Here is a 72,089-nt window from a genome sequence, read left to right on the forward strand (position 1 = left end):
GCAACTTTGGAGTATTGTCGTTACAACTCTAGAACCTTGTTGCTACAACTTGGGGAAATTGTTATAACTCTATCAAACTATTGTTACAACTTTGGAACCATGTTGATGTAAATCTAGGACATTGATGCAACTCATGAATTACGCTACAACTCATTGCTGCAACTCTAGTGCAAATACAACCACAACCTTGGCGTTGTAACTCACTACTACAACTCATTGATACAACTCTACAACTCATTACTACAACTATGGTGTTGCAACTCTTGTGTTGTAAGTCTTGGAATCACAAGCCGACACTGAAACCATTAGCCAATGGAACCTTAAGCTGGTTGGAAACTTGTGTTGATATTGTTACACAATTTTTATTCCATTATTTCAATTTGGATCATAAACGACATGATTAATTGAGTTGTTAATAATTATTATGGAATTGTGTGTGAGTAATTTATTGTTTGCTAGTTATTAGTAAACGACATGAGAAGCTTGTGAAGACGAAATTATTGTTTGCTATTTGTTAACAAACCATATGAGAAATTTTTGCATCTCATTTATTGGTTGTTACTTTATTTTCAAACCAATTTTATGTATAAAAACAATTCCTTTTTCATTCCATGAATACGAATATTAGAGTAATGTTTGAATCATATTGGAACAATTTAATTATTAATATTTTACTTTAATTATAGCTTATGATTTCCATAGTTTATGATTTGATTAATTCATCTAATTTATTTCTCTTTTGCATATTTATTTCTTTTAATTATATTGGTTAATGAAATTAATTTATGTTATCAAAGTAACACTATTCTATGGAGGCATCACCCACTCTAATAAAATAGAGTGTTGAATAATATAGGTAGTTCTCTTTTATTTGTAATTTAACTCAGTTATTTATTCAAATTGAATTTATTTAATTTAATTTTGTAGTTAATTTTTGGTTATGCAATTTAATTTATTTATGCAATTAATTATTTGTGCATTGTTCTATTTATTTATTTATCAATTTATTCATGCAATTTATTATTCATGTTTATTCATGTATATTTCATATTATTTTGCATTCATTTATGTTGTTGAATACACGTGTTCAATGCAATGATTACATTTTTTTGTTATTAGAAAAAACATGAATAATCCTGACAAGGATTAGTCTTTCCATTTATTTTTTGGGTGTGATTTATTTCCTTCCTATGTGGTTTTCTCTACATGTGTTTGGGGTTACAATGATAAGCTTCCTAAGCCCATTGGTTGGAAGTGTGATTTTTCAATTGTAAAAGTGTGTTTTATTTATTTCCAACATGTGTGTTTCCATTTTCGCAAATGGTTTAATGTTGTACAAGTAGTCTATACCTTTTTTACAAGTTTGTTTACTTTCTTGCAAACATGTTTACTTCCCTTTAGTGTGTTTAATTTTTAATTTTTTGCAAGTGCATTTAATTTCCTGCAAGTGTGTTTACTTTTTTGCAAGTAGCTTTACTCACTTTACAATTGAATTTGTAGAACCTTTCCAAGCTTGTGAACTACTTATAATCCATCTACAAAAGTAATCATTCATATTTCAAATACAAAAAAAACCAATGAAAGTAGAAATTTTGTGTTGCATATATAGTGCATAGTAACTCACAATTCACATATGAGTCTCGAGTTGACAATTAAATGTGAAGTCTTTTGGTTGTCTTTCTAAGGAAATTAGAAAGGTAATTAAAAGTCCCCTAAGTTGTACATTAGTTAAGGAGAGATGCACATAGAAAATCCAAGATGCAATGAAGACAATCAAGTTGTAGTAAGGAGAGATTCAATATCCTAGAAGGGGCATGGTGGGAACCCTAGTGGACGCATAGAAATTTGGGTTGTGGAAGAAATTTAGTTCTTTCAAAGGTTGATTATAAAAGATTGATAATGAAATGATGGAGGAAGTATACATTGATAACTTGGTTGCATGGTATGTTGTAGTGTAAGATTTGATTTTGTAGGTTGATTAGTGTGTGATGATGCAAACATGACCAAAATGTAGTTGAAGTGAAATAATTTTGCAATGTTAGCTACGAGAATGTTTAATCCCTAGCAAGAAGTGCCGTACATTAGATAGAGTTGGGGAGTTGCAATAATTATAAACCAATGGTGTCGACAAAGTTGTTTGAGTGCCTCCTTAACATGGTGGTTCTATGCATTTTGGGGATATGCATTTAGTCTCTGCACAAACTGAGACTAAGGGGCATATATGCATTAAGAATGCAATGCGTAGACTCATAGAGACTACAATTATTAACTACGAAAGATAACTAGCCCACCAGGAAGAAGGGAACCTCATGTTGAAGGAACCACTATGAGAGTGACTAGATTATGAGGGCCACTGTAAAAATTCATTGTTGTGTGGAAGAGATTAACCACAAACTTCTTGTGGATAATTGTGAACCATAAATGTAGACAAGAAATAGATACCTTCATGGAGTAGATGAGAAGAAACAAATGGTAAAACCTATTAGCATATTAAGGAGGATACATAGTTGCGTGGATGTGAGAATGTGGATGAGTTATAAGGAGGTAGCTCAGTCTTTCAAGGATTCACAAGTGAAAGATGCAACATGAGGTTTGCAACACATGGTGGAAGACGGGCATTGAAAGGCGATAAAATGATAGCATTTGTAAGTGTGAGTCAAAGAAATAATGGTCATTCCCAGAGTTCTGGAGGTAATAACAACAATAACTTCAAAAAAAAGAAAAGTAGAGATGAAATTTTTAAACTACAAGTGAATGGGCATATGAATATAGGACTTGGTTAACATGCATACCTCTAGTAAAGTATAGAGTGATAGGGGCCATGTAGAATTCTCGGATACCCTACCTATATGAATTGGAGAGGATGTTGGGTCTAAAGAATTTCTCAAATGCAAGTTTAAAAAGGGGAATGTTAGACTAACCTTGTTAGGATATTTAGACACTTAAGAGTTAGTTAAGTTAAGCTTGATCTAATGTGACTATTAAGTAAAAATGTGTTTCTTACTATGTTTGTTTAGTATGTATTAGTTGCATTGTAATATGACCATCACAATATGTTATAGACATAGAGTGATTTGACGACTCATATTCTCCTCAAGACTAATGACTATTGATCCATGGCTAAACACTTGATTGGTCCACAATCTCTATTTAATGCACATGGAGGGTCATGACTAATGATCGATTGTGAGAACTATTTTATGTAAAATATTTGATTTTTGCATTAATAAAATTGTCTCAAGTGGCTATGTTGGCTGGGGCCATGGACCATTTCCTTCTCGTAGGGTTTTAACCACGTAAAAACACTAGTGTTGCCATCTTTGATTTGGTTGTGTGAGTAGTTTTTGAAGCTGTTCATCCTATATGAGATGTTTACGCAAAAAAATCTCAACTCAAATGAGTCAAAAAGTTTTGAGTTTTGACCGCATGGTTTTTGTGGCCCATGATATGTTTCACATAGTATTGCACGTACTGAAGCCTAAAAATAGGCTTGCAATTATCCATTGTAAGGGGCATAAATGAGTGTCTTTTTGGCTCAATTTGCAATTAGCTTAGCTAGAATTTTTTGGACAAAGGGTAGTCAAAAGATCTTTATGGTTTGTTTTTCTCACAAAGGTTGCATAAAATCTTTTGGACAAAGGGTAATCAAAAGATCTTTATGGTTTGTTTTTCTCGTAAAGGTTGTCTTATCTTGCGTATATTCCTAACATTATACACACTTAGTAAACAAGGATTGATTGATCACTTCTATCTGCCTCCTAAAAATAGGGACGTGGTTGAGTGGCATGGCAAGTTGAAAATTACTAATTAAAATTTGAAACTTGAAAAATAAATGATAAAGCAAAATAAATCAATAATAAAAATCAATTCCATGTAAAAATTCAATAATAAAAATCACCTATAAAAATAAAAACTATTCTTATAACTCAAAGCATCACACGATCATGGCCAAACTGATTGATATATATCAACTGGATTCAGACCATTTTATTTCACATGGCTCTGTAGAATCCCAGTGGATTCATACATTTTTATTTCACATGGCTCCGTAGAATCCATGAAACGCGGAGTAATATGGAAAATTAAAAGACATGATGAAAGGTAAATCGCGAAATTAGTGCCGCATAGAGACACAGAAAGCGAGGTCAAAGTTACACTGTTACATCTCTGTTCCATAGACACGAAGAAAGCTTACCTCAGTTTTACCAGAGAGTCGTGGGCAGAATTTATGAAATGCCCACTGATCTGGAAAATTGGAAGAGAATAAAGCAACGGCATAGAGATGGAAAATGCTGAGGAAAACTCTTCAATAAAGACAAACTCTTACGGTGTTATCTGCAGAATTCATGGGATGCCCAGTGATCTGAAAAAGTGAAAGACAATAAAGAAACGTCATAGAGATGGAGAAAGCTGAGAGAAATTTATCTACAAATTCTTACAGCAGTGATCATATGGAGCCTTGAGAAGAATTCATAAGATGCCAAATAACTAACAGAATTGAAAGACAATAAGGAAAGGGATGTCGCCGTGTTGAGATCTTCACAAGATGCCAAAAAACTAACAGAATTGAAAGACGATATGAAAGGGAAGTCGCCGTGTTGAGATGTTCACAAGATGCCGAAAAATTAACAGAATTGAAAGACAAAATGGAAAGGGAAGTGGCTGTGTTAAGTGCTATGTGGCGAGGAAGAAAGAGAAGTGGATTTCTTGGAATGCTAAGTCAGTTCTGTAATATCCAGAAAATACATGAAAATACATTCGAATGTGATTTAAGTTGAAAATTTTTCTTAAAAATTTGATATAAATCACAAAAGTTTAAATTCAACAAAAAAAAAATACTAATTTACTAAAAAAATTAGTATTTTAATTCGGAAAAAAATAAAAACATGTGATTATTAGACTGCTCCAATTCTTCAATAAAACAAATTCTCACAGTAGCTATCTTGCATAGTCCTGTTTATAATTTATGAAAAGCAGGCTGATCTCGAAAATGGGAAAGAGAAATGGCCATATTGACCGCTGCGTAGAGATGAAGAATACTGAGCAAATTCTTCCATTGAGACAAATTCTCATAAATTGCTGTGTTAAAGACGCGACGTGCATGACAAGACGATAATTTATGAAAAGCAGGCTGATCTCGAAAATGGGAAAGAGAAATGGCCATATTGACCGCTGCGTAGAGATGAAGAATACTGAGCAAATTCTTCCATTGAGACAAATTCTCATAAATTGCTGTGTTAAAGACGCGACGTGCATGACAAGACGGCTGGGGCGGATGGCTTTCGCTCTCCCGGCCGCGATTGATTTCTGCAGCGGTGGATGTGGACCCTGATCTTTGGTTATCTGCTGGCTTTGGTCTTTGAACGAAGCTATGCCGTAAAAATTCTGAAATCTTGCTGGCTTCGGCCATATGTTGTAAAAAATCCGCTGGCTTCCGCCATATGTTGTAAATATCTGCTGGCCTCGGCCATATGTTGATTTTCCCTCTGAAAAAAAAAAACTAGCATAGAAACTGCAAATAAAAGCTGAGCAAATTCTTCTCTAAATACAAACTGTCGTAGAATTTATGAAATGCCGGATTAAAGACGGTGGGCAAACTGAAATTGAAAGCTGAGCAAAATTCTTCACTAAATGCAAATTCCAGTAGAATTTATGAAATGTCTTGTGAAAAAGGGTGGGAAAAGTGAAATTGATATATTGAGTGGGACATAGAACACTGGTGGGATTACTTGTCAATCCATTCCAAACACTAAATTTTTCTGTTTCAAAATTGTTTTTCCAAAAATTATTTTTAATTATATTGAACTTAGGATTAGTCTTTTCCTTCTGGTTTAGTATTCCTTATTAAAATGCTATTACTAAGATTTGCAAATTTATCTTTGGATAGTTAATTCCTTAAATTAACCACCTTCCATCTTCAATTTATATAAAAGAAACATGCTAATAACAAAATTTGTAATAAATCTAAAATAAGATTTGAAAAAATGGCATGGAGTTAAATATTTATGTTAAAATTGACTCAGTGAGAACTTAGAGTCACATAGAAAGATAACAGTATATTAACTCACCCCACCAATATGGAATGATCGAGATAGCCTCTGAAGAAAAGGTGAAATAGAAAGTGTGAAAGGTTGGAATGCTACTCAATATTTATGTAACACTAGCTTTAAATATTAAAGGTTGCAATGTGATAAATGTTATAATGAAACAATTCGTTGAGGTGAGGCGAGGAAGTAAAATAATTTTGTTGAAGTTGATATATTTATTGAGAGCGATGTTTTAATTTCCAGTAAAATATTAGTGGACTTTCGCAGATTAATTTCAAATATCAAAATTTTAGAGGTGGAAGTTGGTGCTGTTTTTATATTGTTTGTATTTTCTTACCCTAAGAGTGTACCGATAACCTCCAGTAAAATACTTTATTGAAGTCAAATACCTTTATTGAAATTGATATATTTAGTATATTTATTAAAAAAATAATTTTATACATTTATTAAATAATAGAAGAAAAATAATTTTACTTAAAATCTAATGGGGGATCATTAACTTAATAGGAAGAGGTGAATTCATGAAACTTGATTGTATATTTTGCCAAGAGAATATGCCAAAACAATGAAATTTAAATTTAATCAAAACATTTTCAATAGGTTAATTAATGGGAACATTGTTTATAATTTGTGTGTCGATATTTATTATAAATTTTTAAATATTAATATTTAGGAATTATTTAATTTATATGAATATATTAATTTTTAAAATTGTTTTATATTCAAGTCCACCCATCTAAATGGATCAAAATTTATTTTGCAACTCAATAACATAATGATATCTTAACAAAAGAAAAAAAGAAAAAAAAAAAAAAAATGTGATAATTTTATTAGACAAATGTATATTAAATTTTTAATAAAAAATAAAAATTACTATATACTTTTAATCAATTTAATGATTAAAAACGTGTTTCTCTTTCTAAAAAATTATATGTTAGAATCTGAAACAAGTAAAACAACTAGTATCTTGGGTGATTTGATTCCTCTAAAACCCCTGAGCTTAAGTTGATTGCAGATTCTCTGAATATTGGGAATCAGACAGATTTTTTATGGCACCCATGTTCGTCCAATTCCCGGGAAATCTGCAATCGACTTAAATATGCCCCTCTAAAACTGGGTAGATCACATATTTAATTTTTACAAATAATAGAAAATAAAAACATACTTAAATTTTAAAGTAATATAAAAATAAATAAAATATGTGGCTGGCTTTTGAACGCTTGAGCGTTAGAATATAGGGTCTTTGCTGCCTTTTGAATTTCTAGCATCGCTAGAGTACAAGGTTTTGCCATGTTTTGAATGCTCCAGCACTGAGTATAGGGTCTATAAATAAAGGGCAATCGAGAGACCCATAAGGATCGAAGTGCTTCACACAGAATCCACTTTCATATATAAGTGGCATCTCTGCGTCAAATGTATTGTGTTTTGTTAGGACACACATAAGAAAGTTTCAGGCAGCCATGGACAAAATTGGCTCTAGTAAAAGAACCATTTGGATGGTCACCCTATCGTTCAGGACGACTTTATTGGGTGACGTTACTACTCAACCAGGTACAGCTAATTTGTTTTTAGTTTATAACATGTTTTATTAATGAAGTAATTAGATGTTTTTGTATTTTCTGTAACGAATACAATATATATAAATAATGTAAAATAATGTAAACAGTGATAATCATAAATAATGATTAGTTAAATTAGTAAGTAGGTTGAAGAGGCATGTCTAAATAAGACATGATTCTCCCTGAAGAGACACTTGCTTGATATAAAAGAAAGCCTCTTGTTCTCATTGTAAAACATTCTCGTTCTTATTCTTATTCATATATTTAATATAATATTTTTATCCTCATGGATATCTTGATATTCCAAGTCTTTTGGAGTAATTAATCTGTAGGAGGAACTTTGTTCACTTTATTTGGTATCAGAGTAGTGCGGTCCTCTAGGTTACTTAACCAGTGCACAGAGGTCCTCTAGGTTACTTCACCGGTGCACAAAGCTCGTTCTCCGATCCAAGTCCTTAGCTATCGAAATTCGTCAACTGTGTTGCCGTACAATTGAAGCATTTTGCTCAGAATTTGGGAGTTTCTCCTTTTTTCCGTTTTGCTAGGCCTTTGGCCATTAAAATTAAAATTAAAATTAAAAGGAAATTCACTAGTTGACCTTTGGACATAAAAAAATTAACCCAAAAAAAAAAAGTAAATAAATTAAAAAAAGAAGAAGAAGCAAAAGTAAAAAATAAAAAATAAAAGAACATAAAAAAAATCAAATTATAACAAAAAAAAAAAATTAAAATCACCTGGTAGAAGCCCTTGGTTTTAGAAACAACCCATGGTAATTGCCCATGGTATTTTAAAAGTAAAAGAAAAAACAAAAGGAATACAAAATCTCATACTAAGTGATATTTAAAACATTTTACGTGGAGAAGCCTGTGGTTTTAGAAAAAACCCATGGCCCATGGTATTTTAAAAGTAAAAGAAAAAGCAAAAGGGATAGAAAATCTCTTTACGTGAAAGGTAAGTTTTACTTTTTACTTAAAAAGTTTCGTGAATATCATGACCATGTCATATGAAAAGACGTGACTTTTATATTTATTAAGTGTGTTGACATCATAAAAATTTATAATATTAATATATATATATATATATATATATATATATATATATATATATAAGAAGTAAAATGGAGACTAGTAATGAAAGGTTTCCTAAAACTTTTAGTAAATGTGTTGACACACTATTTAAAATCAAAGGATCACTCGCAGGAAGAGATATCATAATTTCTATATCATAATCTCTATCAGTCCTGCTGAAAAAAGCAATTATGTTAGTCCTAAATGTGCTAACCAATTGGTGATTCTTGAATCAAATATAGTTGAAACGAAATTTTTTGGCACATATGACAAACAATACGACATAAGCAATCTACACCTAAGTATTGGATATTACACTTTTACTTTGCAATTCACCGTGAAAACCTTATTTCTTGACAATAGTGACAATTGTTTTGGGATCACCCTGGATGAAAACTCTAGGATCTTTCATCTTAAATGCGAAGAATTTTTTTTAACATTTTCTTACAAGAAGAAGAAAATAACACTCCAAGATGTTACACTGAAACCAAATTCAGTAACACCAGAAGATATATCAGATATTTCAAAAGTAATGTCTCAAGAAGGAAAAAAAAATATTACAAAATATGCAAAATGAAATTGACAAAATCACTTTTGACAAAAATGAAGAAGCTTCTCGACTTAAAAACCATAGTGAAAAATTACTGACGCAAATTAAGAAACTTAAGAAGGATAAGAAGTCATTAAAAAACAAGATACAACAACTTATCGAGAAAGAAACATCAAATGTAGGAATTCAAGTTGATGACAAAACAACAAATACCGATTCAATGAATGTCACAACTCAAGAAAAAGACAAGCAAGTTAAAGAAAAGCCGCGCTTGGATTTTGCAGTTCAAACAATGAACTTTACAAAAGAATGTTCCATAACCAACTCAACAACATCTTCACCAGAAGAAAATATAAAAATTGCTACATGCCCAATAAGGGAAAATCAAACCAAAAAGGTTCCCTATCGGCATTCGAATCATGAGAATAGACAAATCAACCACACTACGTATCGGGACCATTCAGAACCGAAATGACAAATTGATGTTCCAAAGAATAATGACGTAAAATCAATCCAGTTTTATGCTAACAAGTCGTTACAAAATTCCAGTGATCAGAATACTACACAGAAAATTAATCTGGGATGGTCTAATCCCTTCTCAATGAGACAATTTTGTTTGTCACTAAGAAGATCATATCAACTTGTATCGACAAGGATGACTATTCCGAGATAGAAATACTTTCGAAGCCGACAAAGAAATCAAACCTTTTTCATCGACAAGCTTTGAGGACAAAGCTTTTTGAGGAAGGAAGCAATGTAACGAATAAAATATATATAAATAATATAAAATAATGTAAACAATAATAATTATAAATAATGATTAGTTAAATTAGTAATTAGGCTGAAGAGGCATGTCTAAATGAGACATGACTCTTCGTGAAGAGACACTTGCCTGATATAAAAGCAAGCCTCTAGTTCTCATTGTAAAACATTCTCATTCTTATTCTTATTCATATATTTAATATAATATTTGTATCTTCATGGATATCTTAATATTCCAAGCTTTTTGGAGTAATTAATCTGTGAAAGGAACTTTGTTCACTTCATTTTCCCTCTAAATCCAACCTCTGAATCTAAACCAAAAAATCAAGTGATTTAAAATGTATTTTCGTACATAATTAACTCACTCATTCGACAGTGTAACTAGATTTTTGTACATCAATTGTGGAGAGAAAGCAAATCAGAGAGACGAAAACAATATAACATGGGTCAATGATGCCTCTCCACAAGTCTTGCTATCAGGTCCCTATCGCGCTATCAGGTCCCTATCGCCCGGTTTTTACCCGGAAATTACAATGGATTCCAAAAATTGCCAAGCTTTTCTTACTCTATTGAGACACTGGGTATGTTGCATACACAAGACTTAACAACCACAAATCGATATTCTCCAGATAATTTTGAAGAAATCTTGGTTAGTTCTGGGGCAATGCTGTGTATTTGCTTGATCAGAACCTCGTAGACTGATGATCCCTTTATCAATGTGATCGAGTTGAGGACCCTCGGAGATGGCATGTATGCAGAGGCTAAGCCAGGAACAATGTTGATATTAGGACAGAGACTTGATTTTGGTGGAAATTCTAAGTTTAGGTGAGCATTCCGAACTTTATATGTTTCATCTTCTAGATATTTAACTATCAGTTTTTAATTTCTTGCTTTCAAGATTAGTCAGGAAACATACCTGGTTGAGTTTATTCAATGGCGAGACACTTTCTGCAACTTCAATATATAGAAGAGAGGGTAATTTTTCTTCCATTAATCGATAGGGAGAAAATTGTAACCTGTTATTTATTTACGCGTAGTGTATCTTTTATGTTTTGTATTTTAATCTATTTGGTACAAAATTTGATCGGAAATCCTGGAATTCATATGTCTGAAATATATAATTTGTATGATTAAGTTTTCCAAAAGTTATTGGAAACACTCTTTTTTAGACATCACCATTTTTCCCTCAATGTCACAATTCTAGCAAAATTATTCTGCACTTTAAGGATCTCATAATCCTCAACAAAATTATTTTGCACTGTAACTAGCATTAGCTAACATTCCTATCGAATTAGAGCTAGCATTCCTATCAAATAAAGCGTGTTACACCTTTGAACTCAATGCCTATGAGTATTATCGTTTAGTTAATACTCATGCGGCAACATTGTCAAAAGATAGGAAGTACCCTTGCCCAAATCTTATACCAATATTATAATTCATGTGTAACCAAGTAATTCGTAAATCGCAGTCGAAGCTCTCGATGTTATCAAAACGTGGTTTAACATGAAAAATTGGATTTCAGATCCTTGCTATTTAATTCAATCGGAGTGAATTGGCTGTGATGACAAATCTTCAGAAGTGAGAACTTCAGAAATGTAAGTTTCTTTCTTTGATTTGCTGAAAGTTTAAAATTATACCAGAAATTGCAGAAGTGACAAGACCTGAAAGTAAAAGTAAGAGGTTATGATATTCTCGTGTTGCCAGCAATTTGTCGGGGAGAAATATTACAATCTCTATATCGGAAGAATTGGAAGAATTGGACTTTTGACTGTATTTTTTTTCAATACAAATAAACAACATATTTATGGTTCTGGATATTTATATTGTTCAGATTGTCTAGAAAAATCACATTGAAAAATCTAAATCTAATTTATCATCAGGACCAGGATAAAAAGAAAGACTAATTGATAAAAATTCCCCATGATTAAATTACATTTTTCAAAATTCATCAGCGCCCAAATTTACTACCTGATGTGATCACTGCCAGACTTTCATTTTCAGAAAACAAATGTTGTTACATCTTTCAAATTGCATCAGCCTCCAAATCACTATCTAATGTGATCACTGCCAGGAAGCCTAGGCCAAAAATGAGTACAGAAATACCTCCCAACGGAGACAACAAAAGACGGGAAACCCTGGAAGTCAAAACATCCTGATTCAAGACAACATGGACAACATGCACGAGTTAACCCTGGGCTCTTGACTGCATTAGTTAATATGTAATCAGAATTCTGCTTGTCAATGCGCACTCCCATTCCCTTATCCATCACTTGCCAGATATCATCCCAGTGAAATATCTTATTGGAAATTATTTGCATGTTGGGTTATTAGTTTGAGTGGTTCCGAATTTTTTTTTTAATAAGGATTTAATTTTAAGGAATATGCTTGGCTCATTGCGATAAGATTTTAAGAATAAGCAATTTGTGAGATTTTTGATCCATTGTGATAATCACTTGAACCATTATAATAAGACTCGAAGAAGATACAATCCTCACAATCTAAGTTTTATTCAAATTATTATTTTTCTGCGTTGGTTATCTGCTGGCTTCGGCCTATGATTTGTAATGGTTATGCCGTATATTCTGAATTCTGCTGGCTTCGGCCATATATTGTAAATATCTGCTGGCCTAGGCCATATGTTGATTTTCCCTCTGGAAAAAAAAGTGTTGTGTTCAAAATGTTGAGGATCATAAGTCTCGAGCAACATTCTAATTTTGTTATAGAATTTGATGGTGTGTTTTATAAAAGGAACATCATTTGTTTTATAAAATTACACTGGTAGTGGTATTAACCAATTTCTGTTAAAATTGGCAGGTTTCTTGAGAATAATCATCTGATGGGACCCTTGCCAAATTTCTCCAGTTTAACCATGATGGAGACCGTAAGTTTTTCCTCAAACATAAAAATTTATCTGTTTTCCAATATTGAGTTGATTCGTGATGCATCGTCACTTTGCAGAAAAAATTTCAGCCATTTACTTTGCTTTTTTGTGCAGACATCTGCAGAACAACAGCCTATGTGGCAGTGTTCCAGACTGGTTATCTGAAGTGAAAACCCTCAGAGTTGTATATTTCCCTCTCTTCTCCTTTTTCTTTATTCTCAACATTAGAAAGAATTAATTTATACTCAATCATAGACCGATGTTTCTCTGTTTTGGATTATCTTACAGGAACAATAATTTCAGTGGTGTAATGCGCAGCAATCCCTGCGCAACTTCTCAATCGTTCATTGAAACTCATGTAATCACATCCCATTTCATATTGCTTCTACTTATTTTAAGATTTTGAAATTCAATATATCATTTAGAATGGGCATTGTATACTAGGATTTCCATATACAACAAGGAGCCACTGCCGTGGCGGTAGTCCCTGCCGGGGTCTGCAGGGACAACACAATACAATTATGAGTAGAAATTGTAAGTTAGCTAAACAGCAAATGGATTACAAGGTCTGAGCAATTTGGTGTAATAACCACATAGAGATTACAAGTTCTAAGGAACATCAATGAACAAAATTCAGACTATAGATGTCTGTGATTCCCAACCTGTACTTCCAGTTGAACTATGCAATGGAAGATAAAATAATACCCTCTGAATGATTGCTATAGGCTTTTTTGGGCAATATATCCTTGACAAAACTGAAAAAAATGACAACCTTGTGTGTTTAATATACACCTATACGCTAATAGCTGCTTGGCAATAATTCTAGAGAGTGAGGGCAGGTAAGCTACTTTGCCTTCACTCCCGCTTAGGCGGGTCATCTAGCTACAACACATGTAACATATAAGAAGGCTAAGACTTTTCACTTGCACTGTTAGGTGGCTTTGGTTACCAACATCAAACGCATGTTTTCCTGGTCCAGGATAGTAGTGCATATTGAACATAGTCTTCACCTTTACGTGGGAAATTTCATAAATATTTCCCACTCATTTCCAGTGACTGCATAGTTGGAAGTAATATGTCAAAGGTCAAGAAATCAATGGCGAAATGCAAATACGATAAGCAGGTAACCAGTTCCTAAATAACAGTCATCAACAATTATCAGCATACTTGTAGGTGCTATCGATTTCATCAACCGACAAGAGCTATTGAACAATGTGAGATTAAAAAATAAAACCAAATGGACCTTTTATTAGGCATCTTCAAACCATAAGTGAGAAGGAAGAGAAAATAAATTTATAACAGGAAACTGGGAAGAGTTCTCAGATTTGGAAGGACATGACAAAAAGTGGTACATGTAAAATCATGTTTTCTTTCTTGGTCAAGCTACTTGATAGCCATCGTGAAACACTCCTTTACACACACAGCCAAAGGCGAGGTAATATTTCTTATTTGAAGTCCGAGCATTCAAGAAAAGACTTTTATGGAAATATTATGCAGACATCAGATGGCTTTGCACAGTCTGCCAAGGATAAAATACGCTCGTCCAACGCTCCAAAGATAAGACCCTCATATGATGATTTTCAATTGCAGAATAAAGTTTCTTCATATAATGCTGAAGTGAAGATCACGGTCAGGTCGGATTCTGATTCCACCTATGTTGAGATCTGACAAATCATATATCAAGAGTGCAGAGATTTCTTCCTCTTCTTACGGAGAGTCCCGAAAACCCTTTTATCAATGCTAAGTTGCAGAGTTCTATCCTGCCATGACCTGAAGAACATGTTTTCGATATTAAAAAAAAAAATTAAGATTCATAAACCACCAAACAAATTTTAGAAAATACTAAACAGAGAAAAAAACAGATATTTGATCAGTAATTACCGAAAAAAAAAATTGTCAACTGGACAGTGGACTAGTGGTAGGTAATGAAGTGTTCAAAGGACATTGACCCAAGTTTGATACTCAGTCTCTTCTCTCTGGAATGATAATTTACTGCAGTTTCCTAATGAGAAATACGAGTGGAATTGAAACCTATACCTTCTTGAGTCGTAGCTCTTCCTGCCTTTGTTTCTCGAGATAGGAAAGCTTTTCATCCACCTATTCCAGGTATCACAAGAACCATTATGAACTTAAAGAAGCTTTATTTGAATGAAGATGCTAAACAGAAATGCACAAAATCATTTAGGAACAGGGTTTGGAGATACAAAGTGATCGAATTCAGCCCTTTCAGATGCTCTGGATTTTGTGTGAAGCTTTATATTCAATGGCTTAGTTTGCTCTTTCACTGGGGGCTTTCTCAGAACCTGTAAATTTGACAAAATGCACTTTATAATATAATTCAAATAAGAGACTTTGGATGGCATATTGAACTTTTGAAATAGGAATTCAGTCATTCAAAACTATCATCACCATGATACATAAACTGGCTTGCATAAATTTAAAACTTGCCTGTGGTTCATCAGTTGTAAGGGGCAACCTTTGTGCAATTGGTATTTTGGGCTTTACCTCCTCCTCCATTTTCTGTTGTAGCTTTCGTTTTCCCATAGTCATGTCTCCTACATCAATTTTGTTCCCCAATTCGATCGACGTTATCCCCCTCGACTCGACGAAGAAATAAGGAACACCATCTCAGGAATGAAATTGCAATACTCGTATGCGGCTCACTCCATGCAGGCAATATTGAGCTTGAAGCAACACTGAGCCAAATGGTCCAGTCCCTTCCTCTCCCCCATCACACCCACCCCTGCCAACATCTGTTGTTAGAAGATTATCAAAAATAGGCCTGAGATTCAGAATTTTGACAATCTCTCCTCAAAAATGTGAGCTGTAACTCAAATATACTCCATAATCATTGTGCAAAACCATACCCAGAAGAAGGAAAAGAATTGAACCCAAAAGCCACTTATTTCTATTCCCTGGCAAGGATGCTGTAGAGGCAGAAGCAGTAGATGGATAGTCTAATAGCCAAGTACTTGTTGTAGATTCGTATGCTCCTCTGGATAGTCTAATAGCTGAGTACTTGCCGTAGATTCCTATGCTCCTCGTTCGAGATGTTATTGTTAGTGGTTGTTTCTTGGTTTCTTTTTTCTTTGTGCTTCTACTTTTACAATGTCCATAATCAGAAGAGTCCTGAGAACAAGTGCTAAGAGAAACAATGCTGCCAATTGAGTAAGTTGGCTTATGCTAATGGATTCCATGTTATGTGAAGCAGAGAGATGTATGTCAATATGTAGGTGCAAAAGGTAGTTTTTTTTGTAGGCGAGAAATTAGGCATTGCTTTTGCCAATTTATAAAAGAGTTCAACGTTTTTGCAAGCTGGTTTTAAGTGTGAATGGAACTGAGTTTTTGAGAATATTTTACTGGAAGCAAGAGGTAATCATTTGAAAACATTGAAAGACAGTGGGTAATGGATGTTTGTATAGGCTTGTTCAACCTCGTGGAACGAGCGTTTTTGGAACCTATGTGCTAAAAGAGATGCAACCGAAAAGTGTTGTACAACCAAATAGGGAAACCCGTGCAAGATCGCAACACTTCAATGCGGGATAAATTTATGACAGGTGCAGAAATAAATACATATACGGACTGATTTGAAATGGAGTTGAAATACTTCAAGATCAGATTGGAGAGGATATAATCCAATATGAAGAGCATTTATTGGAGCAAACCGGTGTTTAATGATCGCCATAAAACAAAAAACTTACCATTTCAATGTTGCAAGATGGAAGGTGCAGAATTTGATATGCAATCGGTGCAGTTAAGTGAGAAATCGGTGCAATTAAGTGATCTATCTGACATCGGAGGCAGATGGCATATGAAATGATGTATGTGACGGCAAAAGTAAATCAGAAATTAAGTGATGTATCTGACATCAAAGGCAAATCTCAAATAAAATCTTGGTGTTAGATTGCAAGTGAGGTTTTGGCAGTTGAGTGTGACAGGCTCGAACTTCTCGTTGCACAGAAGAAAGGATATGATAGTCAGCGATATGGCAATCTATAAAGGGAAAGAGTGGAAGTAATGAGGGGAAGATACATACCCATAACTCCACTCTGCATAAGCATAGGGTTCTATAGATGGAAAGCAAAATTTACATAAAATGGCTAAGCTGTGGTTATATGTGTTTAATATACTACAAGGATTACTCCATATCCTTTGATTTATTTCATACTATTTCCACAAATCTTTGTGAACTTTCTGGGCAATGCCCAAGCTTACCTAAACATATACTAGATAACCAAGTATGGTATAGATCCTGTGTTTGGAAATTCTGCAGACTTGGGAGCATGAACCTAATCAAAATGATGTCGGATTTTACAAAAGGACTGTGGGCAATAGATTATATTACACTCACTTTCTGGTGGGTCCAAGCCATTCTAATAAGTATGGCAGTAACTAATAGGGAATTAAAGTTTAAAGGGCAAACTTGGTTGGGGACTATCTGAATTTTAGTAGTTATCAACCACAAACAATTGGCTAGACAGGACAAGTAATCAGTTTATGAAAGACATGTTTAGATTTTAGAAAAAATATGGTAGCCCAGTTCTAAGTGCAAGAAAAGATGACATTTGTAAGGTTCAAATCAATAACAGCAAAGATCAGACAACAGGTTATCATGCCTTATGGGACAATTTACAGCCTTTGTTCATTTCATTCTTCTCAATATTGATCTAGATAGAACATAGGAATAATTGGGGGAAGCATATAATAAATTACAATAATGCACAGCCCAACTGGAAAAAACACAAGCACAGACCATGCTACAGCAAAAGCACAAGAAACTGCCTCAATCTTTGAAAATGACCCAATTTGGAAAAACACAAATAGGAATCAAGCTATATCACAAGCACGAGAAACTGCCTCAATAAAATAAATTTCTAGAGTACAGTTGGAAAGAAATATTAGTTTGAACATCTATAAGTAATCCAAAACTTTAGAACAGAATTTACATAAAATGGCTAAGCTGTGGTTATATGTGTTTAATATACTACAAGGATTACTCCATATCCTTTGATTTATTTTATACTGTTTCCACTAATCTTTGTGAACTCTCTGGGCAATGCCCAAGCTTACCTAAACATATACTAGATAACCAAGTATGGTATAGATCCTGTGTTTGGAAATTCTGCAGACCTGGGAACATGAACCTAATCAAAATGATGTCGCATTTTACAAAAAGACTGTGGGCAATAGATTATATTACACTCACTTTCTGGCGAGTCCAAGCCATTCTAATAAGTATGGCAGTAACTAATAGGAAATTAAAGTTTAAAGGGAAAACTTGGTTGGGCACTATCTGAATTTTAGTAGTTATCAACCACAAACAATTGGCTAGACAGGACAAGTAATCAGTCTATGAAAGACATGTTTAGATTCTAGAAAAAATATGGTAGCCCGGTTCTAAGTGCAAGAGAAGATGACATTTGTAAGGTTCAAATCAATAACAACAAAGATCAGAAAACAGGTTATCATGCCTTATGGGGCAATTTACAGCCTTTGTTCATTTCATTCCTCTCAATATTGATCTAGATAGACCATAGGAATAATTGGGGGAAGCATATAATAAATTACAATAATGCACAGCCCAATTGGAAAAAACACAAGCACAGACCATGCTACAGAAAAAGCACAAGAAACTGCCTCAATCTTTGAAAATGACCCAATTTGGAAAAACACAAACAGGAATCAAGCTATATCACAAGCACAAGAAACTGCCTCAATAAAATAAATTTCTAGAGTACAGTTGGAAAGATATATTAGTTTGAACATCTATAAGTAATCCAAAACTTCAAAACAAAGGTTACCGAGACATTGGCTAACTCATAAGGTCATACCTTATCCGAGAAATAATCATGATGAGATTTATATAATTCACCTTCCTCATACCTGTGTTCATGTACTATCACTTAGATATCCGGTTACGGAACTATATAATAATAAAACGGATTGCAAAGATGAGATGTACATAACTAACAGAAATACAATCTGCAATGAGACAAAAATGGTTACATTAAAATTTCACTGCATACCGTAGAACCTGCATAAGTTCTCCATTTTCTACTAGTACTTGAGAATAAACTAAAATGCGCTTCTCAATTGCCTTTCAGATAACAAACAAAATGAAATAAAATCAATCATTTGTACCAAATTGGCTAGTAAAGTTTATAACAGATTATCATGATATACAGTCACAAAGTATGTACAGCATGCTGGATATGTGCATAATGAAATTACATATATAGAATAAAGAAAATGAATAACTCATCCCAATTCAGAAAAGCAAATTGTACAGTAAACAATAAACAGAAACATAGGTAAAATAATACCAAATGCAATACAAATCTTTGTGGTGCTTCGAGGGCAATGTACTGTAGTGACAGTAGATAAAGACAAAGTTTACAGATATCATGAACAATTCAGAGTTCAGTTCGAAGTCAAACATACATTTCAGATATCATCAACAATTCAGAGTTCAGTTCGAAGTCAAACATACATTTCAAGATTGTTAAAATATTTTAAATGGTTATTACCTGATGTTGCTCTGGCTCATGCCCATTGCAAGAGACATATGTCTGAATAACATCTATTGCCCCGTCTTTAGACTTGGCAATAAGATTGGACCACATCTGTTTAATAACATGAAAAAAATTTAAGAAAATTGTACAGTTAACAATAAACAGAAACATAGGTAAAATAATAGCAAATGCAATACAAACCTCTGTGGTGCTTCGAGGGCAATGTACGGAGCCAGAAATTAATAACGTACGCTGTCAATTGATTAGCAAAGCTCTCTCATCATAGCTAGTTATCAGTAGATTTTGTATTCCATCAAGCAGGAGCTGGACTGAATTGTAGAACTTGGAAAAGTTGATGTTGTTAATCTTTTGCAGAATAGATCAATCATTTCTCATTCAGCATTTGGTGCTTTTGTTTTTTCTGCTGTACAAGCTCAACCATCTATTAAATAGGAGGTACTCTGTTTAGAATATAGATGGCCGTAGAAAGGGCATATTTCAGACATAACTACAGCGTGGTTATTTTTGCCCCGTCTTTAGACTTGGCAATAAGATTGGACCACATCTGTTTAATAACATGCAAAAAAATTAAGCAAATTGTACAGTTAACAATAAACAAAAACATAGGTAAAATAATACCAAATGCAGTACAAACCTCTACAGTGCCTTGAGGGCAATGTACAGAGCCAGAAATTAATAACGTAGGTTGTCCATTGATTAGCAAAGCTCTCTCATCATAGTTAGTTATCAATAGATTTTGTATAGCAGTATGCCATAATTCCATCTTCAAACAGCATAAATTCATTTTAAAGTTCATATAGTTTGCACAACCCAACTGGAAAAAACAGAAGCACGGACCATGCTACAACAAAAGCACAAGGAACTACCTCAATCTTTGAAAATGACCCAATTTGGTTATACTGGCATTAGCCTTCCTACAAAAAATCTACAGCTTAATATTCGAGAAAATCCTGATTATTTCGGAGAAAATATAAAATTTGTGCCTTCTAAGTTTTTGGGTAGACGTATCTGGGGTTCAAATATATCAGCAAGACACGGGGAGCGCCATCCAATCAGGGATCCTCAGCTTGCACTCGTAAGTATATTGAACTATTAACATGTTTCATGTATATTGGCTGACTGCAACTATTTACAGAGAATTCAGGCAACCATACAACTGCAATAATTAGTTGAAACAGAGAATGCTAGTGCTTTAGAAGGTCCCATATCATATATCTTACATTATAGACCTACAATGTTAAGAACACTATAAATGTGATCTCAAACCAGTATGTGACGAACATTTTCTGAACTGAAGCTGAGGACAGAAAACAATCCTTGGCAGAATTGAGTTCCTTTGAGGTAGAAACGTTTTATTGCTAACTTTCTCAGGACTAATGATGCAGAGTGAAGAGTTCCACACTGTTGACCAAGGCCCCATTCCCATGGACATTTCTTGGAACTTAAGGTAGCCACAGGGGCACATGAGGCAGGGGTCAAATTTGTAGCACCAGGAGATGAGAACAACCTGACCTTGTTTCAGGCCGAAACCCCCACCCCAAGCATTCCTATTAGGCCTGCCATTTAACAGTCAGCTCACAGCAATTTCAAGAAATAGTATATATACAAACAATTTGGTATATGAAACTCTTGAATTCAAAATATATCAGTCTTGTCTTCGTCCAGGTTGAAGAGGGATCTTCTAGGTGAAGACCGATTTTCTTTCTCATATACATCTCTCCATGACGTATTTCCTAATGCTCTCCAGCCCCCTGTAACCACTGTTTGTTTACTGGGGGTACACCTATATCAGCTTTGTGCACAATCGTACCTTGTATCCTAACGGTCACAGGATTAATATGGCCTTCTTACAAAGCCTTTGTTTATGTTATAAAGTAGACATAACATTACTCACATTATTTTCTTGGATGTTTCCATGACAGGTGTGCTCTGATCTTTCGAGGAGCCCTCAACTTCTACTGCTGTTTAGTGTTGCAACTGGCCTACAGGGTCTTGGATATGACCTCGAAGTATGGTTTCACCTAGAGGTACCAGGCAAGCTCCGTTCTGTTATAGATGTTGTTTATTGAAAGAGCAAAAAGTAGCCACATAACATAAAATGATGTCGATATGAAACAATATTAAACATGTATATTCTCTGATTATTGTTGTATTTAGCAGTACAAAGATAAAGTAAGTCCTCAAGTCTTAACACTATTTTGTTATATCTTGTTTGACTATGGTAAGAACTATAAACAGTGGTTTTGTAGTACATGGAAAAGATTGGTCATTAAGAAATTTTGTAAAATGAACAGTTATTGTGACTTGCACCTCTCTTCATTTGGGCACAATCAGAACCAATAAAGTAATAAGTTATTTTCTCAAATTTCATTTACAGCTTTATTAGGAGCAGAGCCACTTCGGGATCAATAGCCACCCTCAGTGTGGTAATAGGCAGATACAAAGGGAGCTAGGGCACTAGGAACAGAGGCGGGGGCGTCTCCAACCAGACTTAAAGACATACCTATTCGCATATTAAAACTAATAGCATGAACCTTTGGAGATTGAAAACAATTCACTAATCATTTCTTCTTAAACAAAGAATGCGATGGTGTCTAATTCTCAATATAAATATGTGTGAGGTTGGATCTCATATGATTGGATACAAGAGCCTCGGAACTCACAATTGCCATTAAATTCAACACTGCGAAAATTCCATGTTGTGACTGTGAAATTCACTTCTATTTTATGTGCATTCTTTAAATTATTACCCCTAACACTCTATCGAGAAACTAAATTCTTATATATACATGTGCAGAACCCCACAAACAAGTCATTACCTTATGTTGGGTATAATTAACGAAAGTTGTTGCAGAAAGAATAATTAAAGAAAGTTGTTCGTATCAGATGATACAAATGGCACTGAAATGCTTAGGGAAAGAAATACAACCAATACAATAAAAATATTCAAATCCTGCGCGTGACTTGAATTTAGAGGGGAAAAATATTCAAATCCTGCGTGTAATTCAAATGTGAAGGGGAAAATATTCAAACGCTATACCAATTCACTGGTCTGAAACCGTAATGTATAAAACCAAAGACAAACTCTATCGTAACAAGGTAAAGACAAAGCTTTTAAATAGATACTTGTCACACATGCAAAAATAAATGTATAATACAAAAACATATTTCAAACACGTAAAATACGTGGGGCCCACAACTTTACCTTTGTCTCATTTGAATGTCCAACATGTCTACCTCCTACCTTCAGTTTGCAAAACCTCGTCTAAATGGGAAGCTTGAGACCATGTTTACAAGAAGAAAGGATTAGAGTTTTAATGGCATCAACAATGCGAGCCAGGTGCCAAAAGCAATTTGGCCATAAAACAGACAGCTAGCTAGCTAGCTTTGAACATTCTATTTAGAGTTTTACTGGCATCAATAATGCGAACCAGGTGGCACGGAGAGGAGGCCAAGAGGGGCGGTTATTCGTAGACATCAGTCAGCTCGAAATGCGGTGGGAGGAGTGGCTGGAGCCGCACCCTATCTCTTTAGTAGGGGGTTTCTATCCTAGTCACTTAGTGCCATATGTGTTTCTTGTCCGCAAGGATGAGTATAACTCAACTCGAGCCGAGCTATATCAAGCAGTATGAATATGGAGGGGCAAGGATTTCGATCAATCAAGGGCAAATCCTGGTCAGTCAGGGCTTTCACGAAAGCCTGTCCCGGAGCGTTGTAGCTCCTCCGAGGAGCGGAAGCGTACCCTCAAGGGGCGGCTAAATTGTTTATTTCCCTCAAGGTTCCGCAGCACGAACATTCCGTTTCTTGATCGCAAACTGAACTTGCAATTTTTGTTGATGAATTCAGGAAGCAGCCAGCTGGTATTGAAGGTGTCTTTGGCCCTCATACAAAGGTCTGTAGCGGACAACAGGAAGCGTAGGGAAAAAGGTTACTGGTTTGCAACTTTTCTGTGCCGCGTTAAGGTTTTCTGGAAAATCGACACTGAGACTGTCATGCTTTTATTTCTATGAAATGAAAATCGATACTGAGACTGTCATGCCAAGGTTCTCTATTTTTCCAGGGCAAGGGCAACCTGGTTTTCTGCGCAATGTTAAGGAGGTGCAAAGACCCATTAGCTCTTCTGGATTCAGACCAATATAAAAGACTAAAATACTTAAATTATTGATCAATAATTTCCAAGTTCATGTTTGTTCCTTAGAGTGAATTCGACATTGAAACCCAGAATGGATTGCAGGGAACCAAAAAGCCGGATGTAGGGGGGGACGGATGGATAGATGCAGTAGAATTGGAGATCGGTGAAAGACCTAATGTTGAATGGTGCATTTTTGTTCCATCTGACACCGGGGCGCCCAATAGATATGCCTTAGATTCCAGTATCCGGGCAAAGCCAACGTTCCTTATGGAAAGCATTATCCAGGAGCACAACATCTTACATGGCAGGTAAGTATCGAATGGGAAAACCCTATTCCTCCTTCAATTTTCTTGACAAAGGTAGATAGAACCATAGTAGTGTTTAAAATGTTGGAAAATTACTCCAACCACCGTGTCATGCCTAGGTTCTCTATTTTTCCAGGGCAACGCCAACCTGGTTTTCTGTGCCGCATCAGGGTTTTCTAGAAAATCGACACTAAGACTGTCATGCCTTTATTTCTATGCAAGGTTCTCTATTTTCCAGTGCAAGGGCAACCTGATTTTCTGCGTTGCGTTAGGGTTTTCTGAGGCTGTCATGCTCTTGAGATCAACTGGTAAAATTGACTCATCACAGGAAAAAGCTTATGATCCCAATATATATTTCTGTTGGGAAGAATAATGACATGAATATAACAGAATCTTACCTGAGTCCGGATTGAACAGATGAGTAGTAGTTGTGGGCTTGTATATTAGGTGTGTGTCGTACTGTTTGCCGATGGCTGTAAGCAGCTGCCTTATTAAGAACCAGTATTCCGCGGTAAGAGTCTGGGTTTGGGTCCTGATCCTGAGCATAGCGAAGGTTGGAGAATCAGCAGGTCTCAGTATAGGGCATTATAACAACTGGCACATGCAACATGCAGGACACGGAGAACAGGTACCAAAAACAACTTAGGATAAATGAACTTGTCCTCACATCGGGCCAAGTGAGGCGGGCAATAAGAGGGTAAACTAAAAACTTTGGTTAAAGTTTTCTGGCGAACAAACTTCCCAACATAAAGTTTGGTTAACTAGTGAATAACCCACAGAAATTGATGGTCAACACGCATTTTAATAGCCAGTCAACGGCCTATCGAACGCTATAGTCCCTGCTATGCCGGAGGCAGGGACTAATAACATGATGCCTAGTAGTAATCATCATGGAAGGGCTCTTTCTTTGGCATGTGCAGCCACTATGGGAATCCCTACCTATGTATGCACAAGAGGGAATGCATCCTGCCAAATTCAAATAAAAACAAAATGAGTGTTCTCCTTGGAGTAACATTGGGTGGAATTCTAATCATTGATGTAGCATGGACGATGGAAATTGTTATCACTCAGGTTGTTCCCTGCCCCCTGAAGGGAATACGGCCAAGGTAACCACTAACCAATCTTTTAGCTGCAGGTCCTAGCCTACCTGCAACCAGAAAGGGCTCTCTCTTTGTAATTTAGCTTTGTTTTGGTGTGTTTTAGGCTAGTTATGGTGCACAAGTTTTGTTTAAGTTTGTTGGAGGGTGATTTTAAGCAAAGCTGAGGAGAAAGTCTAAGACAGTCTGTTCCATTGCGCCATGGAGTCAAGGATGGTGTACAGCTGAAAATGCTTCTTGGGGTAAGTGGTAATACTCTAGAGCGAGATAGGTAGTTCTGGAACAATTTTCAAATCTGGAAATGATGGAATGAAGTCAGGGAATGAAAGGCAATCAAGAATCTTTCATTATGTTGGCAGAGGGAAAGTGTATGAATGTTATTCAGGAGCAATTAAGAATTCCTAAATAATATTCAAAATGAAGGAATTACTACAAACATGAGCAGTTAAGAATTCATATCTATAACTAATTCTGAGGAAAACATAAGTAATAACAGAAATTGAGCACAGGGTGTAATTAAACAAATCCTGGGCTATTCTTTCTTCCTGTTATCAAGATTATGAAACATATGTGAAATTTGTAAACACAGAAAACATAAAACGAAGTTTAGAATAACTTATTGTTCCATCGAATGACTCAGGAATTCAGTAGCAGGTCCCAGAACACCATTTTCACATTCAGACAGCTCAGAAACCATGAACTTCAACAGCCATTTGTATTAGAGAGTTTCAGAATTTACAACGCAGCTTAGAGAGAAAATCACCAACCCAAAATACATATTATGGGGAGGTATTTATACAAAAGGGAGATACAAAATATCATGAAGATAAGTCTTTGAACTCATAACTTTCTTTACCAACTCTTAAGAAGTAGTAAATGAGGGAATAAATACTGTAATAAATATGAATGTGCTAGCTGTCCAATTAGTCAGAGATATTTTGACTTTTCTGGGCTGTGTGAGTCGGCTCCTTGCTGCGCACTCATTCTGTGTTTCCTGTCCTGATGCTGCTATGTTATTTTTTGTTGTCTTGTCCTTTACTATCAGTGCTCGGTTTCCTTTGCATTTAATGAGTTGTAGTGACTATTCCACTTCTGCCTTGCGCTGCCTTTTCTTCCCTTTTACAGGTGGATCGTGCTATCTGTATGTGCTGATCTGTAGCTGATCAAAAAAGAATTAATAAACAAAATCACCTAAGCAATGTCTCCATCATTCCTTTCCACCAATCCTCTGTAGGCAGCTGATGTCTTTGTATCTTTATCAGTGTTTCATCAGCTTCAGTGTATCTATAAAAGTTTGGCTGGACTTCAAAGAGATGGTTTATCTCATGCTCAATGTAAAACAGGTTTTCTAGTTTGTCATAGAGACTCTGTCCAGATGGAGGCCCTGTTTCTTCTGATGTGCTTGAAGACACTGTGATTTGATTGGAGGCATAGTTGTTCACCCTGTTGGCATAATGCTCATGTGATAGCAGTCTTCCAGCGCTAGTTACTAAACTTGGTAGCCCCCTGCTCTGTAATGCTGCAAACTTTATTCTGAATTCATTCACCTCTGCCTGCATTTCTTGGCATTTTCTTTCTAGAGTTTGCACAAAATTCCTTAGGGTCAGCACCCTTTTTACTAGTAAGATGGTATCAGTCTTGTTCCTGATACCTATTGCTGCCAGTTGCTCTTTGGTATGAGTATTTAGGAATTGAATCATTCTGTTGGCTTGCTCAGGCATGTTTCCCAAAGATGCTCTAGCCTTTTGATTTTCAAACTGAGCCAAATCTATCAAGTCCATTTGCTCATGTACGGTCTCAATTGATTGCCACTGGTCAGTAATTGATTGGCTGATCTTGGCCCACAAAGTTTTCATGACCTCAGCTAGGGTCCTATCAAGTGTAAGCTCTTTTTCCAGCTCCTTTATCCTCTTTTCCAGGGCTTTCACTTCCCTTGTCTTCTCAGCTACATCCTGCTTTGACTTGTCATATTTTTCCTCAATTTTAGCCAGCTTTTCTTTGGCCTCTCTCAATTCTGCCATTTGCACTTCCAGGGCCTTTATTTCTTTCATCATATTGTCCATACTCAGGCTGGTCTCTTGCTCTACAGGTGCTGTAGTAGTTGCCGAAACTGGTGTTGAACTTGAGGTACCTGCTTCTGATGCTGGAGCAGTGGGAGGGACTGTTGTGGTGGCCGTAGGAGTAGCTGTAAGAATGTGAGTTGTTTGAATTGGCGAAGAGGCGAACTCTCCCTGTCTTCCCTGTAATGATGCCTCCAAGGCACTCTCTGTTTCTATCAACCTTGTATGTAAGCTCATAAGAAAAGTTACCACATCCTGCTCTTCTTTTTGTTGTGCTACCTCTGTGGTTTGAGGATGTAGTGTAGCTGGCAGCTTGAGTTGTCTTTTGAGGGCTGCTATGTCTTCCTCTTTCTTCTTTATCAAAGCTTGCACGCCCTTGGGATCAGTGGGATCATGTCCCAACTCTATAATAATCTCCTCCAAGGACTTGATTCTATTGTCCTTGGCCTGTGATGAAACTTTCTCCAATTCTAGTTGGGCAAAAGTATTGTGCAGAGAGTTTTGCAATCTATGGGCCAACAACATTTTGTCTGCCAAGGTGGAATACACCATTTCACCGGTCTGCTTGTGTACTTCAATCTGGTCCATCGAATGGATATCCCTGGCGAGAACTTCCAGATTGGTTCTGATATAGTCGACAGCTGATTGTGGTTGCTGAGTTGTAGGTCTGAAATGACTGAGAGTCATTTTCCCTTCTTGGATGTCATAGGCTGCCATTAGCCTTTGCTGATTAGTGGGAGCCATCCTTAGCAGTTGGTTATAGAGCTGGTACCTCACTGGCTCATTTCTAGCTTTAATATCTGTAAATGCCTTCTTAATATCAAAGCCTTGTCTGCTCTGTTGCCTGGTGGATGTAACCTCCACCCCTTGTTGTCTTTCTTACTCAGGCTGGAAGGAGCTGGCTGATGTCTCCATGCTTGGGGGAACTTGCTGTTCAGTTGGCCCTTCTAGTATTTCTTCCTCTGAAAAAGGATTTAATCTCTGTCGTTTTTCTCCTTGCTGCTCTGTGGATGTCCCTGGAGGGGTCTCTTCCTGTCTATCTCTTTTCTTAGCCCTTTCCTCATTAAGAGGAGTCTGTAACACTAGGATTTCAGTTGCCTTTGCTTGAGTAGAAGGGTCTAGCCCTTGACTTTGTTCATCTGTATAAGCCGGCCGGTCTGCCATTGTTTCTTGTTATTCAAAATTGTGCACTTGCTGTTCTGAATCCTGCACCTCCTTACCTTTAGATGTCCCTGCTAGTGGAGCACTTTCTTGGACAGGCTGTTGGGAAGCCGTGGCAGATGATTTGCCTTCTCCAAGGTGCTGAGGAGCTGTGAGAAACACCTATTCAAAAGATTCCAAGTCAACTGATTTTTCAAGATTCTTGATTGCTCTTTCTGTTATTTCTTCTTCAGTAAGTTCTTCCACAAGTGTGCCCTCTACCCATTCTTGTTGATTAGCATATTGTTCAATTTGAGGGATATTGCAGTGTACATATCCTGCAAGCTTGTGTTTGACTCTTCTAAAGCTTATGAAGTGATTGGGGTCATATGGCGCCCAATAAAAGCTTGGTTTTAGCAACAGAAACTTTTTCAAAATCTTGTCTGCCTCTTCCAAGGCTTCCTCTCTCTTATTGAAAAGAAATGGGCCCAATTGATGTCTTATCTTGAGCTGTGCCTTTTTCCTAGTGCCATAGAAATGAATCATATCTGAATTACCAAATTGTCGAAAGTATTCCAAGGCAAAGAGTCTCATAGGGACATATTTTGGCAGTCTGTAGGGGGCTAATTTGCAGCCATAAATCCTGATTACTGTGTGGTCTTGGTAAAAATACTAGTCACCAATGCTGTAGCTTTTGGAACGCTGTAGAATCTTTTGCATCTCATCGGTGAGTCTAGGAAGAGGAGTGCTCACCAATAAAGAAGAAGCTGGATATATAAATAGGTCAATAAACTCGCAGTAGGTATATGGAGAGTAATAAACATGGTGGCAAACTGATGACCAAAATATTATAGACCTTCGTTTCCCCTTAGCATCTAATTTTTTAAGGAAAACTGAGAAACTATCAGGTTGATAGTACAATAGTAAATGATTTATGTAGGAGGTGTATTTGAACACTCTTTCTCTCTCCAGGTTCATGAGTTGCTCATGGATCTTGTCAGCTATGAAGGTGGCATAATCATACTGGACAGCAGGGGGCTGTCCTGGAGCAAACATGGACAACATCACCAAGATTGTCTCATCAACAAACTCACTGGTATTGAATCCTAAGATGCAGGATATCATGTCTACCAGCAGTCTCCCTGTTTCATTGAACCAAACATGTAGATAAGGAGGAGGTTGTCGGGGCTGAAAATCTGGTTGCATGAACAGCTGGGCAATTCTTGTGATCTCTGAGCTGGGCAGTTTGGCACCTTGGTCAAGCAGAAGTTTCATGGAGAGAGGAGCCAGAGGCTTAGTTGGCTCAAAGTTTAGCATCTCATTTATGGCTTGAGGGGTGATGTGGAACAAGACAGTCCCAGATGGAGCCAAAACTGCTCTTTGAGTGGGCTCATAATTTTCACAACATTGATGGATAAGGTCAGGGAATACATTTACTTGTGGGAGATAATAGATTGGCATGTTGGACTCCCAGATACCCAGGACATCAGCATTTCTTCTATATCTTTTCCTTATCTCACAAAAAGTTTCAATGTGATATTTGTTGCTCAGTTCCATTGTTTCCTTCATTTGGTAATCCCTGTCAGCAAGGGGCAACCACTCCAAGTTCTTATGTCGTGCGTTTCAAGGGGACAATATTTAAGGCCACCGGAGCATCCATGATCCACAGTGTTTACAACTAGATTTCGAGTTGGTATGTCAAAGGGAAACAAGGTGCTGGCAGTAGGCTTTTAGCAAAATTGCTACAATTTGAATTCTGTATAAAAATGGTCTTAGTGAGTGACACTTTCAGGGACAACAGAGTCTGCGGAGTCTTTCAATGAGGAAACTAGAAAGACAGTAGAAAAGGGGCGGCTTCTGCAGGTGCTTTTGGTGGCTTTGTAGGCGGGGGCGAGCTCGATTTCAGGTTTTAATGGATAGTTTATCAGAGGGTTATAGAATTAGCAAGTTTTGCCCGGAAAACACGGTCAAACAGTAAGTTGGAGCACAGAGGGTTGGGGCAACAATGTATTTTAGTTAAATTCAACTCTCTCGGTGATTTTTAACAGAGAAATCACGTAGGAAAAACAGGGTTTATGAGGGACTGACGGATAAATACCTGTTTCCCGAGAGTTTTGCGCGAAATGCAGTTGCAAGTGGAGCTGAGGAGGTTGGGTTTGCAGGTTGAACTCCTCTGGGTGGCGGATTGGAGCTATGGTGATCAAATCGTCGTGAATCACATGCAAAGTTTCCGCAGACAAACAAATAAAAATAAACGAAAAACCATCACTTTCGTGACTTTTGAACAAATTTGAGCTTTTTGGCGCTTTTTATGCTGGCGTCATCATGACGTGGTTTCTATCGCGTAGCGGGTACGGAGAGTGACATGGCAGCTGACGTAGGCATTGACATGGACGGATGATGAGGCAGACACGTCGGACGGAACAGTGACATGGGGGCTGACGCAGGTGCCGACGTGGTGTATGACGTGGGCAGCGGGGACAGAAGGCGGTAACCGGTTTCCATTGGACCGCTTTTGGTAGGGGGCAGTTTCCGTTAGAGCGGGCCCGATGCAATCAAAAGAGGGCACGCGTCCTTTGTACGACGGGAAAACCATCGTTCTATCGGGCGCTAACTCTCGTACATCGGGGTGGCTCCGACATCAACGAGAGCCGTCGGATGGGGAGGGCCTGATCCGACGGTTGGCAGAACTGCGACCTGGCGGCATGTTAATGTACGGGACCCGCTACCATTTTTTAGCAATTAAATATTGTTTGGCGGGGTTTAAACTTTGGGTTATTGGTTATATGGAATGCGGTTATGTTATTAATCAAACATTAATCAAATCTTGATGTTTATGCGCATGGACTATGGTTATTCGTTGAACCGGATGTTAGCGAATCCCAGGGAGACAAGTGGCGGGTTGTTATTGGTCCCAGGCGGACCAATTACTCCCGAGAAAGAGTTTATAGCCATATTAGGCCGGGGGTGGGGTATTTACAATATTTTTGGGTTTTTTGTAGATTTTTATACATAATAGGGGAGGGGAGATATAAAGGGGATTTATATATTAAAGTTAGAATATTAATATGAATGTGAAGGGAAAAGAGCTAGGTGCATGACATTGAATCACCTAGACTTTAGGGTGTTTAGGAGAAATAAAACTTTTTACACAAGAACTGTGGCTTCTTCCACTAAATAAACCGAGAGTTTAACTTAGAATTTCTCATAGAATGAAGTGAAATAGGACTATTGGGCAGATCCCAAGGTCCTTGAGGGGATGTTAGTCAAAGATTTATGGGGAAATGGAGGGGAATTAGTCATGCTTCCATTGCTTTTCAGTCCAACCACTGCCTTAGTGCTTACGCCACTGATGATATGAGTCTTCTTTGACAAGACAATAAATGATCATAACTTTGCTTCTGCAACCTCAAACTACCTACCCAGCCTAATACACCTAACATTTTCTTCCTTTGGATTGGGTGCACTTGAACTAGCAAACCCTAAAGTTCCTCTTTCCTTTTGACTGCCCTCCTATCTAAGCCTACCCTTATCTCTTCCAAGGGCCCAGATTAAGCAGTTGGGCTCCTTAATTTCTCTACCTATCTACTCATCTGCCAAGCTTAAATTGTTTGGATAGATATTCTTTCTCTATTCTACAACAGCAAATTTAAACATGGCATGGTCCAGATTGAATTGTTGGGCCATCCATCCAGTGTGATAATCAGTAGTATTTGCACATTGTGAACTTGCAAAAGCAGATAGGAGTGGCATTTTGACTGGCCACTTTCCTGGTCTTTTGGTTTGGGGTTCATTTCTATCATTTTTTCTGACCAATTTACTCTTTTTTCCCTTTGATTATTCTTTTAGGGCATACCCTCTTTACTTTTTTTAATTCTCTCTAACTCTTTACAAAATATGGAACCTTTGCAACATGAAAAGATGAACATATTTGGCACTTCCAAAGTCAATCATGAAAAATGAAACCTATTGGTATAGGAACCTAACAGTGGCTCCACTTGGGGATGGCCTTTCCTTGTGAAAGGCCAAGAACAGCAGGTCAGATTGCCTTATTTTTCAACTCTTGCTGTTGTAATTTCAAAATTTCCTTTTCTTGGGAACCAATGATCTAAACCTTGGCAGCTTGTATGTAGTCCTTATGAGCCGATCTGTGCAAAATTACAGCTCTGTCTTTGTTGGTTTTTCTGAGTATTTGTCATCATCTTTGTACTTTCCAAGTCTTCCTTTTTTATTCCTTGTGGCAAATTCAAAATACACACCAATGCTTGGTGCAATTCCTTGATCTATTCCTCAAAATCTGCTGCATGTTGTTCCTTATTTAATTGCTGTAAATAAAAACTGCTGGAAATACAAATATTTATGTACAATATACAGTCATGTTATGCTGATCAAAGGGAATCAAAATAGTGCTTGAGCATTCGCCCATTGACCGGGCCTTCCTCAGTATCTGTGCCATCCAAACTCTTCAAAAAATAGGTGTTGTTACCTTGTACAGCATGAATAACATATGGTCCTTTCCAAAGAAAATCAAATTTCCCATGTTTCCCTTTATCTTCCCTCCTAGAATCCCATCTCAGCACTTTGTTTCCTATGAAAAAATCTTCAGCTTTTGTTCTTTTGTCAAATATCTTTTTCATCTTTTCTTGTAAAACTTGGGCTCTCTGATATACTTCCTCTCTTGTTTGCTGCAAGTGAATAGTTTTATTGATCCTCCTTTGAATATCATTAGGCTCTGCTTGCATTTCTTGCAGCAACTTGATCATAGGGATTCCCAAAGATGAAGGGAATCTTGCCTCCATTCCATAAACCAATTCATATGGACTTGTACTAATGGATCTTTTGGTGGTCAATCTGTCTGCCCATAGCGCATTTACAAGCTTCTTATGCCAATTCTTTTTGTTCTTTTCCAAGACCTTTTTGATGAAGTTGATGAGGCTTTTGTTGGAGGACTTAGCTAAGCCATTACCTTGAGGATAATAGGTTGTGGAATGGCCCAGGGTAATGTGGTATTTATGGCAAAAGTTGATCATCCTTTTGGATTTGAAAGCAGCAACATTGTCTGTAATAATTTTCTCTGGACAGCCAAATCTGGACAAGATGTTGGTTTCTAAAAATTGCATAATAATTGAGTCATTGGCTTGCCTACAAGGGATGGCTTCTATCCATTTGGTAAAATAGTCTGTGGCAGTCAAAATCCACCTATGTTGGCCAGAAGAGGAGGGGTGAATTTCACCAATGAAGTCTAAACCCCATTGTTGAAATGGTCTTTCAGTTGAAATAGGTTTGAGGGGTAAAGGTAACAACTTTCTCTTGCCTTCAAAGATCTGGCATTTATGGCAAGACATTACAATTTTTTTCACATCAGCAAACAGGGAAGGCCAATAAAATCTAGCCCTTAGGATTTTATCAGCTGTTGATTTCCAGTATAAGTGTCCTCCACAGTCTCCTGCATGAAATTCCTTGAGTACTTTGTCAGTTTCATCCAATGTTAGGCAATTAAGCAAAATACCTTCATGATTTTTCCAAACAAAACATTGTCTATGATACAAAACTTTGATGCCTTCATTTTCAAGAATCTCTTTTTAGTCCTGGGCAACCCTGGAGGAGCTTGCAGGTTTGACAATACAAAACATATATCAGCATACCAAGGGGATTGTAAAAAGGCTTGATTTATATGTGGAGTCGCCATCTCCTGTTCATTGTCCAGTTCATTGATGTCAAGGGCTTGAAAATTAGTTTCAGTCATCAGTTTGGCTAATGCTTGTCCTTTGATCAATTTTGTAGGCTTGATTTCAATGTCATACTCTAAAATATTGGCTATCCATTTTCCCCTTTTACCTTCAATTCCTTCTTGAGTTAAGATGTCTTTAACCACAGCATTTGGAACATAGGCTACCACATGTGAGTACAAGATATAAACTCTGAAATCCTTGATGGCCTTTATAAGGGCATAAGCCTGCTTTTCCATGATCGGATATTTTAAGGGGGCATCTCTAAGGGCTTTGCTGAAGAAAGCAATGGGCTTCTCACACCCTTGGTCATCATTTTGCAGTAAGACAACAGCAATAGTATACTCAGATGCAAAGGAAAAAATAATGAAATCTCTATCAAACTTGGGGCTGGTGAGGACTGGCGTTTTTGTTAAGGCTGTCTTGATGTCCTCAAAAGCTTGTTTAGCTTCCATGGTCCATTTGACTTTAGAATCTTTATTGAGCATATTATTGAACGGTCTTATTAACTCGGCCAAATTGGGAATGAATCTCCTTAGGAAATTGATCTTACCTAAAAAGGCTTGCAGTTCTTTGATGTTTCTTGGTTGAGGGACTTGAAGGATAGCTTGAATTTTGTCCGGGTCAATCCTAATGCCATCTTTTGAAATTATGTGACCTAGGATTTTGCCTTCTTCTAGGCCAAACAATGATTTCTTTGGATTCAATGATATCCCATATTTTCTGCAAATTAGGAACACTTGCCTTAAATGTTCTAAATGTTCTTGGTCTGATTTTGAAAAAGCCGTGAGATCATCAAGGTATATGACTAAGAAATCATGGATCTCTTTGGCAAAGGCTATGTCCATTGCTCTTTGAAAAGTGGCACCTGCATTTTTGAGTCCAAAAGGCATTTTGACATATTTGAAGGTTCCCCAAGGTGTTGTAAAGGCAGTTTTGTCTTGATCATCCGGGTGGACTAAAATTTGATTGAATCCTGAGAATCCATCTAATAATGAGATCCTAGAGGCTCCCACCACCCTTTGTAAGATATGATCCATTTTTGGTAAAGGGTAATGGTCTTTGAGAGAGACTTTATTCAAATTTCTTAGGTCAACACACAGCCTTATCTCTCCCGTTTTTTTCCTAGTAGGCACTAGATTTGAAATCCATTCTGAGAACCTGATAGGCGTAATGATTCTAGCTTCATACATTCGTTTAACTTCTTTTTCAATCAGAGGAAGGAGGACAGGATTCACTCTTCTAAGCTTTTGTTTGAAAGGTTTTTGATTCTCTTTCAAGGGTATAGTATGTTGGATGACTGAAATATCATAAGATTTGAGGTCCTCATAACTCCAAGCAAACACATCTTGGAACTCCTTAAACAAGTCAATATATTTCAACTTCTGATCAGCAGGCAATGATTTTGACAGTTTTATCATTTTGGGATTTTCTGTGGTTCCAATATTGCAGTCCTCAATTTCAGCATTCAGTGGTTGCATCTTTGGCTTCCTTGAAATATCATTTGAATCGAATAAATCCTCCAAAGGGGTCAAGCCTGTGGGCAGAAAATTGTCTTTTAGTTCAATTACTTCAGCTTCTGCCTCAACTATTTCATCAAGGTCGGTTTGCTTCAGTTCTTGCAAATTCTTGTCATCAAAAGCAGTTGGGTGTAAAATCAGATTTGCTGTTTCAGCAGATATGTTTTGTTCAATTTTTTCTATTTGTTGTTGCTCATCCCTGGTGCTTGTATCAATGTTTATGCTGGAGAATTCCTCCTTCAAAGTGAAGAAGTTATTTATCTGTGTATCATTCTCAAAGACTTGCCAATTTTTGACATTATCTGGGACTGCAAGCCTATGTTTGATTTCAGCAGTAAAGTGTTGATTGGGCTCAAAAGGAAGCTTGCAAGTGCTAGCAAAGGTTGCCAAGCTATGTGCATGTAAATTGTGCTTTCTTGGAATTTTGGTGAGTTGAGATTCTGAGAAAGTGTTAAGTATTTCAATGGCTGCCCCTCTGTAAGCTCTCAACCTAAGATCGTTTGTGACAAAATTTCCCTTCATCTGCTGTATGATCAGATCTGAATCCCCTAGTATTGAAACCTTAGTTGCCCCAAGACCTCTGATGAGTTTGAGTCCCAACAGCAGGGCTTCATACTCGGCCATATTGTTTGTGCATATGAAATTTAGCCTATATGCATGACCTTCAACATGGTCATTTTTCCTGTTGTGTATCCAGACCCCTGCCCCTGCTCCTAATTTGTTTACCGAGCCATCAAACTCTAAGTACCATAAGATCTCTTGGTTATGACTTGTCTTAAGAGTTTTAGAAGTTTGTTCAATGGGAAGATTTGGATCTTGTATGTCATTTGATATATCATTTTCCTTTGTTGCATTAACCACATCAACAATTTTTTGATCTTGGGTACTAGATTGTTCATTGATGCTCTCTGGTTTTGCTGTTATCAAGAGTTTGACATCAGTTTTGGGAGATATCCCAACATTATATAAAATGAATGAATCCATATCGGAATGCATAGAATAGATGGGGAAGTTTTGGGGTTTTTCTTGACTGCTAACCACATATTTCATTAATGTTTCATGGTATAATCTCTTTGGCTGTCCAAAGACTGAAATGGTGGCATAGGACATGTCTAGTTGCAAAGATCCTTGGAGTTTTGCACCACAAGATCGAGATAAAAGCATACCATACTTAGGTGGAATATCAGCTACCACCACATCCATCAAGATTGTTTTCGCTGGATATTGAACTAAAGATACACAAAGGTCTTTGATTAGGCCAAGGCACCTGACCTGGATGGAATCAAATGAGAACAAATATTTGTAGGGTCTTGTGATGTCTAGGTCCAGTCTCTCCATCACAGATTTAGGCATTAGATTGTGGGAAGCTCCCGAATCAAACATAGCATTGTGGAGCACCTTGTCATGAATGTTTAAGCTCACATAGAATGGAGGAACTCCTCCATCTAATGTTTTACCATTGACTTCAGGACCGAAAATTAACTCTGGTTGATCATCTAGAACATTGACCACATCCCTATTCTCTGATATTTGCAGTGACCTATTGATTTGTTGTCTGTATATTTCATGTTTGGCCAATTCAGAGAGAGGAATAGCTATTTTCAGCTTACCAATTTCTGTTTCTAAGTTAAAAGGTTTTTCTATCTGAATTTTTGTATTGTAGCCAGCAAACTTTTCCTTTTCAGCTGAACTTTCGGTGACCTTCTCTTCATCATGAGTGTTGTTCCGAATTAAAACTGTTTTGAAATTGTTTTCAGGAGGGCCGATTACATTTTCTTTTGGAGGAGAGGGTGTGTATGGCTGGTTTTTTTAGGGTTGTTCATCTGATATGTCCTCAACAGAGACTTCCTTTGGATTTAGGTCTGTTTTGGCAGGGAGTTCTGTCAGGACAGCTTTATCTTTTGCTTTCTTTGGCTGTTTAGTATCTTTCAGCTTGGTGGGTTCAGGCACATCTATGGTTCTACTTCTCAACTTGTATTGTTTATGTACCTCATAGACTGCTGCATCATAACCTTCTCTAAAGTCAAATGACTCTCCTGATTTGGTTTGAAATTGGTTGAAATTATGGGCCTCTTGATCTTCTTGTGTTAGAAAGACTTGCTGTTCACTGTCTAAACCCATTAAGTTGATGTGAGGGTCCTCTGTTGGTTCACTAGATGTTGAGGCTTTGACATAGTTCTCTTGAAATGGAGGTCTGATGTTCTGGTCAGGGCCAACCCTTCCAACATTTGGATTTTGGTTTTTTCTAAAATTTGGGTTCCTTGTTGTGTTACTTGGCTGCCCTTCCCAAGATGATTTCCTTTCGATGGTCTCTACTCTATCTCCAAGTCTGTCCATACCTTTAATGATTGCATCAAGCTTTTGTTCAAATGCTGAAGGTTCTTCCTTGAAAGTTGTTCTTCTTTCAGCTCTTGCCCGATTTCTTTTAGCAATGAGATTTGCCTCTACACTAACAGCTATATTCTGCATGTCTGCTAAGGTTGGAGGGGCTCTTTCCCTCAGTTGATATGCCATGTCAGAATCAAATCCATCAGGGAATTTGATTAAGGCTAAGTCAGGTGGAGGTCTAAGGTTTTGAGGGATAGCGTTGTATACACTGTTGAATCTAGCACAATAATCTAGGACAGTTTCTTGTGGGCCTCTTTTTATACTGTCATACTCTGATAGGATATGCAATGGATCCTTCTTCTTTTCCCACCTATTCAAAAATGACTGATAAAGGGCATCAGGATTGGCTATAGAGTTTGCAGCAAGTGCTCTAAACCAAGTCCTAACATCACCAGTTAGACTTTGGACGAAAATCTTCATTCTTACATCATCATCATCAATTTCATAGTTCTCAAAATAGTCTTGCATTTTCTTTGTATGTTGTTGGGCTGTATATGTACCAGTACCATCAAAATAAGTGATCTTACTTTGATAATCTTGAGGCATAGCCCCAGGATTTCCAGGTAACTGTAAAGGAGCATATCTATTTGCCATATTTACAGGGATAAATGGAGCAACAGGAAGAAATGGGACGGCTGGAACAGCAGGGACAGGAGTTGAAATATGTGCAGTGGATGGAGGTGTGGAGAAGGTGCTTTGGGAGGTGGATGAAGAACTAGGAGAAGCAGCAGTTGTGTGAAGACGGACTGAGGCTTTAGCAGGAGTCGGGATATAGTTCTGTTGAACTGTTTCAAGGTCTGAATCAGCAGAATTTTCTTGTTCTTCTTGTTTCCTAAGGGTCTTAGCAATTAAATTGGGATTTTCAAAAATAGCTGGAGGATCTGGGTCAGGGTTTGACCTGGTGTACCGAGTTTTCTTCTTTGGAGCCAGCTTCTAAATCTGTTTTTTGGTATTTTCTAGGAATGTTTTAAGATTACAGTTTTTGACAATATTTTACATAAAGTTCTTTTGAAACATAGGAGGCTTTGAGTGTTTCCTTTGAATATGTTGAAACAGGGAGACTGATCAAATCTTTGGAACAACTGTTTATAGCCTAAAACTATACTGGAGATTGACTGAAGCAACTTTTATCTACTCCTATCAATGCAGAGCAAAGACAGTTTCAAAGGCTACCTGGCTAACTTCAGGCTCCATCTGTAGCTTTAGAAAACAGACAGCAGTTGTAAACAAACATTCAGGTCCCCAGTGGAGTCGCCAATGATGTTATCACTCAGGTTGTTCCCTGCCTCCTGAAGGGAATACGGCCGAGGTAACCACTAACCAATCTTTTAGCTGCAGGTCCTAGCCTACCTGCAACCAGAGAGGGCTCTCTCTTTGTAATTTAGCTTTGTTTTGGTGTGTTTTAGGCTAGTTATGATGCACAAGTTTTGTTTAAGTTTGTTGGAGGGTGATTTTAAGCAGAGCTGAGGAGAAAGTCTAAGACAGTCTGTTCCATTGGGCCATGGAGTCAAGGATGGTGTACAGCTGAAAATGCTTCTTGGGGTAAGTGGTAATGCTCCAGAGCGAGATAGGCAGTTCTAGAACAATTTTCAAATCTGGAAATGATGGAATGAACTCAAGGAATGAAAGGCAATCAAGAATCTTTCATTATGCTGGCAGAGGGAAAGTGTATGAATGTTATTCAGGAGCAATTAAGAATTCCTAAACAATATTCAGAATGAAGGAATTACTACAAACATGAGCAGTTAAGAATTCATATCTATAACTAATTCTGAGGAAAACAAAAGTAATAACAAAAATTGAGCACATGGTGTAATTAAACAAATCCTGGGCTATTCTTTCTTCCTGTTATCAAGATTATGAAACATATGTGAAATTTGTAAACATAGAAAACATAAAACGAAGTTTAGAATAACTTATTGTTCCATCGAATGACTCAGGAATTCAGTAGCAGGTCCCAGAACACCATTTGCACATTCAGACAGCTCAGAAACCATGAACTTCAACAGCCATTTGTATTAGAGAGTTTCAGAATTTACAGCGCAGCTTAGAGAGAAAATCACCAACCCCAAATACATATTATGGGGAGGTATTTATACAAAAGGGAGATACAAAATATCATGAAGATAAGTCTTTGAACTCATAACTTTCTTTACCAACTCTTAAGAAGTAGTAAATGAGGGAATAAATGCTATAATAAATATGAATGTGCTAGCTGTCCAATTAGTCAGAGATATTTTGACTTTTCTGGGCTGTGTGAGTCGGCTGCTTGCTGCGCATTCATTCTGCGTTTCCTGTCCTGATGCTGCTATGTTATTTGTCGTTGTCTTGTCCTTTACTATCAGTGCTCAGTTTCCTTTGCATTTAATGAGTTGTAGTGACTATTCCACTTCTGCCTTGCACTGCCTTTTCTTCCCTTTGACAGGTGGATTGTGCTATCTGTATGTGCTGACCTGTATCTGATCAAAAAAGAATTAATAAACAAAATTACCTGAGCAATGTCTCCATCATTCCTTTCCACCAATCCTCTGTAGGCAGCTGATGTCTTTGTATCTTTATCATTGTTTCACCAGCTTCAGTGTATCTATAAAAGTTTGGCTGGACTTCAAAGAGATGGTTTATCTCATGCTCAATGCAAAACAAGTTTTCTAGTTTCTCATAGAGACTCTGTCCAGATGGAGGCCCTGTTTCTTCTAATGTGCTTGAAGACACTGTGATTTGATTGGAGGCATAGTTGTTCACCCTGTTGGCATAATGCTCATGTGATAGCAGTCTTCCAGCACTAGTTACTAAACTTGGTAGCCCCCTACTCTGTAACGCTGCAAACTTTATTCTGAATTTATTCACCTCTGCCTGCATTTCTTAGCATTTTCTTTCTAGAGTTTGCACAAAACTCCTTAGGGTCAGCACCCTTTTTACTAGTAAGATGGTATCAGTCCTGTTCCTGATACCTATTGCTGCCAGTTGCTCTTTGGTATGAGTATTTAGGAATTGAATCATTCTGTTGGCTTGCTCAGGCACGTTTCCCAAAGATGCTCTAGCCTTTTGATTTTCAAACTGAGCCAAACCTATCAAGTCCATTTGCTCATGTATGGTCTCAATTGATTGCCACTGGTCAGTAATTGATTGGCCGATCTTGGCCCACAAAATTTTCTTGACCTCAGCTAGGGTCCTATCAAGTGTAAGCTCTTTTTCCAGCTCCTTTATCCTCTTTTCCAGGGCTTTCACTTCCCTTGTCTTCTCAGCTACATCCTGCTTTGACTTGTCATATTTTTCCTCAATTTTAGCCAGCTTTGTTTTGGCCTCTCTCAATTCTGCCATTTGCAGTTCCAGTGCCTTTATTTCTTTCATCGTATTGTCCATACTCAGGCTGGTCTCTTGCTCTGCAGGTGCTATAGTAGTTGTCGAAACTGGTGCTGAACTTGAGGTACCTGCTTCTGATGCTGGAGCAGTGGGAGGGACTATTGTGGTGGCCGTAGGAGGAGCAGCTGTAAGAATGTGAGTTGTTTGAATTGGCTGAGAGGCCAACTCTCCCTATCTTCCTTGTAATGATGCCTCCAAGGCACTCTCTGTTTCTATCAACCTTTTATGTAAGCTCATAAGAAAAGTTACCACATCCTGCTCTTCTTTTTGTTGTGCTACCTCTGTGGTTTGAGGATGTAGTGTACCTGGCAGCTTGAGTTGTCTTTTGAGGGTTGCTATGTCTTCCTCTTTCTTCTTTATCAAAGCTTCCACGCCCTTGGGATCAGTGGGATCATATCCCAACTCTATAATAATCTCCTCCAAGGACTTGATTCTATTGTCCTTGGCCTATGATGAAGCTTTCTCCAATTCTAGTTGGGCAGAAGTATTGTGCAGAGAGTTTTGCAATCTATGGGCCAACAATGTTTTGTCTTCCAAGGTCGAATACACCATTTCATCGGTCTGCTTGTGTAATTCAATCTGGTCCATCGGATGGATATCCCTAGCGAGAACTTCCAGATTGGTTCTGATATAGTCGGCAGCTGATTGTGGTTGCTGAGTTGTAGGTCTGAAATGACTGAGAGTCATTTTCCCTTCTTGGATGTCATAGGCTGCCATTAGCCTTTGCTGATTAGTGGGAGCCATCCTTAGCAGTTGGTTATAGAGTTGGTACCTCACTGGCTTGTTTCTAGCTTTAATATCTGTAAATGCCTTCTTAATATCAGAGTCCTGTCTGCTCTGTTGCCTGGTGGATGTAACCTCCACCCCTTGTTGTCTTTCTTTCTCAGGTTGGAAGGAGCTGGCTGATGTCTCCATGCTTGGGGGAACTTGTTATTCAGTTGGTCCTTCTGGTATTTCTTCCTCTGAAAAATGATTTAATCTCTGTCTTTTTTCTCCTTGTTGCTCTGTGGATGTCCCTGGAGGGGTCTCTTCCTGTCTATCTCTTTTCTTAGCCCTTTCCTCATTAAGAGGAGTCTGTAACACTGGGATTTCAGTTGCCTTTGCTTGAGTAGAAGGGTCTAGCCCTTGACTTTGTTCATCTGTAGAAGCCGGCCGGTCTGCCATTGTTTCTTGCTGTTCCAAATTGTGCACTTGTTGTTCTAAATCCTGCACCTCCTTACCTTTAGATGTCCCTGCTAGTGGAGCACTTTCTTGGACAGGCTGTTGGGAAGCCGTGGCAGATGATTTGCCTTCTCCAAGGTGCCGAGGAGCTGTGAAAAACACCTGTTCAAAAGATTCCAAGTCAACTGATTTTTCAAGATTCTTGATTGCTCTTTCTGTTATTTCTTCTTCAGTAAGTTCTTCCACAAGTGTGCCCTCTACCCATTCTTGTTGATTAGCATATTGTTCAATTTGAGGGATATTGTAGTGTACATATCCTGCAAGCTTGTGTTTGACTCTTCTAAAGCTTATGAAGTGATTGGGGTCATATGGCGCCCAATAAAAGCTTGGTTTTAGCAACAGAAAAATTTTCAAAATCTTGTCTGCCTCTTCCCAGGCTTCCTCTTTCTTATTGAAAATAAATGGGCCCAATTAATGTCTTATCTTGAGCTGTGCCTTTTTCCTAGTGCCATAGAAATGAATCATATCTGAATTACTAAATTGTCGGAAGTATTCCAAGGAAAAGAGTCTCATAGGGACATATTTTGGCAGTCTGTAGGGGCTAATTCGCAGCCATAAATCCTGATTACTGTGTGGTCTTGGTAAAAATACCAGTCACCAATGTTGTAGCTTTTGGAAAGCTGTAGAATCTTTTGCATCTCATCAGTGAGTCTAGGAAGAGGAGTGCTCACCAGTAAAGAAGAAGCTGGATATATAAATAGGTCAATAAACTCGCAGTAGGTATATGGAGAGTAATAAACATGGTGGCAGACTGATGACCAAAATATTACAGACCTTCGCTTCCCCTTAGCATCTAATTTTTTGAGGAAAACTGGGAAACTATCAGGTTGATAGTACAGCAGTAAATGATATATGTAGGAGGTGTATTTGAACACTCTTTCTCTCTCCAGGTTCATGAGTTGCTCATGAATCTTGTCAGCTATTAAAGTGGCATAATCATACTGGACAGCAGGGGGCTGTCCTGGAGCAAACATGGACAACATCACCAACATTGTCTCATCAACAAACTCACTGGTATTGAATTCTAAGATGCAGGATATCATGTCTACCAGCAGTCTCCTTGTTTCATTGAACCAAACATGTAGATAAGAAAGAGGTTGCCGGGGTTGAAAATTTGGTTGCATGAATAACTGGGCAATTCTTGTGATCTCTGAGCTGGACAGTTTAGCACCTTGTTCAAGCAGAAGTTTCATGGAGAGAGGAGCCAGAGGCTTAGTTGGCTCAAAGTTTAGCATCTCGTTTATGGCTTGAGGGGTGATGTGGAACAAGACAGTGCCAAATGGAGCCAAAACTGCTCTTTGAGTGGGCTCATAATTTTCACAACATTGATGGATAAGGTCAGGGAATACATTTACTTGTGGGAGATAATAGATTGGCATGTTGGACTCCCAGATACCCAGGACATCAGCATTGCTTTTGTATCTTTTCCTTATCTCACAAAAAGTTTCAATGTGATATTTGTTGCTCAGTTCCACTGTTTCCTTCATTTGGTAATCCCTGTCAGCAAGGGGCAGCCACTCCAAGTTCTTATGTGGTGCGTTTCAAGGGGGGAATATTTAAGGCCACCGGAGCATCCATGATCCACAGTGTTTACAACTAGATTTTGAGTTGGTATGTCAACAGGAAACAAGGTGCTGGCAGTAGGCTTTTAGCAAAATTGCTACAATTTGAATTCTGTATAAAAATGGTCTTAGTGAGTGACACTCTCCGGGACAACAGAGTCTGCGGAGTCTTTCGATGAGGAAACTAGAAAGACAATAGATAAGGGGCGGCTTCTGCAGGTGCTTTTGGTGGCTTTGCAGGCAGGGGCGAGCTCGATTTCAGGTTTTAATGGATAGTTTATCAGAGGGCTATAGAATTAGCAAGTTTTGCCCGAAAAACACGGTCAAACAGTAAGTTGGAGCACAAAGGTTTGGGGCAACAATGTATTTTAGTTAAATTCAACTCTTTAGGTGATTTTTAATAGAGAAATCACGTAGGAAAAACAGGGTTTATGGGGGACTGACGGATAAATTCCTGTTTCCCGAGAGTTTGGCACGAAATGCAATTGCAGGTGGAGCTAAGGAGGTTGCGTTTGCATGTTGAACTCCTCTGGCTGGTGGATTGGAGCTATGGTGATCAAATCGTCGTGAATCGCATGCAAAGTTTCCGCAGACAAACGAATAAAAATAAACGAAAAACCATCACTTTCGTGACTTTTGAACAAATTTGAGCTTTTTGGACTTTTTGGCGCTTTTTATGCTGACGTCACCATGACGTGGTTTTTGTCGCGTAGCGGGTACAGAGAGTGACATGGCAGCTGACGTAGGTGTTGACATGGATGGATGATGAGGCAGACACGTCGGACGGAACAGTGACATGGGGGCTGACACAGGTGCTGACATGGTGTATGACGTGGGCAGCGGGGACAGAAGGCGGTAACCGGTTTCCATCGGACCGCTTTTGGTATGGGGGCGGTTTCCGTCAGAGCGGGCCCGATGCAATCAAAAGAGGGCACGCGTCCTTTGTACGACAGGAAAACCACCGTTCTATCGAGCACTAACTCTCGTACGTCGGGGCGGCTCCGATATCAATGAGAGCCGTCGGATGGGGAGGGCCCGATCCGACGGTTGACGGAACTGCGAGCTGGCGGCATGTTAATGTACGGGACCCGCTGCCATTTTTAAGCAATTAAATATTGTTTGGCGGGGTTTAAACTTTGGGTTATGGGTTATATGGAATGCGGTTATGTGATTAATCAAACATTAATCAAATCCTGATGTTTATGCGCAGCGACTATGGTTATTCGCTGAACCGGAGGTTAGCGAATCCCAGGGCGACAAGTGGCGGGTTGTTATTGGTCCCAGGTGGACCAATGACTCCCGAGAAAGAGTTTATAGCCATATTAGGCCGGGGGTGGGGTATTTACAATATTTTTGGGCTTTTGCAGATTTTTATACATAATAGGGAAGGGGAGATATAAAGGGGATTTATATATTAAAGTTAGAATATTAATATGAATGTGAAGGGAAAAGCGCTAGGTGCATGACATTGAATCACCTAGGCTTTAGGGTGTTTAGGAGAAATAAAACTTTTTACACAAGAAATGTGGCTTCTTCCACTAAGTAAACCGAGAGTTTAACTTAGAATTTCTCATAGAATGAAGTGAAATAGGACTATTGGGCAGATCCCAAGGTCCTTGAGGGGATGTTAGTCAAAGATTTATGGGGAAATGGAGGGGAATTAGTCATGCTTCCATTGTTTTTCAGTCCAACAACTACCTTAGTGCTTATGTCACTGATGATATGAGTCTTCTTTGACAAGACAATAAATGATCATAACCTTGCTTATGCAACCTCAAACTCTCTACCCAGCCTAATACACCTAACATTTTCTTCCTTTGGATTGGGTGCACTTGAACTAGCAAACCCTAAAGTTCCTCTTTTCTTTTGACTGCCCTCCTATCTAAGCCTACCCTTATCTCTTCCAAGGGCCCAGATTAAGCAGTTGGGCTCCTTAATTTCTCTACCTATCTACTCATCTGCCAAGCTTAAACTGTTTGGACAGATATTCTTTCTCTATTCTACAACAGCAAATTTAAACATGGCATGGTCCAGATTGAACAGTTGGGCCATCCATCCAGTGTGATAATCAGCAGTATTTTCACATTGTGAACTTGCAAAAGCAGATAGGAGTGGCATTTTGACTGGCCACTTTCCTGGTCTTTTGGTTTGGGGTTCATTTCTATCATGTTTTCTGACCAATTTACTCTTTTTTCCCTTTGATTATTCTTTTAGGGCATACCCTCTTTACATTTTTTAATTCTCTCTAACTCTTTAGAAAATATGGAACCTTTGCAGCATGAAAAGATGAACATATTTGGCACTTCCAAAGTCAATCATGAAAAATAAAACCTATTGGTATAGGAACCTAACAGGAATTGTCGTGTATCGCAAGAAATTCAGAAGGGAAGTGGGTGTGGCCGCGAGAAGCAGTGGTACGAAAACAAACCAAAACATCTAGCGGACGAAGCTCACTAAATACAATGAATTTTTGAAATATATTTGATAGATGGATAGAGAAGGAAATCACACAATAATTTTGATATGATACTGTTTAGTAAATTGCATTCACTTAATTATTGGAAGTTATATAATTAAATAGACTCAAAACCACTAAGAAATAGATATATTAATCTCAGTGGAAGTTATATAATTAAATAGACTAAAAACCACTAAGAAATAGATATATTAAGCTTACCATATATTTATTTGCTAAATTAGAACTTTAGCATAACCAACCCATCCTAAATTTAAATTGTATATAAACTTCGTGAAACTGTATACTGACTAAGGGTAACCGGGAGTAATTATCTCCAACAATGTTGACATATTGACAGAAAATGTGAGGAACATTGGAGATACAGGTATTATAGAGATAATCTGTACACAAATTACTACATATTTTTTATTAATTACCCAGGACTTCCATCCATCCTTAATTACCAAGGATTCTCACCCATTGATTTAGAGCATAGATAAGGACTGTCTGTTATATAATGCCTATCCTGTGAATGATGTTCTTATCATTTATAAATTTTATCTTCTTCAGACACTGTGTTTATTACAATGAATGGGTTGGGTTGCAGACTAATTGATGACAATGCTGCTAAAACTATCAAAGTCTCCTGCGCTCACTCTAGATGAGCTGAAGGTAGCCACAGAAGACTTTACTGAGAAGATTGGAGGAGGGGGGTTTGGATCAGTATTCTTTGGTAAATTATCTGAAGGAAAGGATATAGCAGTTAAAGTGCTTTGACCGTTCTCCAAGCAATGAGCTCCAGAGTTTTCAAGGACTGGAATACCTGCATCAGGGTTGCAGACCAAGGATAATTCACAGGGATGTCAAGACCGTCCACATCCTTTTAGACAGCAATATGAATGGAAAATTGGGTGATTTTGGTCCGTCAAGAATGACAATAGATGGGGAGGATTCTCATATCACAACTACTGTGAAGGGAACGGCAGGATACCTGGATCCAGAGTATATGCACTTTCTTTTCAATATTGGAATGCAATTAATTACCTCATAGCAATTTCATTTTGGTTTTCCTAGCTTGTTTTGTTATGCTTTCACAGCTATTTCAACACACAAATTTTGACGCAGAAAAGGGACGTGTATAGTTTTGGTGTGGTTTTATTAGAAATAATGTGGGCGAAAACCCATAGAATTCGCTGGGTAATCACTCTGATCCAAAATTCTAAATATGTAACAACACTGAATATATGTGGATTGCAGGTTTCAAAATATTCCCTAGCTCCTGACCGGTCAGAGTAAGAGATATTCCCTGAATCTACGATAGACACGAGAATGCAACAGCAGAACTGACATTACAGTATTTTGTATTTTGGGGTGCAGAAATCATAGACAATAAGTTGGAAGGAATCCATCACTCGCGCTGCAAAAGTGGCGATTAGATGTGTTCATGCTGAACCATCTTCTAGGCCCGGCGTGACTGAGGTGGTGGCGGAGCTCAAACAGGCTATCAAACTGCACTAGGACAACGCTTCTATTTCAAGTTCAGGGTACATTGGTATTGAAAGTAAATATTTGCAGGTCGGCCCAGAATGGACTGGGGTGATGACAGCTCCAACATTTTGAAAGTAGGAAGATGAGTTGAATCACTGTGTGGTGTGTAGTTATCGAGATCAAATAGTTTCCTAGTTCCAGTTTACACTGACTTATAGGCTGAGTATGAATAAGAAAATATATTTCCTCTTCCAACTGTGCAATCCAGTTTTACAGATTCAGAGCCATCTTAAAATCAAAATATAATAATTTGGTGTAAAGTATCCATTTTTAAACGAAATTCTGCATGATATAGATAAATATTTTGTATTTTTTAAATCGGAATGCCATTTCTCCATTCCCTGAGCTGGATAAACGGACTCCGTTTAAAACAATATTTTGTAAATGTCCCTTAAGAATATTTACATAGAGGAAAAATATTATTGGTCTTTTTAAGATTTAAAAAATAAAAATAAAATCAGTGAAATGAGTATTGGGCCGATCATTATTGGTTACTGTGTATAAAAGTAGGTTGACTAATCATTTTTATTCAAGGAAAACCATATCATACTTATATGTTTCTAGGTTTTGAACTGTTAACTTGTTCAATGGAAGATGAAGTCTTAGCCAAATTAAAGCAATTTTATGACACACTTCAACGCCAAAATTTCATGTGTATATATATATATATATGTATATGAGATTTTATATATTTAATTATTAGAAAAGGTATCATTTAAATTTATAAATATTTAATTAGAATTTTTTATCAAGTTTTTACTAAATGGTATAAAAATTAACAATAAATCTCTTCATCATTAACTAATTACTAAATTATAATGTAATTTATAAATTTGGTTTGTTGTTAGAAAAGCTGCAATCAACTACATTTACTATTAAATTTCAAGGTTCCAATTTTTTTTTGGTAAGGTTCATTTAATTTTGAAATAATAGTTGAATAAGTTTAACTATGTGAATAGCTATTTGTACTTTGAGTGATAATGTTTTTGTAAATTTGTGATTATTGTTAATCTTATCTTTGTTGTTTTTGTACTATCTGGAATTTGGAAGATTAAGTTCAAGTTCTACAATTGGTCAAATATAGAAAATTTGTATGGATGACAATGGAATGTTATGTAATAGTCACATACAATTGTTCTTTGTGCCCTAGCATTTGTTCATAAAAAAGCTATGTCTAAGAGATGGCTTATTTGCACCGACTAGCTACCATTTCATTGTCGATCTATAACTGGAGATGCTGATAGGCCAATATTCTAATTTATGGTTCAAATTTGGTGTCTAGTTTGATGAATATACTCTAGTTCACTAGAGTAGATCAACATATGAGGAGAAATATTGTGATATCAAATCAAGCTTCCAAGGCCATTTGATTATGAATTGTCACCTAGCACAATTGATTCTCCGCTCATTATATGTTTCATCGCCATGTCACCAATGGCAATCAATGTTGTTCTTGTAAAGTATCTACGAAATCCTCCCGACCCAAATCTAAGTTGGTACTTCAACGCACATGACAATTACCCATTAGATGTAGTAAACATTGATTAAGTAGCTCGAGTCATTTTGTAAACATCTAATGTATATATTGGAAGCATTGTGGCCACATAATGCTCCACCATGTAATAAGAATATTAGGTAGAGCATCATGGGTTGCCTTAGTAACTCCACTTTGTATTTTGTTGGCCATTTTCTTAGCCTTGGTTGAATCTGTTAGCACTAATTGATGTCTCCTCATGTTGAAAGGAATTTATGGGAAAATACAGTGAGTCTTATATTCCCCAACTCACACAATGCACCAACAAAAATGACATTCTTTTTACTGCACTTTCCAACCATGGCAACCATTCCAAAAAAAATTATAAACACAACTACTCACATTTGCTTTGTCAATTAGGAGATAGAGTTTGAGCGAGTCTAGAGTCTAAAGTGGATTTTTTTTTATTTCCAATATGCAATGTAGTTTCCTTCAGCGTATGCTCGTGTCATTAAACATGGTATAAGATAAAATCCAAGTTCTTTTGAGCACCCTCCTATTCATGCTCCAATTCCTTTAGTGTGCTTATTTAGGATGCATATTCTCTCCGTTGATAATATAAGATGAGTCTTGAGCCTTGAGATTTAAATCCTATTTATCACTATGAAACATGCAAATTTTATAAGTGTATGAGATCGATCTAAAGTGTTACTTTGGATCCAATGGTGTTCACTAGTTACTTTAGGAAAAACAATGTTTTATCATCTTTTGTATATATAACTAATTTATCAAAGAAAACACCTTTAATTTAAACATTAGCAATCCCATTGAGGTTTTGAAATATTTTAGAACTATTTGAACTCAAATGAAGAGCTTTTATTTCTAATTTTTGGGGCTATGCCAATGACTAAAATAATCCTTTCAACCAATAAAAATTCACTAAATACTATTAAAACAAGAAATTGGATAAAGAATTTAACTTGCACTTTAGCTTTCCCGTGCTAGCTTTTGAAATATTTACTGTAAGGCTACTAAATGGAATGTTTTATATCTGCACATCGTTTCATCTAAACTAAGATGATTTATGGAGTCTTTTTAATATAGGCATCACTCAACTTTCTTATGGACATAATTCTTTATTTCCATTCTCTCCAGTCTCATCCTTGTTGCCTAATAATTGCATGCAAACAATGTCATTCAACTTGCTTTATGCAATGATACATAAGGCCTTCACTTCCTTCAATCATCTTTTAGTGATTCTACTAGATACCAACCCATCAAATTTTCAATTACCTTCTAGGAGCATTTCCTCTCTAAGGAACAAAATTTGAGGATTGTGTCCACCAAAATAAAATGACCCAATAAATAAATGGTAAGCATCTCTCATTCTTTCTAACTTTGACCATTCTTAAAAGTTAGCAAGCCCCAAGAGAATAAGAATCATTTAGAAAGTTTTCTACCACTCGTCGTTTTAATTAGCAAACATAAAATGTCATAAGGTGCTACATACTCAAAATTGTTCATCAAAAAATAACTATATATCCTACCTTCTCACTATTTATTAATAACAATTCACAAATGTCAATCTACCGATCAACTTGAAATGAAGAGTAGTATATCTTCTTGTTTTTTAAAAGGATATCATGCATGCAATAGTTTTTCAAGACTTGAACCTATTTTATTATTCCACATCTATATATATATAGAGAGAGAGAGATGGGGTATGTCACAGAGTCTAGAATAAGGGCTTGGAGGAACCTCGAGTATCCATCAAGCCTCAAGTTTCCATCACTCACCATAAGACTTACCATCTATTACTAGGACAAAGCTCTACCTCAACGTGAGAAAGAGATGTGGAGGTCATTATAAAGTGTAGTGTTGAGATATTGAAAGCTTATAAAAGTAGTTGGTCTTAGGAATTAAGAAAGCTTTATTGTATTCGCAGAAGAAGATATCACAATGGTTCAAGCCATAGTCTGTTGGAAGAGTTGTTTCTTTGGCTTGCACAAAATGGTTATCTAATAGACTTTCCTACAAATCAATGGCTCATCTACAATGCAAGGAAACAACGACATGTGGCTAGTCGTAGAATAACAAAGAAGGGGACTCTTATCCGTGGCACACACAAAGGGTGCCCACAAAAATGCAAGGGGAATTCGCATAAAGCCTAAAGTCCAATTATCAAGGTAAAAGCCTCTGTGATGGAAGCACTAAAGAGATATGATGAGTTTTCCTCTAAGATTAAAAAAAGGGAGTTGAGAGTATAAAACGAAAGAAAAGATTGGGAGGACACCCAATGAACAAGTGGAAGAGAAAATCTTTCTTTGGCTTCTAGACCTAACCTTCTCTAGAAGCAAAAATACGAACTATACTAACATATGAAGATATTTTTTTCCATGATAGTCAAGATTAAAAAAACCAATAAGAATGGAATTCTTTCCAAATTTACCAAACATATATGTGATATAAGAGTTTGATCAATGCAATTTGCCACAGTAATGAGGATTCAAATGTATTTTCACCCATGCTCCCACCAAGTCTCGAGCCCTACACAGGGGGCTACAAATCAATAGTGAGGACACAAATGGAGAGGCCAAGACAACCATGGAAAAGAAATAGGTATAGGAAGAAGCAACTACATATCAACTGCAACCAAAGGAAGCACCCAAGGACCACCATGTTCTCATTAATGTCAGCTCTAGCTCAGCTTCTGAGGAATAACATATTCCATCCAAGGTTTCTTCTTGATACAAACCAACTTTAAATAGATATCATGTTAACTGATGTAAATTGTTATAATCAAGCATTAGGGGAACTTTTGAGGTCTAAAATGGATCTCCCAAGGAAATTACGAAATAATAGTGCAAATAATAAAATAAGATTAGATTACATCATCAAATTTTAGAGGGGAAAAAAACCATTCTTTCAACTTATCTCCTTGTGGGTTTACCCAAATTTCGAGCGGAAACACTCGTTGGATGCAGAATTTGATTCCTCATCTAAGGAGTACCCATGTTGCATACTTTCGATGGACCCTGCTACACGAAAAATAAGAAATACATGAAACAATAACATTTTTTCATGTATTTCTCATTTTTCGTGTAGTAGGGTCCATCGAAAGTATGCGAAATTGGTACTCTTTGGATGAGGAATTTAATTTTGCATCCAACCAGTACTCCCGATCGAAATTTGAGTAAAGCCTTAAGGAAATAAGTTGAAAAAACAGTTTTCTTATTTTATTAATTTTTAATCTTTTTACTTTTTAACTCAAAAAATGGTGAATCATCCCCCATGGTTGACATTATCATCTTGAATCCTTTTGGTTGTTATAAAGTTTATTTTGGTTGTACATTTTTTTAGGAGACCCATTTTAGACCTCAAAATTCCACTAATGGTCTTAGGTAGACATATTTGTTTTTTAGAGGCAATTGGTATTTTTGAAAAATCATTTGGGGGTAGACTATTAGTTTTTGGTAGCAACAGACAAGTGTTCTTTTCTCTATGGTGTCTATGAGGCTAAAGAACACACAAGGATAATTATCTCCAAGACCCAGAAAAAGTTTCCAAGGAAAATGCCTATATTAGATTAATTAGCCAATTATTAATTATCTTCCTAATTTCAACATATAAAAATAGGTAAATTAAATCAGATTAATTGAGGTAAATCGATTTTTCTCTAGAGACTTCTGGAAAAATCACTTGATGCAGTTAGGGTAATATTAGCCATCGATTGAGATTAGATCATGGTCGTTGGTCGTTCAATGAGAAATTATATGAGCAAGTCGATGGGGCTTTGGAGATCACTCAAAGATAGTGAATTGCAATGATAGCAAGGTCGTAGAGGGAGACACTAGCAATGGAGTTTTAATAGAGAGACTGGGAAGAGAATTTCCAGAGAAATTCTCCACAAATATTCCAACATTCTGAGAAGGAAAAGGAGGTTGAATTATTATACAGTGCACATAGATGGGCAACATTTTGATTTCAGTTGCCAAAGACAGGTGTCAGAGGTGTGAGTTGCTCAAGCGAATTGCAAGAGGCAGAAGACATTGCTAGAACTAATTTCCAAAGGCAATGCGAGTTCCAAAGTGGGTCATACGTATTTCCATATTAGCCAGTGCGAATTGTAGGCGGGAGGTGTGAGTTGCATGCAAGAGTTCATTTGGTCTTGCAGAAGGTAAACATTTATTTCTAGTTCAAATTTTCCAGTAAGAATGGATAAAAGTAACTAATGAAGCTTTGCCAATAAGAGGCAAGCAAATTGTAATTCTCAAATTGCTGAAGATTATTAATAATAATAAAACCCTCACCTGCAGAATTGGTTTCCCTGCACTGGATTTTTTCTAGGGCATTTGTCCAAAAATATTGGTGCCATCTATTTTGTGTGTGTGCATTATTTCTCAATTCCTGTAATTATTTGTGACAATTGCAGTAGTGATTTAATAATTATTTGCCATAGTTATTTTCTAAAGACAAATAATCTCCAATAGATAGAAAATTAAATTCCAGTTGTTGAAATTAAAAAAATTTCACATAAACGATATTACATAAACCACAATATATTTTTTGTTGACATGTTACAGTGTAATTCTTTTTGAAAACTAGAATTAACAAAAACAATGTAAACTATTTTAAAACCTATTTTATATATTATTAATTGAATTTAAAGACTAATTATATTTTATTTTTAAACCACAATTCCAGCAATTTCAATTAGTTATTGCTTAATATCCATTATTTTATAAGCTACTAAGTACTACCATTTCTAAAGAAATGGGATGACTTTTTAGTTTAAAAAAAAAAAAAAAAACATTAAAAATGAAAGTTACTCCTATAATCAATTTTGGAATTTGTCATGAGGCATAAAAACAAATAACTATATTATTGAAGCCTTCCACTTCATAACTAACATTGCCACCACTCGTCCAAAAATCCAGATTATATATTACAAAGTTTAATTGTTAAAAGCCAATGCATGTGTCATTTCCCTCATCTCAATTCGAAATTAAACTTCTACTCGAACATTTCAATTTGTTACAACTTGGCAAAGAAAAGAACTATATAAGAAATCCTCCCCGACAAACGGCTATCTTTTGGCATAACTTTTTAGCAAACCACACTTTTTTATATTTAGTCACATTTCAATTTGTTACAACTTGGCAAAGAAAAGAACTATATAAGAAATCCTCCCCGACAAACGGCTATCTTTTGGCATAACTTTTTAGCAAACCACACTTTTTTATATTTAGTCATGGTTAAATTAATAACTTGATTTATTTAAGTTCATGAACTTATTTTAACTTCTCTTTTTATTTTAATTTATTTTATAAACATAATTTACTAATAACTAGGATGATTAGTAATCATTCACATAATATTTTATTTTTTTACACCTCTATAAATTAAATGTACATGTAAATCACAATGAATATAACTTAGATTATGATTATTATACAAAATAATAATAAAATAAATAAATATTGATACTTCCAAAGTTATAGATAATCTATTTGAATTTATACTATTTTTTTCATTATGTTTTCAATAATAAATATTTTTATTAATGCATTTTAATTTGCAAGATACAATTCGTGAAATAATTTATCCTCAATCAAATATGCTCAATTTGATGTCCCATACATCAATTTGAACAACTAAATTATTCTTCATTTCTTCATCTTGAAACATAAAATATAAACTCTACCATTTACCATTCATCTTGAAACATAAAATATAAACTTTACCATTTACCCTTCATTGAAATCAATAAAACAGAATACAAATTACAAACTAATATAGCATTCAATTTTATGTGTGTACTTTTTCATTGTTTTTTGCATATTTCTTTACGATGTGAAAATTATAATTATATAAATAGTTAAAATACTCATATAAATTGATATGAGAGAGAACATGATTTCATTCAATATTTTTAATTATATCATTGATTGCAACTACAACGAAACCTTGCATATAACCATAACATTTAGATTCCTACTACATATGAGGTTAAATTACAATGAATTTCTAATATTCAAGCTTCATGTATGGGGATATAAGGCTAAGTTTCTATGATACTATAGTACCCTCCTTTTTTGTAGCCTTAATGATATCAAATGGAAACTATTTATTAATGGATACTAGTGACACATTGAAACCACTTTTTTTGGTAGTGTATGACTTGGAATTGCTTGTAGTTGGTAAAGTACTCATTTTATTGAAACCACTTTTTTGGTAGTGAAGGACCTGGAATTGCTTGTAGTTGGTTAAGTACTCATTTTATTCAAATGTCAAAAACATGATAATGGTCTAAGATTCCTTAGCATCTAACGAGATGCAACAAGTTATGATTTTATCGATAAACAATGATTTCATTGCACGTCAAGGTTTTGTGATATCAAGATAGACTAGACTAGTAGTATTGTAAACTTTTTCTTAATTTGAGAAAAAAAACTTGTAATATTTATGAGATCTCAAATCCTCCTCTAAGACATATTACACTTTTACTTTCCTTCAGGTATCAATGTGTATTTTTACAAAGTCAAGCTGCTTATATATATATATATATATATATATATATATATATACGCTCTTACATGTGATTGAGAATAGACACATGGATGTTTTACAAAGAAGTGGTTAAAAATCATTATACAAACACAACTTGCTATTCTTAATATCAATTCAATATATACTTCTAGTTTATAGAAATTATGTAATATATACAAACTAGGATTTTAAGTTACAAATTTATACGTAAGTGGGAAATGAACTTTTATGTCTTCATTTGAACAATGAAACATTACTTATAATTAGAATGCACAAGTTTCTTTAATGTTGGTGCAATTTTATAACTTTTATAGCTAGCACAACTGTATAAATTAAATGGCTTGTAAAAGCCAATAGGCATCAATCCATGATAAATATCAAAACACTCACTTTATGATATATCTTACATTATAAACATCAAAACACTTACTTGATGATACATCTTACATTGATCAACTTTAAAAAATCATTAAAATTAACTAATAAAAACTTTATTATTTTTATTATTATAAAAAGAAAATTAATATATGGTTAATCATATATACATTTTAAAAAACATGTAACAATATTCTCAATCATGTAGATTCACTCTCACTTTACCATAGAAATTCTTAACTTGTAAATAACTTTTGTTACAATATCATGAGTCAATACCACGACTTATCAATACAACATGCCCAAAATGACATTTTCTTTAACTAATTATTTGAAAATAAATTAATTTTAAAAGCATAACTTGGAGATCATCTTAATCCTTGATCTATAAATACTGCTATGAATATTCTGGCATATTTCATTGATGTTAAATCCTTACCATCCATCTAATAATTATTGATAATTAAATTAAATATTTGAAGACCTATTCTGAAATAGACACGTCTATTAGCGCAATTAAAGACTAACTCAACTTTTAAAAAAAAACTAAACTAATTTAATATCAATATTTTTATCATTTCATATAAGGTTTCAATAAATTTGAAGTCCTATTCTGAAATAAACACGTCTATCAGCACAATTAAAGACTAACTCAACTTAAAAAAAAAAAACTAAACTAGTTTGACTAACTCATCTTTTAAAAAAAAAAAAAAAAAAAAAAAAAAAAAAAAAAAAAAACTAAACTAGTTTGATATCAAAGTTTTTATCATTTCATATAAGGTTTCAATGCAAGATGTTGAAGTTGCTTTTAATTTGGTTGCATACATATTTGCAAGGTATGTACACTGAGTGCAATACTAGTTGCTATTTTCAAGGTTTGTACACCTAGTGCAAGACAAAAATATAGATGGAAGAATAGTTGAATATCTTTTTATTTCGGGTTTCAACATCAATTGATGTAATTTGGATGCTATTCTAAACACACTTAATTAATAATTGAATATCTTTTTATTTTTTATTTTTTCCAGGTTTTAACATCAGTTGATGTAATTTGGATGCTATTCTAAACACAATTAATTTTAGGGGTATTTATATATCCAATTATAAATTGTGGTTGATGTGTTATATAACAAATGTTAATTTTCATTCTTAGATTGAATTATTATCGATGTTTTATTGTAAATTTTCTTTTAAACTTTATTAATAAGCCATATTTACAAGTTTTAATTGAAAAAGGGGCAGGATGTCAACGCAACATCCACAAGTAAAGATATAAATCGAACTCCATATTGATAGAAGCCAAAACACCCTCGCGTGAAGTCAATGCCACGAGCAAGTGTAGACTAGATGGGGGTTGGCTTATGCCAAAACACCCTATCAAACCATCAAATTCATAAACATAAACAAAACACCCTAGCTTGAAATCAATGCCACGAGCAAGTCCACAGTAGATGAGGGTTGACTTATGCCAAAACACTCCATCAAATTCATAAACATAAACATGAAGGACCTACGCCCTAAGAAGCAATAACGAGTCAATGACCATGTCAGCGACTAGAAAAGGTTGGTCATGGCCATCAGTAGGTTAAAAAAGTCTCACCCATTAGTTGGGGGATCCAAGGGCTTGGGCCCCTCTAACATCACTGGTGCCAATGTGAGGTGATTGTTCATCCATGGGGGACCAAATGTCCCATTGTGAGACCTCTCCCATCGTTTCCAAACCTGCCTACTTGCACAATGCCTTGGCTAGCTATTCTTGATGTTTTTCACTATTTATTTTCTCATAAGTATTAATTTGTTTTATAAATTGCGAAGTAAAAAGTTAAGTCTCATCAAATATGTCAAAGTTGAAGGTGCACAATGCCCAGGCCAATTATTATTGATGCTTTTCACTATTTATTTTCTTGAAAGTATTAACTTGTTTTATAAATTACTCTCCTCAAAAAATGTCAGAGTTGAAGGGAAGGGTTATCGACATAAAAGATTCAGGTAACCATTTCAATTTTCATAATAACCATGCCTAATGTAAACCCTGTTACAATGCACAACTACCTAAAACAAAGTCTGCATTCACAAAGAAGTTTCCAGCATACAATTTGCTAACCACAATTCTATTTATACCAGTGATACAAATTACCTAGGAGAGTAGCAACGATAAATAATGATTTTCCACCCATGACATCTTAATCAAAAGTCCATCATGGCAACTTCCATGCACATCAACTAATGCAACGCCTATAAAATACTCAAGACTAAAGGTTTGGGCTCACCTTACCTAGAACCATAATTACAAGAAAAATACCAAAACAAAACGCAATTCACAAAAGACAAAGGAAAATAACACACCATGATACAATTAGTTTGGCAAACAGTCAAAAAATCTTACCACTAGATTGTCTTTTATTACGCATTCAATGTTCATGTTTCATTTTTGGCATGGTTCAGCAAGTGTGCAGTACAAACCATTCAAATTCACAGGGACAATTATATCTGTGTCAACTTAATAAAGGGGTTGGTTTGACTCATAAATAACAACAATTAAATCGGAGTGAACTAGAAAATTGTCAAAAGCCAATGCATGTGACATTTCCCTCATCTCAATTAGAAATTAGACTTCCGCCTGAACATTTCAGTTTGTTACAACTTGGCAAAAAAAGACCTATATAAGAAAATTAGACTTCTACCTGAACATTTCAATTTGTTACAACTCGGCAAAAAAAAGACCTATATAAGAAATCCTCCATGACAAAGGGCTATCTTTTGGCATAACCTTTTTAGCAGGCCACAATATTTGCAATTAGACCAACATTCACTTTGTGACCAGAAAATGCAACAATAATCCTCCCTACATTCTAATAAGCGTCAATAGACAAAATGGTTTTAAGAACTCAATATCTTACTTATTATTTATCTACCTTCTTAAAATAAACATCACTGGCATCTCAAGTAATTAGAACCAAATTTAGCAATAAAAGGAGAGGAACAAAGAGTGAGACCTCTGTCTTGAATGTTGAAGAAGAATGTGGATTTTCTAATAGATTAATTTACCACCCTGAAGAGGGAAGTTTGGGATGGCACAGTAGGCAAGAAAGTCCAGAAGGTAAGGACTGGACCAAGAATGATATGATTAAGGCTATTGAAGATGTTGAAAATAATGGTTATTCACTGCGTGCATCTTTAAGGAAATATGACATGGCTCCCAAATCAATGATGTTTACTATTATTGTTATTAGAATGTACCTTTCTATATAACATTGCAATTTCAGCTACATGTTAAATACTCTCCCTCTTTTGTCAATAAAGCCAAGCATGAAAACTTTGAAGAGATAAAGTAAGAGTCTCAAGGCCTTAGATTGAGCTGCCCAGATGAGAAATGTCAACAAGTTGTTTCTATTTTAATTGCTAAATCCAAGCAAGCCCAATAAGTGTTGGAGATCAGATGCACAGCAGAATTAAAACAAATACACAACAGCTGAATCAAGCACATAAAGACACAGAGAATTAACGTGGTTCACCCAACCATTCTGGGCTACGTCCACCAAACTAAGGCATCGGCAATATTTTATTAATCAAACAGGAGATTACATCAATTCTCACACACACTACACCCAGCTATCCGTATGACTACCTATTTTATAGAAAGGAGAATCTAACTACTTCTCTCATCAAATTTAGGATGCATTAAATCTCTCCCAACAACCTGGAGATAATCCAGCAACAGATTTTCCATTGTTGTCACACACTGGGATTTTGCCTATTTTGACTAAAACAGAAAATCTCAACAATCTCCACCTTGACAACAATTCGCCTAATGCCCTGTTATTATTATTTTATCTTTTCTGCAAGCCAAGAGAAGCCAAACACCAGCGTAGCTTCTCCAACAAAACTGGTTTCATGAACATGTCTGCACAGTTCTCCTTTGTATGCACCTTTTCAAGAGAAACTCCCCTTTCAGTGATAACCTGTCTTACAAAATGATATTTGATTGGAATATGCTTTGACTTACTATGATAGGCCGGATTCTTAGCCAAATGTATTGCACTTTGACTGTCACAAAGTAACCTGATGTTATCCTGTAACCTACCAAACTCACCAAGCAAACCTTTCAACCAAACTGCCTCTTTGCAAGCATGAGAAGCAGCAATGTATTTTGCTTCAGTAGTGGACAAAGCAACAATGTTCTGTAGCTTTGACATCCAGCTGATAGCTCCACCTGCAAGAGTAAAGATGTACCCTGAAGTTGACCTTCTCTTATCCAAATCACCTGCAAAATCGGAATCAACATATCCGCAAACAGATTCACTACTCTTATTGTAAGAAATACAATAACTACTTGTGCCTCTCAAGTACCGAAGCACCCATTTCACTGCTGACCAGTGTTCTATACCCGGATTTGCCATGTACCTGCTGACAACCCCAACTGCATGAGAAATATCTGGTCGCGTACACACCATCGCATACATCAAACATCCTACTACATTGGCATAAGGAATTCGAGACATATAATCCTTTTCTTCATCTGTATTAGGACATAAACTCGAAGAAAGCTTAAAATGGGAAGCTAAAGGGATCGACACAGGCTTCACATTATTCATACCAAACCTCAAAAGTATTTTCTCAACATACTTTTGTTGTGATAGCCACAGCTTACCATTACTCCTGTCTCTGAAAATCTCCATGCCCAAAATCTGTCTTGCCGCTCCTAGATCTTTCATATCAAACGTCCTTGCCATCTGAGTCTTCAACCTGTTGATTTCTTCAATGCTTTTGCTTGCTAAAAGCATATCATCAACATATAACACTAAGATAATGAACATGCCATTATTTAACTGCTTAAAATAAACACAATGATCATATTCACTTCTTACATATTTCTGACTCAACATGAAAGAATCAAACTTCTTATACCACTGCCGAGGCGACTGCTTCAGGCCATATAATGACTTCTTGAGCCTGCAGACAAATTTCGCATTGCGATGCTGAACAAACCCTTCCGGTTGTTCCATATATATCTCCTCATCTAAATCACCATGTAGAAATGCAGTCTTAACATCTAATTGCTGCAACTCCAAATCAAACAAAGCCACTAATGCTAACACAATTCTAATTGAAACAATTTTAACCACTGGTGAAAATATCTCATGAAAGTCTATGCCAGCTTTCTGAGAAAACCCTTTTGCAACCAGTCTCGCTTTGTACCTGTCTTCCGTATCATTCACACCTCGTTTCAGCTTGAACACCCACTTGCATCCCACAGTTTTCCTGCCTTTGGGAAGTTCAACCAGATCCCACGTACCATTCTTACCTAAGGCCATCATTTCTTCCTTCATGGCTGCTTTCCATTTGTCACTATTTGAACCTTCTACAGCTTCCTGATAACACAAAGGTTCATCATCATTAGCGATCAAAGCAACTGAAGTAACATGATCATCATACCTTCTCGGACGACGTTTGATTCTTGTAGATCTCCTTAAGAATGTTTCTGGTGCTTCCACAATTGGCTGTCTATCATCTGTAGAAACTTCTTCATGATCGCCATCTGAGACCTGTTCATGTCCTCCATCTGAACCCTGTTCTGAATCTGAAACCTGTTCATGACTAGAATCTGAACTATGGTCGTTATGACTATCATTAGAAATGCTGTCAAACTGAATATGCTGGAAATCAGATACATCATCCTGTTTCAATCTTCTATCTACATCTAACTGTACAAGAGAGGATTCATTAAACTTTACATCTCTGTTGATGATGATTTCGCGGGTAGTAGGATCCCACAATCTATATCCCTTCGTTCCATCACCATACCCAACAAAGATATACCTTTTAGACTTTGGATCTAATTTAGTTCGCTGATGTTTAGGCACTAGAGCATATGCATCACAACCAAACACTCTGAGTTTAGAATAGTCACAAGGGTGTCCTGTCCATACCTCTTGCGGAACCTTGCAGTCTATTGACGTTGATGGAGACCGGTCTATCACATAACAAGCGGTTGCCACTGCTTCCGTCCACAACTCCTTCGGCAACCCGGCGTTACTCAGCATACACCTTGCTCTCTCTAGAAGAGTCCTGTTCATGCGTTCAGCAACTCCATTCTGCTGAGGAGTATAAACCGTGGTCTTATGTCTTTCGATCCCTGCATCCTTGCAATAGCTGTCAAACTCCTTGGAGGAAAACTCACCACCATTGTCAGTTCTTAAACATTTTATAGTTCTACCAGTGTTGTTTTCTACCAATGCTCTAAACTGTTTGAAAACTGTAAAAACATCAGACTTCTTTTTCAACATGTAGACCCAAACTTTCCGAGAAAAGTCATCAATGAATGATACAAAATAAGACGAACCACCATATGAAGCTGTAGGAGCTAGACCCCACACATCTGAATGGATATAATCAAGTATGCCTTTACTAGTATGTTTGCCTGTTTTAAACTTTTGTTTACTTTGTTTACCAAACAGACAATGTTTACAGAAATCCAATTTTCCAGATCTTAGATTAGGAAGTAACTTTCGGTCAGCCAAAATTTTCAATCCTCTTTCACTCATATGCCCAAATCTTTGATGCCATAAGTGAATGGAACTACTGTCATGTTCAGACACAGACACATGATCTGACCCAGTTCTACCTTCTAACTGAAATAGATTTCCTACTTTCTTAGCCTTCATCACTAGTAAGATACCTTTATAGATTTTCATAACTCCACCTTGAATTACAGTTTTATATCCATTTGAATCAAGTGCTCCTAATGAAATCAAATTTTTCCTTAAATCTGGTACATGCCTCACATCAGTTAATATTTTTGTTGTCCCATCAAACATTTGTAGTTGTACGCTCCCAATTCCCACAATATTACATGTTACATCATTACCCATGTACACAACACCATCATCAACTGATCTATATGTTTTAAACCAATCTCTATGTATACACATGTGGTTAGATGCCCCGGAATCTAACAACCAATGTTGATCATGTTTTGAAACATTAACTGACAATACTTCATCACTCATACTTGAACCAGATACTGAACTTGTATCTGTGGTGTTGGCTTCCTTCTTTTCTGTCGAAGAGCCTTCTTTAGCAGCCTGCTTTCGCTTCCAGCAATCCTTTTTCAGATGTCCAGCCTTGCCACAATGCCAGCACTTCACCTTGGGCTTCTTTCCTTTGGATTTTGAGCGAGAGTCGCTATGCTTTCCCCCGGAGTGTCTCTCTCGTGAGCGACCTCTGGCCATCATTACCTCTGATGTAGAGGTGTCTGCATTCGACCTCTTCCTCGTCTCCTCAGCCAACAAGGCTCCAACAACATCGTCAAACTCAAGGATTTCTGATGTACTAAAGCTTATGGAAGTAACAAAGTGATCCCAGGATTCAGGCAAAGAACATAATAGAGTTATTGCCTTATCCTCTGAATCAAATTTCACATCTAGACTGTTTAATTGCACCAACAAGGTATTAAAAACATTCAGGTGATCAGCAATTGAGGTACCTTCTTTCATCCGCAAACTGTAAAGTTGTCGTTTCAGGAGAATCCGATTTGTCAAAGATTTCGTCATATAGAGCTTCTCAAGCTTCGACCACAAGCCTGCAGCGGTTTTCTCTGACACAATGTTGAACAGAACATCGTCCGCCAGACATAACCGAATTGCGCTCAGAGCTCTATCGTCCATCTCATCCCAATCATCCTCCCTCATGGAAGGAGGCTTTTTGTTTTTCCCCAACAGTGCTTTCGCCACACCTTGTTGAACCAGCAGATTGTGCATCTTCACCTTCCAGATCTCAAAATTATTCTTGCCATTAAATTTTTCTATTTCAAAACGGGCACTCTGTGTTTTGGCCATCTCGTCAAAAAATACAAAGAATCTCTAATTTCAATTTAAAAAATAAAAGGAAATTAAACTCAATAAATGCATGTGCCTCAGTTTACATTTAATCTCATTAAAAAAAAAATGGAAATAAAAAATTGGCGCTTGCTGATGAACTGGCGCTTGCTGATCAACACATGACCCGCGCCCCTTAAAAAACGCTGTAAGGAACGACAAATTGGCGCGACAATCCCCACTCAAATGCGCGCTAAATATCTCATTGGCGCACTTAAATAATTATTCTCCGCGCTATTTCAGTTTATTGGCGCGACTGTTTTTGCAGTACCCGCGCCAATCCCAAAACAAAAATTAAAAAAAATAAAAATTAACGCAGGTACACTAATATAACGCTGATAAAACTATGCCATTAGATAATATATATCCATGCTGATTTTTTAAAAAAACATACCCACGCTAACAGTCACATATATCCACTTTGAAATAGATATCCGCGCCGGTTTAAAAACATATGTATCAACGCCGTGTGTAAATATACACTCACGCTGTGTTAAAATTCATTGCCACGCCAAGGCTGTACGCACATATATCCGTGCTGTTTTAAAAATATATATACACGCATTTGGTATATCCACGCAGTGTTATATATAACCACACCGTTTGTAATAGATCCATGCCGTGTTCCAAAAAACATATATATCCACGATTTTTCAATACATATACATGCTGGTTCAAATATATGTATCAACGTTTTTTTATTTTTATATATATGACTGCGCATACCTTTATGCTACCAGCAACACATACTAGCTCCACGGCTCCAGATATCAGGCTCCGCGCAGATATTACAGGCTCCAGCACACGTAGCAACAAAACCTTCAGCACCACGCTCCCTCAGCGCTCAGCTGCGCTCCACCTCCAGCAATCAGACACTCACCAGCACCTCCAACATGCTCTGATACCAATTGTTGGAGATCAGATGCACAGCAAAATTAAAACAAATACACAACAGCTGAATCAAGCACATAAAGACACAGAGAATTAACGTGGTTCACCCAACCATTCTGGGCTATGTCCACCAAACTAAGGCATCAGAAATATTTTATTAATCAAACAGGAGATTACATCAATTCTCACACACACTACACCCAGCTATCCGTATGACTACCTATTTTTATAGAAAGGAGAATCTAACTACTTCTCTCATCAAATTTAGGATGCATTAAATCTCTCCCAACAACCTGGAGATAATCCAGCAACAGATTTTCCATTGTTGTCACACACTGGGATTTTTCCTATTTTGACTAAAACAGAAAATCTCAACAATAAGTTGGCGTCCGTGTGGATAGAGTCAATTTGTATAATTATAAATGCTCCAAATTACTTGGCAGCCTAAAAGAAATCACTGCTATAGTTGAAATTTTATGCCCCAGTTATTAGCATTCCTATATCTCCGTATAGTTCAAATCTTCATCCTTCTCATTCAAGGTCTTATAAAAGAACATTAACAAGTTAATCACAACATATATTCAGCAAATGGTTGTGATTGAAGCTAAGGACATTGATTTGGTAATTGCACAATTTGTATTAGAATTTTAATATAGAAGAGGCCCACGTGAGAATGGACACGTATAAAGCATGATGCTGGTAATCAAACACAATCAAGTTGAAAGTTTGAGAGGTTGAGAGATAGATAGAGAGGACAAAATTGTGGTGAATTCATCTATGCAACCGAATATACAAATATTTAATACATCTTCCAACTTCAAACAGTATAAGCCTTACATATAACCCCCACAGCAGGTGTCTCATAGCTGGCATGATGATGGAAAGTCCTTGGCAATTGGGAAGGTGGAAAGGGATGGTGCCCTCCACCTGGCATAAACAGGTGACGTTGGACATTCAATGCAGCAGGGACTCCATTAACTTCAATGTTCCACCAAGCTTCGGATACGGGGGGAACACGGGAACATGGAGATACATAGGGGGACATGTGCAAGCACCCCCAAATTTTAGGGAAATTCAGGTCATGGGGGAGACATTGGAGCAATCTATATATTTGAATCATGTTTATATATATAAAGTTTAAACAAACATGATTCAAATTCAATAATGAAATTGATTCATACATCATAAATGATTCAATGAAATAGAAATAGTAACGTATTGTATACATTGATTTAAATTCATCATTCATTAGTCTAGAATCTGGTTTGTACTAATCAAAATAGTGAATAAAAGGAATCGGTTCTTTTTATGACTCATGGTGATTTTTGGAGATTTAATATTTGTTGTAATAAATTTATTTCATGTATGGATGCAAGTAAAAGAAAGAGTTTGGGAGATGAAAGTCAATCTTTCATAAAGCAACCATGGAGGAGGCAACAAAGTTCCTTAAACATCTTTGGAGAGATGTCTGGTGATGAAGAATAGACACTGAGAGCTTACAAGAACAATGAAATGGCAAGGCCACAAAATTTCTAAAAAGCAACCATGGAGGAGGCAACAAAGTTCCTTAAACATCTTTGGAGAGATTTCTGGTGATGAAGAATAGACACTGAGAGCTTACAAGAACAATGAAATGGCAAGGCCACAAAATTTCTAAATTTTGAAGCCAACCTGCAATGGAACAATGCTAATAGCATGTATCAGCAAAGAGATAATTTGGACAATGAAATTGATGAGTTATGTATGATGATGAAGAAATTTCCTAAGAAGAGGTATATTGAAGTGATGAGAACAAACAACAACAAAAATCAGTTGACTGCAACAGAAGACATCAGCACGACAAGTGGAGCATTGCAAAATAAAGTATGGAAACCTAGAATATTGAGGACACCAATAACAAATCAGTTGCTACAAGAGGCAAGTGGACAATAACAAAACAAATTTTGGGATCCACGAGGAGAAGAAATTGCAGTAGATGCGCCTACAATTGAAAAATGTCAGACAACAAGATCGAAGGTACAACGAGCAAAAGTAGTCAGAAGACCAATGACCAGGAGGCCATGGATTTATTTTTACCTTGGAGTTTGATGCAGAGGTATCTCTCAAGTTAACAAGACCTAGGAGGCCTTGCCACATTTACTAAAGGGAGTGGGTTCCCTTAATTTAATTTAAGTAAAATATATGTAATTAAAGCATTAGAGAAATTTTGAGGTCTAAACTGGGCCTCAAAACAAAAATGTACAACCAAAATCAAATTTACAAGAACCAATAGAATTCAAGACGATGATTTCAACGATGGGGGATGATTCAATATTTTTGGAGTAAAAAAGTAAAAAGATTAAAAAATAAAAAAATAAAATAACTATTTTTCAACTCGTATTTTCAACTTATCTCCCTATAGTTTTACTCAAATTCCGAGCATGAGAACTCGTTGGATGCATAATTTAATTTCTCATCCAAGAAGTACCCATGTTGCATACTTTCGATGGACCTTGCAATCACATTTTCTCATGTATTTCTCATTTTTCATGTAGCAAGGTCCATCGAAAGTATGCAACATGGGTACTCCTTGGATACAGATTAAATTTTGCATCATGTTACCGCTAAAACTAGCAGGGGTCGTACAAGGGGATCCAATGGAGAAACTAATAGGTCAAAGGGCAACAATGGAGCAATAGCCCACACTCACCTCAGCTAAAAATCCCTGCTCTTTACGAACTTTCACCAATGGGAGGAGACCCAGTATAAGGGGAATCACAATGATCAATAGATCAAATTTATAAGAACCAATTGAATTCAAGATGATGATTTCAATGATGGGGGATGATTCAACATTTTTGGAGTAAAAAAGTAAAAATATTAAAAAATAAAAAAATAAATAAAATAATTATTTTTCAACTCGTATTTTCAACTTATCTCCCTATATTTTTACTCAAATTTCGAGCATGAGCACTCATTGGATGCATAATTTAATTCCTCATCCAAGGAGTACCCATGTTGCATACTTTCGATGGACCTTGCTAAATGAAAAAATGAGAAATACATGAAAAACGCGATTGCAATCACGTTTTCTCATGTATTTCTCATTTTTCGTGTAGCAAGGTCCATCGAAAGTATCCAACATGGGTACTCCTTGGATACAAATTAAATTTTGCATCATGTTACCGCTAAAACTAGTAGGGGTTCTAGGAGAGGATCCAATGGAGAAACTAATAGGTCAAAGCGCAACAATGGAGCAATAACCCACACTCACCTCAGCTAAAGATCCCTTCTCTTTATGAACTTTCACCGATGGGAGGAGACTCAGTATAAGGGGAATCACAATGATCAATAGATCAATGATTGGTTAAGGAGTGATTCCTAAAGCCTATTCACAAGAGATGCTCAAATAAATGGCTTGATTGAGAAGCGAGGTGATGGACTCTCAAGGAAGGACTAAGAGAACACTTGGGCCTAGGTTTGTGTTGAATTTCCACGACCTTAGGTCTAGGTTAGAGTCTTAAAATTATTGACGTTACCAAACCAAGAATCTCAACCATAAACTACTTTGCACAGCGGAAATATAAAGCAATAACTCACATATGCACAAATATACACACTTTTTAACAAAATTATACAATATTGTACAATCACCAATCTTCGTTATATTAAACCAAATCTGAATAACACAACATTCTACGGTATACAAGATACAATGACAAAATTTGTTGCAACTTCCATGTCGTATCTTGTCCTACCAGTCCTTTGCTTTTGTACTGCTCACTAGTAGTGCCTTAGTCCATCAAGGCCACTACACATCGAGACTCCAGGATTGTTGCCCCCTAACAATGTTGTATGTCACTTCTGCTGCAAGTACATGGGCTCATCAAACTGCTCTCTGGGTAGGCCTAATTCCCGAGCTCTAATCTGCCTTCTAGTAGCCTCTTTTGTCCATCAAAGAGCTACTCATTAGGTTGAAAACTTCACCCAATCACATGCCAAACAACGTCCTTCTTGTATGCTGCTCTAGGGCTACTTTGGGTAGCCAACACACTGCCCTCCATTCAGATCAATGGCACCCAATCCAATCACTATCAATTATGCTCCTAAGAAGACTCTTCACCTCCTCAAAAGATCATCCACATGGCACCAACAAGCTGCAATGTTCACGATCCAAACTGGTCAACTCCTTTGACCCAACACACCTTCAAACACAACTCTCCAAGTCTGTTTGCACTACTGCAACAAGTCTGCTCTGTTAGTGACTGGTTAGGGCACCCACACACTGTAACAACCCTTAAAACAGTCACCAAACAACCCTTAAATGGTTGCGACTTCTCTTAGTATAGGTCTCCTTTATGTTGAAGAGATAGGGAACAAAACAACCCTCAACTAGCTCCATGCTTGCCCTCACTGAGATGCTATGGCCTGTGGCCTAGCACTCAGTCTTGTTGTAGCATAAATCACCCTCCAAACATGGTTTTAGCCCCATACATAGCCTCCATGAAGACCTATTAGTCTCTCTGCCTCTACGCTACTAGATAAGGCTTCAATTAACCCCACAACAACCCTACGCATAAACTTTTAGTGTGGTTAAGGGCTTGCGGCCTTACCACAAGTCTATCCTTCTCCCACGACCTACTGAGACAGAGGTTCTAACCCTCAATGCAGCCCTTAAACAACAAATAAACCTTACCTCTGCCCTCGACTCCCTTCCTGTAATCTCGGCCTCCAAAGCTAGCCCTGAAACAGTCTTGAAATCACTTCGTTGTCTAGTCCTTTGGTGTGGCCTTCAAGCACAGGGTCTTGTCCCCTCCTTCAGCAAGACTTGGCCTCCAACCAGCACTTGGTCACTTGCATAAGCCCTTAATACAGAATCTCCTGTTGTTGCAACTAGGGCACAGAGATAATCTCCACTCCAACAAGCTTTCTCCAAGGTATATGTTGCACAAATGGATGCCTTAAAACACATCACATCACCCTTATTTATAGCCAACAAATGGGCTTCAACAAATAGATGAAGAGACACATCTACATCAAGCCTACATGACTTGAAAACCAATAATTACTTCTCAACTTCAAAAATTCATAACTTCGTTTCTAGAGCTTCGATTTGAGTGATCTTTAGAGCGTTGGAATCAGTTCTCCAAGCTCTATCACCTCAAATTTTCCCACGCTCATATTCATCATGGTTTTGACCCAAATCCTGATGGGTGCAAAACCCATGCTTCGGTTCCAAGCCCACAAGTGACCCTTATCGCGCTTTTCTCTCCAAACCCTGAACCTTAGGGTTTGGAGTACCTCCCAAGCTACACAAATCAACACTCCCTCTTAGCGAGGGAGGTACTTCCAATACTAGGAAGTCTCTCATCATCATCATAATTGCTCGCAACACTTGCCCAACTCCTGACGCTCACAATCGCAGCAATCCCTGTACGGTGAACTACGCCCTTCTCGGAAGTGTCGCTATCACTGCTGGAAGTACCCTGCTTCTTCTTCTTATCCTATAACCTCTTCCACTCTCTCCATGATTCCTTCTTGGAATTTGTAGGAGCACCCTTGCTCCCTATTGACCATGTGCTCTTCTTGGTTTGCAAAGTCTACCTCTGAATTTGCAAGCTCCCTCTCGAAATAGACTCCCTCTGAGTCTCTGAAACTTGGACCTTCTTAGGAAGGTGTACTTTCTTCTCGGGAACCTATACCTGCTCCTCTGAAGCCTACACCTGCACCTGCACCTACTCCTGCTTCTCTAGAACCTGCACCTGCTCGACCTACTTCTTCCCATGATCCACAAGCTTTCCCATCAACCTGTAGAGACCATGCTCTCTAACTCCGAGTACAATCCCATTAGACTTAGAGCCTCTAGGCCTGACTCCTGAGTCTTGACTTCCCATCCTGGAACAAGACCTCAAACCCCTTCCTCTCTATCATCGAGACGAAAATCACGCTATATTTGAGTCTTGGCACAAACATTACATCCTGGACCCACATCACATGTCTTGTCTCCATGCTGAATGGCACAACACATGATCCTCAGATCTCCAATTGACTCAAGTCCTTCTTTTGCTTACCCTTCATTCGCGTTGCAAGTGCCATGTCATCATCTGAAGCCCTCTTCTTCGAATGAAGATCCTCATCTCACAACTCTTCTTGAATGAAGTCATCCCACAACCTGTCCCAATCTAGCAGCTTCTCCCTGGCAACGATTCCTTTGATGAAGGGTTTCCATTCCTCGATGAACCCTTTCAAGGCAATCCTTACCATATCTCCATCTAAGATAGTCACACCGATGGCAACAAGCTCATCTTTGACCTGAGACAATCTCGTCAAATACGAGGTCACACTTTCACCCTTTAACATCTTGGTGGACTTCAACTTATCCTCCAATACCAGTACCCAATTCTCGTTCTTATTCTGGAACAAATTCTAAAGAGCCATCCACATCTCATGTGCATTGTTCTTCCCAGACAAATGAGGTATTAGGGCATCCTTCACACCATCTAGGATGATCAATCTCGTCCTCGCATCCAAATCATCCCATATTTCTAGCTCCTTAGGGTCGGTTGGCTTCTTGATTTCTTTCTCAACAAAATCCCAAATCTTGTTGACCTGCAAGACCAACTTGATCCTTTCCTTCCAAGGAGTATAGTTGGACAACCCTTCCAACCTATCCTCATATCGAAGACCTGCCTGCAACTTCGACATTGTAGTGAGCCCTTCACTCACAATGTGACCAACTCCCTCTCACGTTGTACTTCGCTGCGCACAACTCTGATTTACTTACTTCCAAAGTAGCTCAGACACACTTTGATACCATGTTGAATTTCCACAATCTTGGGTCTAGGTTAGAGTCTTAAAATCACTGACGCTACCAAACCAAGAATCTCAACCATAAACTAGTTTGCACAACGGAAATATAAAGCCGTAAATCACATATCCACAGATATACACACTTTTTAACAAAATTGTACAAAATTGTACAATATTGTACAATCACCAATCTTCGTTATATTAAACCAAAT

General features: G+C 36.9%; 1 pseudogene; it reads left to right on the plus strand.

Moving 5' to 3' along the window:
* Window positions 1-11,476: 11,476 nt before the first annotated feature.
* On the plus strand, window positions 11,477-46,356 carry LOC149242462 (uncharacterized; annotated as a pseudogene).
* Window positions 46,357-72,089: the final 25,733 nt, after the last annotated feature.

Source organism: Pinus tabuliformis, chromosome 8 (assembly GCF_031772625.1).
Source record: "Pinus tabuliformis cultivar Carrire ecotype Pingquan chromosome 8, CPIR1, whole genome shotgun sequence".
Classification (NCBI taxonomy): Eukaryota; Viridiplantae; Streptophyta; class Pinopsida; order Pinales; family Pinaceae; genus Pinus; species Pinus tabuliformis.